The 72,089-nt window shown below is 37.2% G+C and overlaps 3 protein-coding genes across 8 annotated transcripts; all 3 read left to right on the top strand.

Moving 5' to 3' along the window:
- Positions 1 to 916: 916 nt before the first annotated feature.
- Positions 917 to 14,564, top strand: LOC106870818 (cytochrome P450 2D3). 2 transcript variants are annotated; one of them, XM_014917039.3, is made up of 6 exons: positions 917 to 1,510; positions 8,475 to 9,000; positions 10,502 to 11,296; positions 12,036 to 12,135; positions 13,143 to 13,403; positions 14,136 to 14,564. In XM_014917039.3, the coding sequence occupies exons 2-5, from the start codon at positions 8,607 to 8,609 to the stop codon at positions 13,390 to 13,392; spliced, it is 1,539 nt and encodes a 512-aa protein (XP_014772525.1). In that variant the 5' UTR covers positions 917 to 1,510; positions 8,475 to 8,606; the 3' UTR covers positions 13,393 to 13,403; positions 14,136 to 14,564. The 2 variants fall into 2 exon arrangements, with proteins under 2 accessions (XP_014772525.1, XP_089219981.1); XM_089363855.1 differs by lacking the exon at positions 917 to 1,510 and adding an exon at positions 7,160 to 7,372.
- A 3,575-nt stretch (positions 14,565 to 18,139) lies between these two features.
- On the top strand, positions 18,140 to 21,981 carry LOC106870791 (uncharacterized). The gene is made up of 3 exons (XM_014916991.3): positions 18,140 to 18,269; positions 19,164 to 19,801; positions 21,678 to 21,981. The coding sequence occupies exons 2-3, from the start codon at positions 19,202 to 19,204 to the stop codon at positions 21,957 to 21,959; spliced, it is 882 nt and encodes a 293-aa protein (XP_014772477.1). The 5' UTR covers positions 18,140 to 18,269; positions 19,164 to 19,201; the 3' UTR covers positions 21,960 to 21,981.
- A 5,081-nt stretch (positions 21,982 to 27,062) lies between these two features.
- LOC106870812 (putative peptidylglycine alpha-hydroxylating monooxygenase 1) lies at positions 27,063 to 63,511 on the top strand. 5 transcript variants are annotated; one of them, XM_014917028.3, is made up of 13 exons: positions 27,063 to 27,389; positions 47,987 to 48,121; positions 50,809 to 50,863; positions 51,785 to 51,872; positions 52,250 to 52,371; positions 57,008 to 57,097; positions 57,490 to 57,538; positions 58,001 to 58,065; positions 58,645 to 58,725; positions 59,385 to 59,461; positions 60,986 to 61,039; positions 61,818 to 61,867; positions 62,634 to 63,511. In XM_014917028.3, the coding sequence occupies exons 2-13, from the start codon at positions 48,005 to 48,007 to the stop codon at positions 63,052 to 63,054; spliced, it is 1,269 nt and encodes a 422-aa protein (XP_014772514.1). In that variant the 5' UTR covers positions 27,063 to 27,389; positions 47,987 to 48,004; the 3' UTR covers positions 63,055 to 63,511. The 5 variants fall into 5 exon arrangements, with proteins under 5 accessions (XP_014772514.1, XP_014772512.1, XP_089219984.1 ...); XM_014917026.3 differs by lacking the exon at positions 27,063 to 27,389 and adding an exon at positions 27,521 to 27,818; XM_089363858.1 differs by lacking the exon at positions 27,063 to 27,389 and adding an exon at positions 27,898 to 28,003.
- The last annotated feature ends 8,578 nt before the right edge of the window (positions 63,512 to 72,089 follow it).

Here is a 72,089-nt window from a genome sequence, read left to right as displayed (position 1 = left end):
ATCTTATTCCTGATAGGAATTATGCAGATAGTGGGTTACTACCTGTAACCTTAGGTGCTCAGAACCCTCCTGATAATCTTTGATGTCCCTAAGGGACAAACTTTCTGTTGGAGCTCTACCGGGTATTTTATTTCAATCTCCTTCAGCCATTTGTCTAGACCTTGGCTTATTGTTCCCAACACACCAATTATTATAGGCAGAACTTTACTGTTCGCATGCTCCAAATTCTCCCTATATTATTATTATTATTATTATTATTATTATTATTATTATTATTATTATTATTATTAAGGCAGTGAGCTGGCAGAATCGCTAGAACGCCGGACAAAATGCTTTGCGGCATTTCGTTCGTCTTTATGATGCGACTTCAAATTCCGGCGAGGTTGACTTTGCCTTTCATCCTTTTGGGGTCGATAAAGTAAGGACCGGTTGAGCACTGGGGGTAGATTTACTCGACTTAACCCCTCCCCCGAAATTTTTGGCCTTGTGCCAAAATTAGAAATCATCATCATCATCATCATCATCATCATCATCATCATCATCATATTATTATTATTATTATTATTATTATTATTATTATTATTATTATTATTATGATTATTATTATATCAGCGCTACCACTGCCACAACCACCACCTTCACAGGTATCCCCACAAGTGCCACCTTCGCAATCAACATCGCTCCCCACCACCACCACCATTGCCACCGCCTTCCCCAACCCCCGTCTTCACCACCCATCGTCCTCCACAGCCATCGCCGTCGCCGCCGCCGCCGCCGCCACCGTCGTGAGCCAGTGTTGTTGTTGTTGTTGTTATGGGAAAGCAGAATCAGTCAGCTTCAGTACATCTATGCATACACGTCATCCGTTCATCATCAATACTTATAACGCCGCCACCACCACCATCCGCACCGCCCCTACCAACACTAGCGCCAACAAACTGCACTGGTTGTAGGAAACACCACATGCATACACATACGCACGCACACACACAAACTAATGCACATAGAGAGACAAATAGATAGATAGATAGATAGATAGATAGATAGATAGATAGATAGATAGATAGATGGATAGATGGATAGATAGATAGATAGATAGATAGATAGATAGATAGATAGATAGATAGATAGATAGATAATCAGGCAGACAGACTGATAGCTAGATCGATAGACACACAGATAGGCAGACAGGCAGACAAACAGACAGTGTGATGCAGAAATAGATTTGGGAGTTTGTGTTTATAAAGAGCCTTAATAAATACTTGATAACAAAATCCGATAAGGGACGCAATGCAGAGCCGCTGCTGGTGGAAGCTTCGAAGTTACAATCACCTTGCATTTCGTTTGAACATACATACATACATACATACATACGTACATACATACATACATACATACACACACCATCCACACACACACACACACATGATGCATACATGCGCATACACGCATATACATGTACACTTCACACGCGACTTATTCATTTCGTAAAGCCATTAGCAGCGGCAGGGTAAGTAATTTTCATGCTCAGGTTATTTGCTGTTACTGTCCTCGTTTTGTTTCAGTTGTTGTTGTTGTTGTTGTTACTGCTGTTACTATTGTTGTTGATGTTGTTATTGCTGCTGTTGTTTAGCCCCAGGTCATCCCTGGTCCTAGAGGTCCATGATCAAAGGGTATTATCGTCTTGGCTTCTCGCATCTCTTAACGTGTTCAGACATATTAACAGAATCACGGCACCCAGTGTAACATTTCGTTTTATTTACGGACGGCAGGATGTGATTCGAGGCAGCACTTAACTGCTATTTCTAACAGGATTTGTGATGAATGCTTTCTCACTCTCCCTCACTCTCTCTCTCACTCTCTCTATCTATCTATCTATCTATCTATCTATCTATCTATTTATCTATCTATCTGTCTGTCTATCTTTCTCCCTACCCGTTATCCTTGTAATCGTTGTGAAAAGCTACTTCGTAATTGTTCACTCGGTCAACTCCGAACGAGCAGACTTCTGTCATCAAGGCCCTTCCATCGATGACCATCCTGCCTTAAAATGCATGATATATCATGCCTACGGGGGATGTTGATTCGTGTCCCACGGGCAGCCTTAAATTTTTTCCAATCCAAAAGCGGTCTTCAACCCAGTATTTACATGCATCGAGATTCACTGTTCCAAAAACGAATCTTACATACACCTACGATTTCATCTCGCGGTGGAAGGTGTCGAGCTGGTAGAATCGTTAGCATGCCGGGCGAAATGCTTAGCAGTATTTCGTCTGTCTTTATGTTCTGAGTTCAAATTCCGCCGATGTCGACTTAGCCTTTCATCCTTTCGGGGTCGATAAATTAAGTACCAGTCAAGTACTGAGGTCGATGTGATCGACTTAGCCCCTTCCCCAAAATTTCAGGCCTTATGCCTACAGTAGGAAGGATTTCATCTCACAGTGGGGAAGTGTGATTTGAGGAATGTTTAGCTGTTGTTTCTTGTAGGTTTAGCAACCTTGTTAATTCTCTTTTCTTGAATGCCGTATCAATGTGCGTCATGCTTCAAAAAATAAATTTGCTTACATTATTTACATTATTTACATTTGACGGATATTTGTCCTCATCTTGTTTGTTGTTAACACAACGTTTTGCCTGGTATACCCTCCAGCCTTCATCAGGTGTCTTGGGGAAATTTCGAACCTGGGTTCTCATTCCTAACGTATTTTTCGATGTTATTATTATTATTATTATTATTCAGATCACTGCCTGGAATTGAACTCGGAATCTTGGGGGTTAGTAGCCCGCGCTCTTAACCACTACGTCAAATGTAAATAATGTAAATAATGTACATAATTCCTCATCTCTTAAATATAGAACTGTATAAATTTGTTTATTTAAAACTATTGATTTAATCTTATTATTTTAATTATTTTCAGCAATTCATCGTTTAAAAATATTTATTGAAGAATAAATTTAAATTATGTATTTATTTATTTATTAAATTATTTATTGAAACCATATCATCCCTTCAATTGTTAAAACTGTCTATTAAAGCTACTTAATTAAATAATTTAATTAAATGACTTACAAAAAACTATTTAAGTGATTATTCTTTAAAGCTATTCAAGTGAAAGCTCGTAATGTAGTGGTTACGGTATTGCTTCACAAGCGTAGGATCGCGGTTTCGATTCTCGAACCGGGCAGTGAGTCGTATTTCATTTTCTGTTACACCACTAGCGTAGCTAGAGTGTGCGCCGCTCGGGGAGGCCCTTCCGTCTGCTTCCCCTGGACCCCACAAAAAACACATATTGCCTATAGCAGACCCAAATGTGGTGCCCCTTTAAAAATTCCACCCTGGGTGGACCGCCCCTATACCACCACCCCCAAAACACACACAACTACGCTAGTGCGTTACATTTCATTTCCATTCCACTCCATCGTAAATGAGTTCCAGCAAAAACTGAGAGGTTAATTTTGCTGTGGACTAGCGTCCCATTCAGGAGAAGTGTTATCATCTGACTCTTCTTTCACGCCATGGAGACAAGGTTAAGTGCGAACCCGAAAACAAACTTTTCATTAAGACCACAGAAAGTAGAGTGTGTCAGATGCGGTCCCAAGAATTTTTCGAAGGTGGGGCTCAAGGTCAGAAAGGAATACAATTCCAGGAGAAAAGGGCATAATAACATTATTTAGAAGGGCGCAGGTTTCAGAAAGGTCAATGTTGTACTCGTGTAATGAATTTAACATTCATCTGAAGACTTAGTCAACACCTTTCAGAAGGCTACATATTTACTAACTCTGACAGAGAAAAGCGGTTAAAAGAGCAGAGACTGCTCGCCTTCATCAGACTGTCTGACAAAGGCAAGCAATCCGAAATTTCAAAGTCACTGCCAACTTTTTCCTTATAAAAGTTTATGTGTGCGTATGTGTTTGTGTGTGCGTGTGCATGTGTGCACGTTTTTCTTTGAGTTTCACTTAAGTTTTTAAGAGAGTTTAAGCTGGCCGCTAAGAAGCAAACAAGACTTTGTGAGTTACGAGAGTTCCTGGTGTTCGTAAACATGTGGTTGGATTAATATGGCGGTTGAGCTGTCGATGCATACACGCAGGTGTGTACCTCTGTTCATCTAAAGCATCTCAGATGGGGAATCTTTGGAATGTCATACAGATCTGAAGATTTGTATGACATTCGATTCGGAGAATCAGAGTCAGTCTCTTTTACATGTATGTATGTATGTATGTATGTATGGGAGAATTTACGAAAAAAACAACAGACGAAAACAGGTGGTGTAAACAACAAATGGATGTATTAGTTTAACGCTCGGGAATAGAGAAAGTCTTTGATGTTTCGGGCCTACGTTCTTCAACTGAAAGGAACACAGAAAGAAATAAGGAGAGAAACAAAGAGAAAGAAAAATGAGAAAAAAAATATGTATGTACGCATGGAAAAGTGAGAGGGAGGGAGACGTTAACATTATTTTTAATCTGATCAACCTGAACGTCTGCATGTTTTGTCGACAAAATAAAGCGTGAGGATTACCTCCTATAGTTACAGCTCTAAGACTATTAATTGAAGAAGTATTACAAAATTAGCAATACTGCAGAAACGCGGGTTATTAATTAATCTACGCTACTGTATTTGCACTTTTGTATTTGTGGCAGGGCAATCAATCTTGTACCGCTAATGATATGAAATGATTAGTGTCTGGCACAATTCTGTTAATATTTTAATAAGTTTTTTTTCGTCTGCCTTTACGTTCTGAGTTCAAATTTCGCCGAGGTCGACTTTGCCTTTCATCCTTTCGAAGTCGATAAAATGAGTACCAGTTGAAGACTGGGGTCGATGTATTCGTCTTATCCCCTCTGCTTCATTTCAACATCATGGAAAGGAGAAAGGGTGAGGATGGGTAAATCTTGATGCGGTGCTAAATAACAACGTAAATGCCCTGTTCAAGCATCATACAAAACTGCAAAAAGGCCCTCCTATGCCTAAAATGATACACCTAAATATACATTTGATATGTGTGTATGTATATACATATATATATATATATATATATATATATATATATATATATATATATATATATATATAACATCATATATTCATTTAAATGAAGAAAGCTATCTTCTTGGCTTTTTGCTTTCTGTTGACGGACAACATGGTCTTATGCGTGGATTTACATATGCAATCTTAATACGTTCCGACAGATTATGCCGAAAATATGCTAATCCTCTCATATAGACGTATGGTGCTTAAGAGCACAGACATGTACTGCTAGCAGATAAGAACCGATTGTCATGGGCGCCGGAACTGTCTGATCACGTGAATACAGCGTACTGGACGAAAGTATGCTAATCGTTGTTGTGTACGTCACAAGAGAATAACTTCTCCTTTTTTACGACGGCCATGTTTTAATAACACATTCGTCTCATGGCTGCAAGAAATTGTGGGACACCACTGAGTGTGTCAATATGTATCTCGCCAGACCTTTCAGCATAAACAAGCTACCGGCTTTGTTAATAATTTAACATTTTCCATTTTCCGTGTTAGCGTTAATGCTTTTTACCGCGTAACTACATCATACGATCTCTTCGTGAATAACTTACTCATCCACTACACCTCGCCCCCACCCTATCTCGTGTGTTCACCTATACGTACAAAGTACCATCCGAGAACTCTCTCTCTCTCTCTCTCTCTCTCTCTCTCTCTCTCTCTCTATCTATCTATCTATCTATCTATCTTTCTCTCTCTCTCTCTCTCTCTCTCTCTCTCTCTCTCTCTCTCTCTCTCTCTCTCTCTCTCTCTCTCTCTCTCAGCATTCCATCAAATCCCAGCATCAAATGAAAATATCCCTGTTAATTTCTTCAGTATATTTTTCGTTCTTCCTCAGACAGGACCAATGTCTTGTGAGTGAATTTGATAGAGGGAAACTGTGTTGTGTGTGTGTGTGTGTGTGTGTGTGTGTGTGTGTGTGTGCACATATACAGGTTGGTCAAAAGTCACCAGACAGTAAATCAAAATTCCATAAATACTTAATATTCAATTTTATTTATTCATTCCAATTATGAATGTTTAATAATTGAATGCTGTGAGTCAAAAATCGCCGGGTTTTTTTTTTCAACATCTGTTTATTTATTAGCGAAGTCACACATAAAATAATTTTTTGTTTTAATCTTGGAATTAAAGATGATCTAGCGGGAGACGGAGGACATAGCTATGAGATGGGAGGTTGCGGGCTGATGCATGCGCACGCAATTCTTGGTTGGAAACGTGATAGTACTGTCTAATACTCTCGATGATTCTCTGGGCTCTGCTATCGAAGCCGTCTTTGCCAGAGTCTTCGATGGGAGCCACGTTTCTTGTTCATAGAGAGACATTAACATTTATCAACTGAAAACGATTCAGATAAACACTTTTCCTCTCCTCGTACACATAAAGCTAAATATGCTCATACACATAAATCGAGAGAGGGGGGAGAGGGGGGAGAGGGGGAGAGAGGGGGAGAGAGGAGGAGAGAGGGGAGAGAGGGGAGAGAAAAGGAAGAAGAGAGAAGAAGAGAAAAACTAAATCATCTACACTTAATAAATCGAGATCGCATCAGCGACGCCAAACAGGCAGCGCCAAACCGGCTGTGCCATAACGTCTCATATCTAGCCAGGGTTCACCGACCTGAGGATAATTGTGTCTTTTTTGTTTGTTTGTTTGTTTGTTTTTTTCCAATGTGCTTCAGAATCCCTGCAGAAGGATCATAGAGACGCTCGCCCTGCTCCGACTAAAACCAGTAAAACGAAAGAAAGAAATGAAGGAAGAGAAATACGATAGATTTAGTGACTGTGTGCGAACGTTTCATTAAGTACATTATTGTTGATTTGTTTCCACATAGAAAGATTTCAATTATGATTCAAGGTCGTCATATTGATTCTCTCTCTCTCTCTCTCTCTCTCTCTCTCTCTCTCCCTCTCTCTCTCTCTCTCTCTCTCCCTCTCTCTCTCTCTCTCTCTCCCTCTCTCTCCCTCTCTCTCTCTCTCTCTCTCTCTCCTCTTTGTCTCTCTCACCTGAAGGGACGGTCATGATTAAGCATCTCTATGTCTTGTTTCTTTCCACGTTTCTTAGTCGTTGCTGCTTCTAATACTACTACAACTACTACTGCTGCTGCTGCTATTGTTGCTGCTGCTGTTGTTGTTGTTGTTGCTGTAGCTGCTGCTGTCGTTGTCATCGTTGTTGTTGCTTTATTATATCGTTTTCTTTTCATCTGTCATCCATCGATGACGACATTGGTACCAGACTGGACAACAGCCCGAGCTATATAGTCACCTGGAATGCTAGAAACAGCAGTTAAATCTTCATCCAAATTGGTCTATTTTTATCTTAAAACAGGAAAGACAGAGGGTGAATGTAGACCGAAGTATACGTTTCTTGAAAGAAAATATTTTTTTAAGAAATGGAATTACCATGATTTGTATACTGACTGGCCCTTGAATATTTGGTGCAGGTCGAGCTGGGGACGATAAACGACGGGGCCTACCTCTCGACGTATATATATATATATATATATATATATATATATATATATATATATATATATATATATATATATATATATATATATTTGACTCGGAGCCATTTCATAAGTGGTTTGCTGATATTATAATTGTCGTTTAGTTTTAACTTTATCTAGAATTGCTATGATCTTAAAGACCTTCTCAATATAAACAACCCGTCATTTTTTCTTATTCAAATATTAAATGTTCTTCTACATATAGAGCTTTTAGCGTTTGTGTTGTTTAGCCCAAGGTCGGCCCTGAACGTACATCCTGATGATCAAAGGTTTTTTTTTTTTTTTTGTCAGAGTATCTAAGACGACGGTAGGGTGTCATTTAAGGGAGATTTGGTGGCTAGATATAGCAGATCAAGCAACTACATGGAGGCACCCTCATTGGTTTGATACAAGTTTTGTTGTAAAGTTGAAATTTGGCATCTGGCAATGGTTTGCTATTTCGTGTTAGTTTACGTTTGGTAACAACATATGGTGTAGGGTTGGCATCAATCAATGGTTCAGATTTGGGAGTTATTGAAGCTTATGGAAACTTCAGTTGTTGTTTAGGTTTGAAAACTACCATTGGTACAGACTTTTATCGATTTACTATTTTAACATTTCGGAGATGTACTTGTCTGACAAGTGATTTAATGAGCGATAGTGTGTTGAAACTGAAGCAATTACTGCGTGGAACATTCGTATTAGCCATTCAAAAACACACAGAAACTGTTAACTTCGCTTAAATAATTATTATATGGTGTCAAAATTTTCTCTCTGCACTCACTGCAACCCGTCACTAACACAATTCCATCAAATAGTAAACAGTTAAGAGTTTCTAAACGTTCTCGAATGGCTTGAATGTATCTCCTACACTGTAAGTGTATATTTTAACATTTTTATTTTTATATTTATATATTTTCTTTTTAATCGTGTCTTTTTATTTCTTCCCGACAGAAAATGAGAAAATGAACGATTTCAAGTTTTTACCATTCCATTTAGCCCTGGATTACAGAAAGGGTTCTTCGTCTAGCAAAACCTTTATCCGTCATCATTCGACTGGAATCTAATCTCCAACAAGCAAGAACCATGTCTGCGACAGATGATAATTCTCTGACTTTCTTAAGGATTACCGACACAACATGGGAGAATGTCGAGATGAGTTTGTGGTTTTCCATGGTCGTCATCCTTGCAGTGACGCTCTTCATACTATGGAGGAGAAAAGATGACAACTATCCACCGGGACCGTTTAATTGGCCGCTGATCGGAAACATCCAACTGAACAAGGCACATCTTCAGTTGACTAACTTGAAAAATAAATACGGTGACATTTACAGCGTCACAATTTCTCGCAAAAACATTGTCGTCTTGTGTTCTTTGGACAGTATCTTGGAGTGTCTTCATTATAATGGTGACGCATTTGCCAACAGACCGAGCTGTCCGGTCTTACGTTCTCTCTACAAGTCTGGAGATAAGAATGAAGGTAAGAAATGCTCTAATATTCATTAACACTGATATCGACATTAACAACAACTACATTGTTGTATTTGCTAGAAAATAGCCACCGAATTTCCTTCAAATAAACATCCTAGTATCTAGAGGAAATCCTAGATATGTTGGCGGAACCTTCACTTCTGATGGAAGCGTAGGATACTGCCAAGCACATACAACATGCTTTGGGCATTTTTTAGACATGACGTGGCGGAGTTTATCCGGGCATGTTTACACATACCCCTACGACTTCGTTTAGTCGTAACTTTCAGAAAAATGGATATTTTTGACGAATTTTTTTTTTTTTCTTTTTTTTTGCAAATAGCTTTCAGATCGTATAGATTCATTATATTGGAATTTATTGTGAATAATTTTTCGGGGGGTTGTGGGGAGAACGTGATGCTTGACAACGGTAACAGCCACAACAACATCGTTTTCTCCAACCACCACTACCAACCGAAGCACCGATACTAGAACACCTGATATGGACGATATCAATGATTTCAAGTTGATGGCAATGAAATTTTCGATATTGATCAGCAATAACAAAAGCGTTTTTTTTCTGTTGCTACATAACATCACGATTTATATAACCATCAATACCACCAACAGCAACCATAACTCAGTAAAGATCAACAAAAGATATGAATACTATAACAGAAGCTGTTATCATGAGCCTCATCTTCAATATCAAAGAAGCCGTTACCATGGGCCCCATCTATACTATCAGTCTAGAAAAGTGCTCCGCGACCATTTTTCGCTTGCGGCACACTTATATTCTTTTCAAAATTCGGCGGCACACTTGAACGAAAACTATAACTAAAAGTATAGGGAAAAAATTATATTCAGGTTACACTGCGGCACACCTAGCATCGTTTCGTGACACGCCAGTGTGCCGCGGCATACCGTGTGTGGAACACTGATCTAAGAGGGATTCAAATTCCTGTGGAAGTGTCACTGTCCAAAATGCAGCACACGCATACACACTCTGCTACTACTATTATTACTACTACTACTACTACTACTACTACTACTACTACTACTACTACTACTGCTACTACTACTACTATTAATAATAATAATAATAATTATTATTATTATTATTATTATTATTATTATTATTATTATTATTATTATTATTATTATTATTTTAGGCACAAGGCCTGAGAATTTGAGGGAAGCGGGATAGTCGAACATATCGACCCCAGTACTTGACTGGAACTGAATTTATTGGCCCCGAAAGGATAAAAAGCAAAGTCAACATCGGCGGAATTTGAATTCGGAACGTAGCGATGAGCGAAATAACCGCTAAGCATTTCGTCCAGATAACGATTCTGTTATTTCTTTTAATAACAATAACAATAATAATAATAATAATAATAATAATAATAATAATAATAATAATAATAATAATAATAATAATAATAATAATAATAATGATAATAATAATAATAATGTATAAATAATTCTTTTTTTTTTTCCTTGCTGTTTAGGTTTCATAACGGCTGATTATGATGATAAACTGGAACAAAAGCGTGATTTCTTGCAAGACTGTATGGTAGATGGCACATATTGTCTGGAATATGATACGGAGATGAAGATTGGCAGTGAAGTTCAGGATGTCTTGCAGAAATTCATAAGAGAAAAGGCTCCCTTTAATCCTTTCAATCTTCTTTATCCTTCATTTCTAAATGTTACCCTGTCGATAATATTCAGCCAGTGGCACCGCAACGATGAGAAAGACACTAATTTCCAAGAGATTCTCAAGTCGCTCACTCTTCGAGCAAAATGTCTGAAACAGACATTTCCTAATATTTTCCCTTTGCCATCTTTCTTGGAAAACTTACGTTTCAAGCAAATCAAAGAGAGAATGCGTCTCCAGCACGAATACCAAAGGAAACTCATCAACTTCCACAAAGATACTTTTAATCCTTGTGTTCTGAGAGATTTAACTGACCAGCTTCTTGTCTATGTGGAAAACGGTGACGACAAAGGTTTGTTTGCTAGTTCTGACATGGAGAATATTTTACTGGAGATTTCAGGCAGTGGTTTTGAATCGACTGCTGTTTGTTTGACATGGCTTCTTGGTTACATGGCCATGTACCCTGGTATACAGTCACAAGTGCAGGAGGAATTAGATAAAGTCATTGGAAGAAAAAACAACCCAAGTCTTGCTGATCAGCCTAAATTACCTTATACACTTGCTACGATATGTGAAGCTCACAGAATGGCCTCAGTAATGCCTTTTCTCTACCCGCATCAAGCAGTTAAAAATACAGTATTGCAAGGTAAGATGAGGATAATAATAATAATAATAATAATAATAATAATGCCTTCAAACTTTGGCACAGAGCCAGAAATTTCGGGGTACATCGACCCCAACCCTCAACTGGTAGATATTTTATCGACACTGAAAGGATGAAAAGCAAATTCGACTCCGGTATAATAATAATAATAATAATAATAATAATAATAATAATAATAATAATAATAATAATCCTTTCTACTATAGGCACAGGGCCTGAAGTTTTGGGGGAGGGTAGTAGTCGATTACAATGACCCCAGTGCGTAACTGGTACTTAATTTATCGACTCCCGAAATGATAAAAGCAAAGTCGACCACGGAGGAATTTGAACTCAGAACGTAGCGACAGGCGAAATACCGCTAAGCATTTCGTCCGGCGTGCTGACGATTCTACTAGTTGAGCTGGCACAATCGTTAGTACGCCGGGCGAAATGCATAGCTGTATTTCGTCTGTCTTTACGTTCTGAGTTCAAATTCTGCCGAAGTTGACTTTGCCTTTCATCCTTTCGGGGTTAACAAATTAGGCACCAGTTGAACACTGGGGTCGATGTAATCGACTTACCCCGCTCCCCTAAATTGCTGGCCTTGTGCCAAAATTTGAGGCTAATATAGACACATGACGGTCTGACTTAATTTTATCATGTAGTAAATTTACAATGAGGTATCCTTATAAGGATATCACAATTCATATATATTTATATGATTACAAATCCCTTTCAACAGGTTATGATATTCCCAAAGACACCTGGATCCTCTGTAATGTTTGGAGTCTTCACTATGACACAAGATACTGGAAAAACCCAAAGAAATTCGACCCAACAAGGTATAACTCAATTGTATATTCTTTTATTCTTTTACTTGTTTCAGTCATTTGACTGCGGCCATGCTGGAGCACCGCCTTTACTCGAGCAAATCGACCCCAGGACTTATTCTTTGTAAGGCTAGTTCTTATTCTATCGGTCTCTTTTGCCGAACCGCTACGTTACGGGCACGTAAACACACCAGCATCGGTTGTCAAGCGATGTTGGAGGGACAAGCAAAGACACACAAACATATACACACACATACATATATATATATACATATATACGACGGGCTTCATTCAGTTTCCGTCTACCAAATCCACTCACAAGGCTTGGCACCAGTGACGTTATTTCTACGGCTGAATGAAGTGGAGCAACATGAAATAAAGTGTTTTGCTCAAGAACACAGCACACAGCCTGGTCTGGGAATCTAACTCATAACCTCACGATCGTAAACTCGATGCTCTGACCACTGAGCCATGCGCCTTCACATCAGGTGGGCCATAAGTGCATGAATAATATAATTTGGTTATATTTCAACGAAAGAGAAGCGAGTCATCTTCCGTACTGTTGCGAGCTTACAAGTACCTAAAGATGGCTCTGTTCATGGTGTTTGTTCTCATAATGAACTAATTTCCAACCCTTCTTGCTTCTTTATGAACCTCAACAATATTACTCGCATTTTCTTGCAATCTTTTTTTCATCCAACAAAGTCCAGATGAGTTGTGAAGAAATTTCTTCCATTCTTCTCACTCCATGGCTGTAGTAATTATTTAGATAATAGCATTATTCTGTCATGTGGCTTAACACCATCACCTGGTTCTTGGTTACCTTTAGCAAAGTCCATGCTGTAGCAAGCATTTGAATCGAGTCATTGGTCTGATTCCTTCTTCAATTACCCATAATCCTTGTTTCTACCCCACTCCCTTCCATTCATCTCAAAATCCATTCGAAATTGTAGTGTTTTCTTTTCTAAATAAATGCATTTATCTTTTTTTTCAATATAGTCATAACGTATATTTTTCAGATTCCTGAAAGATGAGAAAACCATATCCATTCCAGACTGCTTCTTACCATTCGGCATTGGTGTCCGAGAATGTCCCGGAGAATCACTGGCAACTCTTAATCTCTTCCTCTATTTCACACACATCCTACATCGCATGAATATTCGACCAGCAGACGATAAAATGCCGTTTCACATGGAGGGCGAATTAGAATACCTTCTGCTACATAAACCAAAACCATTCCGAATAAGAGCTATCAGGAGGGATAATTGAAATCTTCTGCGGTAACAATTTCATATAATTGCAGTATGATATATAGATGTGTATATATATATATATATATATATATATATATATATATATATATATATATATATATATATATATATATATATTGTATGGTCTACATGTAAACATCAATGCACGTATCATATAGCTTTCTTAGATTTCCCTTTCCAACAGAATAACAGATGGTTTCTCATAAAGTGACTATTATTTTTATTAGAGTCTGATTGTACTGGCTATTTAAGTGTGTGTGTGTGTGTGTGTGTGTGTGTGTGTGTGTGTGTGTGTGTGTGTGTGTGTGTGTAGTTAGATCATATTCTGTTAAGAGCGTAGTAGAGTACAGTATAAAACTCGTCCACCTTCAGATTTCACCCAGTATTATTCAGCAGTAGTATTATCCGTATTGCTAGATTTGCGTTGGGGTTTCTGTAGTGTGTGAATGGATAATTGAATAAACTGGAGTCAACAAGAAAGAGTACAAAGGAACATTTATTTGTAATCACTACAATTGTTTCCACGCAACTTAGTTCACTTGGTTGTATGCATACATATATATATATATATATATGTATGTATGTATGTATGTATGTATGTATCTATCTATCTATCTATCTATCTATCTATCTATATGCGTTTATGTACGTGCATATGGAGAAAGAGAGGGGCGGGGAGATAATTATCTGTATTAAGTTCTGAGACTATTCATATGTTCAAAATATTCTCTGTTCCAGCCAATCAGAATCAAAGAAATACACGAGGATGTCAGCCCTATACATTCTAGTTTTGATCCTCTTCTAAATCAAAGGAATTGCAAGAAATTAACACCACACCTCAATTACCACCAGTACTACTATTACTACTACTACTACTACGACGACGACGACGACGACGATGACCAAATGGACTACTACTACGACGACAACGACGACGACCATGACCAATAGAAAATGAGGTTTTGTTCTGAAAGAAGAATTGCATGGAATTGTAATGAAAGTTGTGTCAGACAATCATCAAGAAACATCTGAAGTTATAAAAGAATTAACATTTTCTTTTTATGAAAGACTTAAATTTCTTTAAAGGAACACTAATAAAAAAAAAATGCAATCTAATGTTTATCTAAACATCTCAAATAAAAACAGGAAAATCAAAAATCTAAGGGATATTGTTGTTTGTTTTATTTTTCTTACTATTTTAGTGTTGTGTTTTATTATTCATTGACAGACTCCTTAAAGCATTGGACAAAATGGAGATGTTAGTATTACATTTGTTCCCTCATTACGATCGTTTCAATAATACACGGTTGAGACATATCATGAACAGGAAAAATGATTATGTAATATTACAGCGTATCATATGCGATCCATGGTCACTTTATCGCACAAAAGTCATATGTCGCATATATGTTGTAATATTACATAATTATTATTCATATTCATAATGTGTTTGAACCATGTGTTGTTGAAACGATCGTAATGAAAGAATAAATGTAATATCAACACTTCAACTGTTGAATTCATGCCGGCATGAAATACGGATGTTAAATGATGATGATTATATATAGAGAGAGAGAGAAAGAGAGGGAGGAGAGTCAGAGAGAGAGGGAGAGGGAGAGAGAAGGAGAGGAAGAGAGAGAGAGAGGGAGAGAGAGAGAGAGAGAGGGAGAGAATTGCGCGTGCGCCACACACACACACACAGAAATATATATATTTATACATGCATAAACGTGTACATGTGTGTGTGTGTGTGTGCATGTGTGTGTGTGTGTGTGTGTGTGTGTGTGTGTGTATATGTGTGTTTGTGTGTGTGTGTGTGTGTGATTGCCAGAAATCTATATTGCAAAGAGTGAGATTCGTTTCCGACATTTTTCCGTCTTACATATATTCACTAAAATGGCGTGATTTCATGGCATCCATTATGCATTTAAAATCGTCGGGTACAACAGATAGTTATGGATTTGAAAAAAGCACCGAGTGATTTTTATCGAAGAAGTCCATGCTATTGGATGATTGATATTTCATTATGTCGAATTTCGATATATATCTTTGTTTTCAGCATTGTCAAACCAAACAAAGATAACAACGTTGTTTTCTAACTATTCACGTTCTGGCGGGAGGGACCTTTACATCGTTGATAAACTTTGTTTTTATAGGCATTTATACATCGGTTGAGTTAATAAAAGAAAATTGAATGGTTTTGCACTGGCGTTACCTATTCACTCTAGCTGTTTTGTGTTGTATACAGTTGATTGATCCATAATTACCTTCGTTGCTTGTAAAATGCGTTTCTTAATCAATAAGAAAGGTGTGCCGAATGCCTTATCTGACATGCGAATGATAATAACAGTTCTGAATTTCGCGTTCAGACATTCCAAGCATCAAGAACCCTGTTCGTATACCTCTGAGTGATACATACCTGAAAAGAACTTAGATTCGTCATTTCGACAATTGTTCAATAGTTTCAATTTTGTTTTTAGCTTATCCATTATTGTTTACAAATATTATAATCGATGAGTAAACCAACCCACTATGGCAATATTTTATCTTCAACAACCACAAGTACACACGTGTACCCTTAATGTGAGATCCAGCTTGACACAGAGTGTGACAAGGATGGCCCTTTGAAATAAAGATATAACAGAAACAGGAAGAAAGAATGAGAGAAAGTTGGTGTGAAAGAGTACAGCAAGGTTCGCCACCACTCCCTGCCGGTGCCTCGTGGAGCTTTAGGTGTTTTTGTTCAATAAACACTCACAACAACCGGTCTGGGAATCGAAACTGCGACGTCGATTCCGCTGCCCTAACCACTGGGACGTTGCGCCTCCACACACACACACACACCTTTGTACATATATATACATATATATATATTTATATATGTATGTGTGTGTGTGTGTGTGTGTATGATTTGTGTGTGTGTGTGTGTGTGTGTGTGAGAGAGAGAGAGAGAGAGAGAGAGAGAGAGGATGTATGAGACGTTTGTGGATATCAATATGTTTATGTTTCTGCATCTGTGTGCGTGTGTGCGTGTGTATGTGTGTGTGTGTGTGCGTAAATTAATATTTTAATTATCCTTGCTAACTAATGTTTTATATTTTATTTCATACCATCTGTCTATTGATTTATCGATCTGTTCGTTTCTCTGTATATCTAAAATCTTTCCCTTTCTCCCTCTCTCTGTTTCTTTCTTTCACTTTTCATGTCTCCCTCTCTCTCTCTCTCTTTCTCTCTTTCTCTAGTTAAACAGACTCATAGGTAATTAAACTGATCGATAGATCAATAGATAATACGAAATATAGTTATAAAATAATAGTTGTCAAATGTAACGTTTCAAAGTTATGTAGCATGAGAATTTATAAAACAATGTATGTTAGGGTTTGCAGTGTGTGTGTGTGTGTGTGTGTACGTGCGTCTGTGTGTACGTACGTGTGTCTGTGTGTGCGCGAGCGTGTGCGTGTGTGTGTGCGTGGTGCGTGTATGCATGCGTGCATCTGTGTGCGTGCGCGAGCGCGTGTGTGTGTGTATGTGCGTGCATGGTACGTGTGTACGTGCGCGTGCGTGCGCGTGCGCGTGCGTGCGCGTGCGCGTGCGTGCGCGTGCGCGAGCGTGTGTCTGTGTGTGTGTGTGTGGTGCGTCTGTGTTTGTGTGTGTGTGATGCGTGTGTGCGTGCCTGCGCGTGCAATGCACGTGCGTAAGCGTTTGTGCGTAAGCGTGTGTGCGTAAGCGTGTGTGCGTAAACGTGCGTGTGTGTGTGATATGGGGTACAAAGGGTAACATTTTGGAATAGGTCCTTTGTCAAAAAACACTTTTTTTTTTTTTATTCGTATTACACACTTTCATATGTAAATAATATGGAACCATTTATTATCGATTTGACGAGGGAATCAATCAGAGACCTAGGCTAATATGATTGTATTCTTTCGTTCTGTATTCTGTTTTCTTCTTTGCTGATCGATTTCTCCTCCAAATGTGTACCGATGGAGACAAACGTACCATTCAAAGTTAGTGTAAAGATCTCGTTGACACTTGTGGCTTCTGCAAGGACTATCAAAATAAGATCCTCTTCAGCTAGTCCTCTTTTGTTTTATATTTGCAAACCGATTTATATCAATGCTGTGTATTTACTAATGACTATCTATAAATACATTCAACTGATGTTAAAACCAGCTGGTCATACCAAACAAGCCTTCTTCGAGAAATAAATAATTAATAACCTCATTAGCTCAGAAATAAATCGTTAAACTTACAAGGTGAAATTCATTCTAGCAGGCGTGTTTTGTTTAATTTTTGTTTTCTTTTTTAATCTGGGTTCAGTCCCACTGCGTGGCACCTTGGGCTAGTGTCTTCTACTATAACCTCGGGCCGACCAAAGCCTTGTGAGTAGACGGAAACTGAAAGAAGTTCATCTTATATATGTATATATATATATGTATATATATATATATATATATGTATATGTATGTGTGTGTATATGTTTGTGTGTCTGTGTTTGCCCCCCCCCCCTCCCAACATCGCTTGACAACCGATGCTGGTGTGCTTACGTCCCCGTAACTTAGCGGTTCGGCAACATAGACCGTTAGAATAAGTACTAGGCTTACAAAGAATAAGTCCTGGGGTCGATTTGCGTGACTAAAGGCAGTGCTCCGGCATGGCCGCAGTCAAATGACTGAAACAAGTAGAAGAGTAAAAGAGTATATTTTTAATGATGTTGGTAAAAAGGTCTAATAATGGTAGGTAACTCTAATTGCAAATAATTTCAGTCGAACTCTTCAATATGAGAGATTGAAATATTCTCATGAAAATAATCAAGAAATTTGTTTTTGTTTATTTACGGAGAATTGAAAAGTTGTTTATAAACTTATTTTACAGGTAAGCTTTGGTATTGTAATACAAGAACAAATACATTTGAGATTAAGACATGCATGACTTTTCGTTTTCCATTTTTTTTCTTGTTGTTTTTAATTTGTTTCCGTGCGTTGATTAATAACTTTGCGCGTGAATATTTCGCGGAATGTTATTTTGTTTCACATATTAATCTTGATTAATTAAATAATTGCTGTCGTTGTTTTTATAACCAAGGTTAGCTCTGCTGAAGAAACCCTATTACGAAAATATTTAAGTTGTGACCATCCTGCATTTTTTTAAAGTTTTTTTCCTTCATTTTATAAGAGAGTAGAGTTTGATTTGTGAGAGATTTAACTGTTATTGTCAGCCGATCGAGCGACCACATAAATGTTCCGTCGTTAACTTGTCGATTGAGATAAGGAAGCTATAGGCTACTGCAAACTGGAACCGATCCAAGTTAGTCTTCCGCTTTTCGCCCAACGATTTCGTTTTAACACTTTAGCTTTGCGACCACGTAAAGAAGCTATAAAATCTATTTACAAAACAATTAGAAGATAAGAAGGGATAGATGTCACTGTAATATCCTCTCCTTCCTCACTTCGTTTTTAAAATATTAAATCAATCTTTTAAATAAATGAGTTAAGTTTAACAAAGGAATTTAATTAAAGTGTCGGGGTTGTCTCCCTTACATTTCTTTTCGTTTTCACCAAAATCGGTCATGTAGGTTATATGGCATTGCATGCAAAAATTCTTTAGTTAACAAATAATAAAATTCAGTAAGGAGGAATAGAAGCATAGGTCTTATATCTATATTGGCTTCAAAATAACCGACGTTTTATATTAATTTAAACCCCAAAAATTAAATTAAGATTCCTTGCTGAAGCAAGCATGTTAATTTTTTGTTTTTTTCTTTTACAGCTCCAGCATTAGGAAGCATACCATTAATAATAACCAGGATGGAAGTTAAAGTGAAGCAAAGAACTCCAGAATGGTTTGAAGCTCGTAAAAAAGTAACCCTGACAGCTTCTAAATTTGGTGAAGCACTTGGTCTTGGCAGAGGCAAGCCCTATGATTTTTTTGTCTCCCTAATAGTTGACAGTGAGCATTACCAAGAAGAAAATGAACAAACTCGAAATATGAGTCATGGAATTAAAATGGAAAAAATCATTGGAGAAGCTTACGAACTATTAACTGGCTGTAAAACAAATGAGACTGGATTTTGGGTTCCACAAGAGAGTGACTTGTTAGCTGGTTATGTTGGGGCTTCCCCTGATGCTTTGGTTTGTGAAGGAAGTGGGTTGAACTGGACTATTGGACTTGCTGAATTCAAAGCCCCCATCTATAAACTGTACTCTGGAGATAATCTCATCCATGGCATTCCACGAGCATATATGGCCCAGATTCAAGGACAAATGGCAATCTGTCGAATGCAATGGTGTGACTTTGTGGCAGTTTGTGTAAAAACGAAAGAGATTATGCTAAAACGAGTTCACTTCTGCCGTGAATATTGGCAATATATCTCTATGGAATTGATAGCTTTTTGTCAAGTTTTAAAGGTTTGTTGCAAATTTTTATCATAAAATTGATTTCCTCATGTAATTGTTATTAAACGAATGTTCTGGCAGAATCGTTTGCATGCTGGGCGAAATACTTAGTAATATTTCGTGTCTTCACATTCTGAGTTCAAATTCCACTGAAGTCAACTTTACCTTTTATCTTTTTGAGGTTGATAAGATAATTACCAGTTATGTACTGGGGTCGATGTAATCTACTGGCCCCCTCCCTCACAATTCCAGGCCTTGTGCCTATGGTAGAAAGGATTATTGGTATTATCTAGCTGTATATGTTCATTATTTATGTTAACTTACTTGTTAACCAACTGTTCATGGTAATTGACTGCTGATGTTAACCAAATGTTTATATTAACTGACTGTTGGTGAAAGCCACTGCCTGGTACTGCATCAGTGCCCCTTGACTGGCTCCCATGCCAGAGGCACGTAAAAAGCACCATTCGAGCATGGTCGATGCCAGTGTCACCAGACTGACCCCTGTGCTAGTGGCACGTAAAAAGCACCCACTACACTCTCAGAGTGGTTGACGTTAGGAAGGGCATCCAGCTGTAGAAACTTTGCCAGATCCGATTGGAGCTTGGTGCAGTCTCCTGGCTTGCCAGTTCTCAGTCAAACCATCCAACCCATGCCAGCATGGAAAGCAGACGTTAAACAACGATGATGAAGCTGTTTATTTCGACCACCATATTTCTACTAATTTCATTGGTTTCTTACAAAATAGTGATTGACGTGGAAGGGAGATAATTCAGTCAGGCATTCGTACCACTATTTCTGTTTCACTGCTGGATGTTGCTCCACGCTGATATCTTTTATTTGTTTCATGCATTAGACTGCGGCCATACTGGGGCACCGCCTTGAATATTTTTAGCTGAACGAATTGACCCCAGTACTTATTCTTTAAAAGCCTAGTACTTATTCTATCGATTTCTTTGCCAAACTGCTAAGTTACAGAGAGACATAAGCACACCAACATCAGTAGTCAAACAGTGGTGGAGGACAAACACAGAACAGACACAAAGGCACATACACACGTACGTACGCAGGCACACACACACACACACACACACCTATATATATATATATATCAAAGAACACAAATGGAGTTTAAAATTTACTACAACTGTTTCAGTTGCATTTTATTGGATTACATCATATCAGAAATCCACCATCCTCAGGTAAAATTTTGAACACTTATAAACAGCCAAGATAAAACTAGAAGATGACCAACTAACATGATGTACAAGTCAGCCAGTCCTGCCAAGATTCTAATGAGTCATGTAAGTAATCTAAATGTATATATATATATATATATATATATATATATATATATATATGGAAAAGAAGATATAAGATTGCCAGGTTTTTGTCTCTCTCACCAAGGTCGGCGGCTATCGAACGCCGGCGAAGGGAAATAACCCTGAAATCCGGATCCGTTCGTGCTGCAGATGTTGGTGAGAGGGATAACTTCCCTTGGCAAACAGGACACAGTCGTGTGTCGATAAGCCAGCTGGAGGAGATGTCCTCCTGGGGCTAAAAGCAACAGTAACATCCACCCCTAGGGGTCAGCCACACTTAAGTGGCAATATACTACACTTTATCGTGCAGTTACTGTTAATACTTCATTTAGAGAATTAACATTGCTTATATATATATATATATATATATATATATATATATATACAGGTATGGTGATGCAAACAGGTAAAATAGAAATCAAAATATAAGTATATATATATTTTTGTATTAATATTTAGTTGTTGCTTCCATTAAATATTAATAAAAATATATGTGCATACATGTGTTTGTGTGTGTGTGTGTAATCACAGACCTTACTTTTTTTTTTGTCTTCTCTTCATTACAGGAATCCCGACTCCGGAAGCAGTGTGGCAAAGATATCCTTGGCTTCGATATAGCCGAAGACCTTCGCCTGAAACCATTCAGCAGGGAGTTGTTTCCGGGTGAGGCAAGCATCAAAGTAGTCAACCAGCTTCAAACGGGTCCCAGTAATAAATTCCTTGGACCAGGGAGGGTTTGGCTGCCCTTTGACATGTTGATGGGAGTTAAATATGAACTGCCGCCTTCACTGAAGTTGTACGGTGAACGAATCATCGATAGAATTGACAAAACAAACAAAAAAAAGTGATTTATATTTTTGTACTTTTGTATTTATTTTGTTTGTTGTTTTTTTTTTAATCGATTTGCTCTTGTGTATGGCAGGGTGTAATGTTTGGAACAGTTGAAATGCCTGTGTGTGTGTGTCATCATCACCATCATCATCCTCATCATTACATGTCCATTTTCCATGCTGGCATGGTTTCTATGGCTGGACACCTTTCCTTACACCAATCACTTCACAGAGTGTACTGGCCGCTTTCTATGTGGCATTGGCACAAGTGCCATTACATGACACCGGCTTGGGTGCTTTTATGTGAATTCTTCTCAACAACAAACAGCAGTGAATTCAGTTTTTCTAGGGGTTAAATATGTCCCAAACATATTTGAACTGCTCTAAACGTTTATTCATTTGCAACACTGTCTGCACATGCGTACAACAATGTATGTGCATATTCTCTTACGCCTATAAGCGCAGCCGACCCACGAACTAGCAAAACACGTACCTTGTGTACGCACATTCGATATTGTTTATATATATATATATATATATATATTGGGCTTCTTCCAGTTACCGTCTACCAAATCCGCTCACTTTGGTCGGCCCAAGTATAAAACACTTGCTCCAGGTGCCACTCAGTGAGACGGAACCATGTGGTTTGGAAAGCAAACTTCTTATAAAGATGTGTACACTTATTTCTAAACTGCGTAGAAGTGCGTCGTGTGTGTGTGTGAGTGCGCGCGCGTGAGTGTGTGTGTGTGTATGTATGTGTGTGCGTGTGTACATATTGCCTTACCTCAGACGCTCATCTCTTAATGGAGTCGTGATGCCATGAAATAGAGAGACTTGAGAGACCGACATTAAAAAAGAAACAAATAAGAATGAAAAAGAAAAGGAAGTGTGAACTCACTTATTCCAGTACAGAACTGGTACTTTATTTATCGACCCCAAAAGGAGGAAAAGATACGTTGACCTCGACAGTATTTGAACCCAGAGCGCAGAGATCCAAAACGAATAATACAAGGTTATTCACCCGACGCTTCAACGATTCAAACGATTGTGTATGCGCGCGCGCGTATTTGTGTGTCAATATATATATGTGTGTATGTATGTATACATACATACATACATACATTATATATATATTGGCTAAACTGGCAATATGACCATCCCCAAGTACAACAACATATATATATATATATATATATATATATATATATATATATATATATATATATATATATATATATATATATATATATATATATATTAGGTTGGTGCAGAATTATTGCGGCTTTTTCTCAACAAATTCTATTCAACAAAAACAATAACAATATTTAACAAAAACATCTTTAAATGACGGTCTGACCGTCTGCCAAGCAAATGGGAAGCGGTAATTGAAGTAGATGGTGAATATGCTCCGGAATAATCATTTAAAGATGTTTTTGTTACATGTTGTTATTGTTTTCGTTGAATAAAATTTATTGAAAAAAAGCCGCAATAATTATGCATCAACCTAATATGTGTGTGTAATTATGTGTATGTGTGTGTGTATTTATATGCATATGAGAAGAAGAGTGCAAGTGCACGAGTGCGACCATATTGGTATAAATATATATGGAACTGTCCGAGCTGAAAGTCACGCCCACGCTATCTACCCACGCATTTTTTCCTCATTTATCATTGTTGAAAACGTCATTGAAACAACATCGTAACCGCCACCACCATCATCATCTTCACCGTTTTCATCCACCTCCGACCACCACCGTGACTAGTTCGGCCAGCGAAGAAACCTTTGCGTGTTCGTTCGACCCGCAAGAAACGACCACCAAGTCACCTCCTCCGGCTGCACAACCATTCTTCTAAGAGCAAGGAAACACATATCCGGCTAATTGTAAGTTTTGGAGATGCTATGTCGGAAGAATATGTTCAATGGTTCCTTTATTCTTTTACTTCTTCCAGTCATTTGATTGCGGCCATGCTGGAGCACCGCTTTTAGTCGAGCAAATCGACCCCAGGACTTATTCTCTGTAATCCTAGTACATATTCTATCGGTGTCTTTTGCCGAACCGCTACGTTACGGGGACGTAAACACATCAACATCGGTTGTCAAGCGATGTTGGGGGACAAACACAGACACAATTACACACACACATATATGTGTGTGTGTTTTCTCTCTCTCTCTCTCTCTCTCTCTCTCTCTCTCTCTCTCTCTCTCTCTTTCTCACTCACACACGCAGATCCTCGAGCTCTGTCTTCATGTGGTTCTTACTTCCACACGTATAAACAGCTAAGCTTAGTTCAATTTCTGCACCGACGACGAGGCACAGCATTGGAATAACCTTGTAATTTTCTGGTTTCGTTATGTCTTCTAAGTCTACACCGATTCCTCCTGACCACATGTTATTTCTTGTGACTTCTCCATTCACAATCTTCCCACATTGTACTACAATGAAGGCAAAGGGACGATTGGCGGAGTTGTGTGCGTTTGATAACATTCCAGATGCCTGACTTTCACTTTTGTTGAACACTTGACCCAATAGAGAGACTAACTATGATTAAAACATGCAGACTAAAGATTACTACACCGATACATTATTCCGTGCCCTCTGCGCAGTGGTTGTTGGTAGCAAGTGGATCTTTTACTCATCAAAAGCCGTCTCAACGGTCAGGCAATAATGAATTACAGTTATGCTCGACCCTGTCAAAACCTTTAGCTTAATCTAAGTTGGCCTGAATCTTACCAAAGCCAGATTTACTATCAACTATTGACATGTTAATCGAATAGAGTGACTAGATCTGTTGGAAATCGCACAGGTTTGGAATAGTATGCAGGACAAATTCCAATATTTTTACCAGCACTCTAACCAAACACGATGATTTTCCCCCTCGCACATCCATCTTCTGTATTTCAGTTGCCGTTGCCAGCTTTTCACAGCACATCACTCTTTCTAGCGAGAATCGCAGATGATGGTCGAGGTAGTTCACCATCTCCAATCAAAGCTTCCTCTGCGTTGTTGCATAAAGATCCACCGAAAAACGTACGCTTCTGCTTGAAATTGGATAGGACGTTCCCATCGAGGTCCGTCGAAAGCCAGATTGTGGATCTATTGACAAGTCGCGCCTCTACTCAATAGGGCTGTTAAACGACTTGTACTCACTCGTATCTTGGAGGATATGCTTTATCTCAAACAATATAAACATCATATTCAGCAACAAATAAGAAGTAGAACGTTATTTTGTCTTTAACATGTCAAAGGCAAATCCTTTCATAATACTCTCTTCGAATCTACCTACTAAAATTCAACCCTAGATAAGCATTTTCACTCACTATACCCTTGCTATGATTAAAGGACTCTCCTCTAATTTCTCTCTTTAATGAGACCACCACAAGCTGTTGAAGATTGTCCTGACGACTGCTGCCAGACTAATCCAGTCCCTGTAAATTATTCCATTTGGGACCGATGCACTCAGCTTCCAGTAATTGGCTTCTCAACTTTGCCTTATCTAGGCTTATCCGGCAGGTATTTGATTTAGTCGATTCTGAAAGGGTGAAATACTAAACCGACCGTAAGTGGGATTTGAGCGCTGAACGTAAAGAAACGGACCAAACAACCGAAAAAGATTGTTGTCCCATGCTTGACGGGTTCTTCCAATCCACTGTCCATGTTGTTATAATAGTAAGAAAACTGCAATAGCGGTAACGACTGACAATTCCAGCAGCAGCAGCAGTAACAGGTACAGGCATTATGTACACCGTAACTGAGAAAGGCGCGGTTTTGACGTCATCCAACACGTATTCCCTCTCTGTCTGTCCGTCTGTCTCTCTCTCTCTCTCTATCTCTATATATGTATATCTCACGTCATATCAATATGCATTTATTCAATCAGTTCCATTTGTAGTTTCTATGACAACGAAACAGTATACGTGCAGTTGTATATATAAAGGTGACAGTGAAAAAAGAAAGAGTGGAGAGAGAGAGAGAGAAACAGACAGACAGACAGAGAAACGAGAGTTAGAGACATTGACAAAGAAAGAGAGAATTAAAGACAGAAAAACGAGAAAGAGAGAGGAGGAGTTGAGAAGGGAAAATATGAAATAAAGAAAGTATTAGAGAGAAATAAGAGGCAGAGATAGAGTAGGAGGGGTAGTTAGAGTGAGGGAGATAAGAAGGGTTTATAAAGAGAGGGAGGAGCCCGATGAGAGAGAAATGAATGAGGGCAGAGATGTATTTAGATAGAAAGCCAAAGGTTTGAACTGAAGAGGAAAATCAGTGGGAAGAAAGGAACAAGAAGGGAGATGGATAGGATGGAGCGATTGAGAGGGAAGATGGAGATGAGACGAGATTAGATAGATAGATAGATAGATAGATAGATAAGCGGCGGTAAAGAATACCACCCGTTTTCGGCGTAACCTTAGCCCAAAAACTAACCCTAAACCCTAACCACCGGGTGTGCGTATTCTTTACCTTCGCCAAACTGTTGTTTATCACAAGCGTACTTAGAGTCAAAGACATTCGAGCCGTGACCAGCTCATCTTTTGTGTGTGGTGCGGGGGACGAGATGTGTAATATCTAATGTGTTTTTTAAGACGGTAGACTGTGTAATTTGAAGGAGATTTGACATCTTTTTCTAGCAAATTATGCAAACATTCGAAGACTCCATGAGAAAGTGGTAAAGGGGATGTAGTGTGTGTGTGTGTTAGTGATACAAAATGAACTCAGAATAGGACACACTGGAAAAGAGCGAGGAAGAGTGAGTAATATCATGTGTGTGTGTGTGTGAAAGACAAAGAGAGAGAGAGAGAGAGATGTGTGTAGGCGTTTAGATATGGAGAAATAGAAAGAGAGGGAGCTGTGTTTAGGATGAAGAGAAAAAGAGGGGAGAGTAAATTATGGTGAGAGAGAGAGAGAGATGAATAGGGGTTTATAGAGGGGGAGTTATAGTTGTGTGTGCACTGTGGACAGAAGGGAGAGTAAATGATAGTAAGAAAGAGAGAGAGGGGGAGTGTAGAGATGGAGAGAGATCTGTATTGGATGGGAAATGGGAAAATGATGATAGGACGTGGGAGGAGAACGATGAGTGACGAAAGAGGAGGTAAAGTACCAGAAGAAGAGGAGGAGGAGGTAGGATGAAAGATGAGTTTTAGGGGGGAAAGCGAGCTCGAATAAAAATATGATGAAGGGACGACAGACAGAATTTTTAAAAAGCAAGAACTGAGTGTGGTGGTGGTGGTGATGAGGAGGAGGAGGAGGAGGAGGAGGAGGAGAAAAGGACCAATGATGCGAAAGAAAAAGATGGGTTGGTGATAGGGAAATCGAAGTAGAAACAGTGATGAGAAGAGGAGGAAGCAGAGACAATTTAGGAATATATAGAGAGAAATAAAACGAATAGATAGATAGGTAGACAAAGGGGAGAGATGATGAGGAAATTAGATGAAGAAGACAGTAAATGAAAAAGGTGCGTATTTATGAGAGTGAGAGAAAGAAAGAGAGTGAAAGATTGTGAGGAAAAGAGCGAAGTGGGAGTTGCACGTAACAGATAATGGATAACTAAGAATCGATATTAGTAAACAGGTTCGTCGAAGACATACAGTCGGCGTTGTTTGGTAGATTTGACTGCTACAATTACTATCTTTCCATAACACTGTCGTGCTCCTTGGAGAAGCCAGTAGTATTACTACCCACACTCTCTCTCTCTCTCTCTCTTTCTCTCTTTCTTTTTCTCTCTCCACTGGTTGCACACAACACGCAACAAACATACCTGCTATTTCTTTGAAGTTCCTACGAAGACAAGGTAGGACTAAACGTATGTTGTCGTCTGTCGGGTTTTTTTAAAAACACTTTCACTCGTAAAATATCAACATATAAGAGGAGTGCCGTCGAAAGGGTTAGTAAATCTTATTATTATTATTTTCCCACCATCTTTTCCTTTTCTTTCCCCTCGTGTTTATTTTCTTCTTCTTCTTCTTTTGTGTGTGTGTGTGAACCCGTACACAATTTATAGGCTGTTTTTGTGATGTTCCACTCATTTCTACCCCTGGGGAAAACAAAAAACACCATTATTATTATCAAGTATGTACATGTTGTTATTCACTGTTTTGTATAAGCGCGCGTCAGCTCTGATCCATCAACATATCTATGACCGAAACCGTTCCAGCTGTGACCATACGTTTTAGTTTTTCATTCTTATTTTTGATGTATCCCTAAAAGAAATACTGTATTTATGAGTACAATATCGAATATTCCGTTCTTATATTTAAGACTTTAAGACAGATTGGTCTTATTTGAGGGAGTTTCATGCAGCTGCTTCTAGCACGTTCAACAACCATGTAGTCTCCTCTCGCCATGGTGTGTATTTACATATAATTTGTATATAATTTGTACACGCATAGATACACATATGACACAAACTCACATACATACACATTGTATATATACACATATATATATATATATATATATATATATATACACACACACACACATATATATATACACATGTATGTATATATATATATATATATATATATATATACACAATGTGTATGTATGTATGTATGAGGTTGGTTTCAGTTTAGTCGCAGTTGCGCTCTAATCGGGCATATTTTACCTACGCTCAAAGACATTCCAACCGTGACCATCCATCATTTCTTTTCAGACATGCATTATCCAACGTGTTTTTTGTTCTATAAAGGCAGTGGGTTGGTAATTAGAGGGAGATCTGGCTGCTATTTTCAACAGGTCGAGCGACCGTGTAAGAGGTCTCTCTTATGTCTATCATTACTGTAAATCACAAATACATCAATCTGGCAGAGTCGTTCGCGCGTCGGACAAAATGCTCAGCGGCATTTTTTCCGACACATTGCGTTCAGAGTTCAAACCCCACCGAGGTCAGCTTAGCTTTTCATCCTTTCGGATTTGATAAAATAAAGTACCAGTCAAGTACTGGGGTCAACGCAATCGACTTTCTCCACCTTTACCCTCAAAACTATTGGCTTTGTGTCAAAATTCGAAAGAATTATTCTTTTCTACTCTAGGCACAAGGCCCGAAATTTAGGGGGAGGGGGTCAGTCGATTAGGTCGACCCCAGTACGCAACTAGTACTTAATTTATCGACCCTGAAAGGATGAAAGGCAAAGTCGACCTCGGTGGAATTTGAACACTGATCGTAAAGACAGACGAAATACCGCTTAAGAATTTCGCCCAGCATGCTAACGTTTCTTATTTCTTTATTGCCCACAAGGGGCTAAACATAGAGGGGACAAACAAGAGCAGACAAACGGATTAATTCGATTATATCGGCCCAGTGCGTAACTGGTACTTATTTAATCGACCCCGAAAGGACGAGAGGCAAAGTCGACCTCGGTGGAATTTGAACTCAGAACGTAAAGACAGACGAAATGCCGCTAAGCATTTCGCCCGGCGTGCTAACGTTTCTGCCAGCTCACCGCCTTAATTCGAAAGAATTATTGTAATAACCGTTGTTATTACAGGACCACGGCGAATTGAATATGCAAACATAAGCGGGCCCTGGCTCGGATTAATATCCCCTCAGTTCTGGAGCCGCCGGGGTTGTCCAGAAGTGATGGAAAGAGACCAGATGGTCTTACCCTCTGTCCCTGAGTTAGAGGTAGGTACCTCATGTAGGACACCACAATCTGCGACTCCTTTGTTCTCTCCCACATGCAGTTAATGGGAGGGTCACTGCTTCCATAGCCGAACGGAAGAAAACCCTGAAGTATTAGGGACCTGACAATGAACTATCTCTTCCAACCTATGGCGTTTGAGATGTCCGGAGAGGCTGGGCCACTAACCGCAAAGTTCTTGTCAACGTTGGCAGCTAGCCTCACCGAGGTGTCAGGTGATGCCTGTGAGGGAGCTTGGTTTTCCCAACGCCTTAGCCTCGCCATCGCCCTTGTTAATGCTGCGAGTGTGTTGGCTTGCTTCAGGAGGTTCCGTTAAACCTTGTGGAGTGCAACCAGTTGCTGTGATAAAAAAAAATTCCCCACAAATGGTTTCAATACTGTTTTGACAGAAGGGCTTGGAAGAGTTGGATGAAGGTTCTCCGGCGATTTTCTTTCATGTAAATACATGTTTATGTCAATTTAAACATTTTCCACCAAAATCTTATAAAATGACAATGTTCTAAAAGATGAACACGATTATATGATATAAATGATAACTAGATCGGGTACTTCTTGCATTTTTCTACCTTTCCCTCACAGCATTTCACCTTCTCAACTTGGGTCCTGGTGGCTAATAAATGAAGTCGTAATTTATTAAAACTCGTAGGAAAAAGAAATGGAAAAAAGAAAGAAAAAACATTAACAATAACCTTTCTTTCGTTTTGTTTTGTTTATATTTCCTCGTGGCTTCTTTTTATTAGCTTTTACTTGTTTCAGTCATTGGACTACGGCCATGCTGGGGCACCTTCTTGAAGGAATTTTAGTTGAAAGAATCTACCCTTGTACTTTCCATTTTTTAAGTTTGGCACTTTATCTGTGTCTCTTTTTACCGAACCGCTAAGTTACGGAGACGTAAACAAATCAACACCGGTTGTTGAATGGTGACGGGGATGGACACAAAGATGCACACGCATAGATATATACGTATATACCCGGGGAACTTTGCAGAAAGTGCCATGGGGCTCCCCAGGAAGTGCCACACTCGGAACTTTCCAGGAAATCCTCGGAACTTTCCAGGAAGTGCCACCCTCGGAACTTTCCAGGAAGTGCCATGGGCTCCCCCAAGACACAAAATACAATCTAGCTTCGCGTCAAACTACGTTGAAACGTCGAGTATCTAACGAGTGCGCATGTGCAAGGGACAGACGGCAATAAACAACTTACAAAAGTGCTTAGTAGAAGACAGTTAAGCCGATCAACCATTGATACATGCTTCTCCTTCACGTAAGGTCAACTATCTGACTACATATGGTATACAATATGCATAGATAAATATTTATCTTATAAATGTATACTACGTATGTGTTTGTTTGCGTCTGTGTGTATCTCTCTCTCTCTCTCTCTCTCTCTCTCACTCACTCTCTATCTCTCTCTCTCTCTCTCTCTCTCCCTCTTTCTCTCTCTTTGTATGTATAGATATGTGTATATATATATATAGAGAGAGAGAGATAAAAGTATATACTCTTTTCTCTATTACTCTTTTACTTGTTTCAGTCATTTGACTGTGGCCATGCTGGAGCACCGCCTTTAGTCGAGCAAATCGACCCCAGGACTTATTCTTTGTAAGCCTAGTACTTATTCTGTCGGTCTATTTTGCCCAACCACTAAGTTACGAGGACGTAAACACAGCAGCATCGGTTGTCAAGCGATGTTGGGGGACAAACACAGACACACAAACACATATATATACATATATACGACGGGCTTCTTTCAGTTTCCGTCTACCAAATCTACTCACAAGGCTTTGGTCGGCCCGAGGCTATAGTAGAAGACACTTGACCATGTGGTTGGTAAGCAAGCTACTTACCACACAGCCACTCCTGCGCCCATATATATATATATATATATATATATATATATATATATATATCCGTGTTTCTTTGACAACCAAAACAAGCAACGAGAATCGATGAATGAATGAATAAAAAATATTTTCTCTTCCTTATTTTACACATTTCAATATAAATAATCATTAATATGACATGTCTTTAATACAATATCTTTAGTGAACGAATTCTCGTTCAACATGCAATACGATCGATGAAGAACGTCTTTTGTAGGGGGGGGGGGGTTACGTACACGCATTTGCAAGCAGTGTGTGTATGTGTGTGTGTGTGGATGGATGTGTATACGTGAGTGTGTGCGCACGCGCACGTGCTTTAGTTGGTGTTGGAAGTGGGGGCGGGAAGGTTACGGAGCAGCGTCGAGGATTAAAGCGTCTAAGCAACGACTCTTCCGTCCAATTCGTTCTCAACCTCACGGACTTCAATGTATCCTCTTAGAGTTCTTAAAAACCCATTCCCGTCAGTTTCTGGGAATGTGAAGGGTGTGTGTGTGTGTGTGTGTGTGTGTGTGTGTGTGCGTGTGTGCGTGTGCGTGTGTGTGTGTGTGTGTGTGTATCAGTTTTCATTATACGTGGACAAACTTCAAAACCTATTTCTTTCTACCATTGCGCCATTGAAAACGAAACCAGCTCAAGGAATTAGAGACAGAGTAAAAGAGAGACAGAGTAAAAGAGAGACAGACAGTCAGACAAGACATAGCCGGAGAGAGACGGAGATAGAGGAGGAAGAGAGAAAGAGAAAGATGGCGGGAGAAAGAGAAAGATGGAGGGAGAAAGAGAAAGAGTGAGATACAGAAATCTATCTTCAAAAACTAATTACTATGCGTTGGAATCATATTTGATTTAATTACAAATGATTTTTCAATTAGTGAGCGATGTGATTAAGAACTGATAATAACAGCTGTTGACCATATTTTAGTCTTTGTGTTAGAGGAAGAGAGAGAGAGAGAGGGGGGAGAGTAAGATGGAGAGGGGAAAAGAGGAAGAGATAGACAGTTGGAGGAGAAAATGTGATGAAAATTCCTCAAGGCCAGTGACTCCCGAAGTGGGCGGTATTGCCCCTCCAGGGGCGGGGGATAGATCTTGGGGGCATTGAAGAAAAGTAGGGGTAGCCAAAAGGGACGATGGGTTTAAAGATAACTAAATAATGCTTTCATTAAGTTAAGATTTTGTTTGTGTGTGTGTGTGTGTGTGTGTGCTATTGTTTTGAATTTGCTACAGAAAGTGGTCTACGATCCAAGCCAAGGGGTCGACAGCCCGAAGAAGTTTGGGAACCAGTGCTCTAAGGGCAGGTATGGCTGTGTGGTTAAGAAACTCGCTTTGCAGCCACGACGTTTCGGGTTCAGCCTCATTGGGCAGCACCTTGGGCAGCACCTTGGAAACCGTGTGAAAACCCGTCGTATATTTGAGCATCTCTGTGTGTGTCTTGTGTTTGTTCCCATCACCGCTTGACAACCGGTGTTGGTTTGTTTACGACCCCGTAACCTACGGGTTCGGCAAAAGTAACAATAGAATGAGTACCAGTTAGTGCCTGGAATCTGGTGGGGGTAAGGGGTGGCGTGTTGATACTAACAGCTACGCACGGCCTTGTCCGAGTTTATTGATATCTTCAATAAATACAATCGCGCGTGAATTCACTATAATTTGGATAAATCACTTAAAGAAAAATTTGGGAAATCTTCGGTTGCTCTGGAAATATTGATTCAATCAGAATTGTTGCCTCCAAGCAATTCATAAAAATGTACAAAAAAAAGAAAAAGAAAAATTAAATATAGACACAGACATTGCTGCGTGATTACGAAGCTCACTTTGTAACTGCATGGCTTCTGGTTCAATCCTACCGCGTGGCATTGGGCAATTGGCTTCTCCTATAGTTCTGGGCCGACTAATTTGGTAGACAGAAACTGCATGGAAGCCTATCGTATATGTGTCTATGTGTGTTTGTGTTTGATTCCCCCACCACAGCCTGGGCTTTTAGCTTACTTTTTAATCTTTAAACTTTTACTTGTTTCAGACATTAGGCTGCGGCCATGTTGGAGCACCACCTTGAAAGGTTAAACCGAATAAATCAACCCCAGCCCACATTTTAAAGCATGATACTTATTCTATTATTCACTTTGTCGAACCGCTAAGTTATGGTACTTCAAAAATATCTATTTATGATAATGGAGACCCCAATAAATGGTGATGATTTTGATAATCATTTAACTATGAGAACAACAGACAGACCACTTAAGCAAAAATCCGTTTCAAAAGAGAAGAAATGGGTGGGGGGGAACTACCCTTTTTCTTTTCTTAAAAGGTATTAGACGTTTAATCCGAAACTTCGCTACCTTTCTCATTTCTTCTACGGCCTGTAGAGTGTAATTTGAAGTTGTTTCACTGCTACTTCTAGCAGTCGAGCGACCACGTCGAGGCTACCTTATTGTATTTATTCAAATTCTAAGATCTTGGATATAGAATACTTCTTGGAAAATTACGAAATGTAACGTGTCATTTTCTGTGTGTGCGTGTGCGTGTCTGTGTGTGTGTGTGTGTGTGTATACGTGTGAGTATTGCGAGCGCGCGCGCTCGTGTGATGCACGTGCGAGTGTGTGTGCTGTGCGTTGTGTATGATATAAGATATTGCGTATGAGAACCTGTGTATATGTTTCTAAAATGTATGTCTGCATACATGTGTGTGTGTGTCTGTGTGTGACTGTTTTCGATGGTAGCGGGAGGTCCGAGGAAGGTAGGGGATTCTGAACATTCGCAAGACAATTCCCATAAAAGATATCAGTCACTTCCTATCCTGCCTGAAAGCGAAGTAAAGTAGGTACCACTCTCCTATTATACACACAACACACACAGACATATATATATATTCATACACACACACACATATATATATATATATATATATATATATATATATATATATATATATATATATATATAAAGATATATTATACATATATATATATATTCTTTTATTCTTTTATTTGTTTCCGTCATTTGACTGTGGCCATGCTGGAGCACCGCCTTTAGTCGAACAAATCGACCCCAGGACTTATTCTTTGTAAGCCTGGTACTTATTCTATCGGTCTCTTTTTGCCGAACCGCTAAGTTACGGGGACGTAGACTCGCCACCATCGGTTGTCAAGCGATGGTGGAAGACAAACACAGACACACAAACACACACAGACACACACATACATAAATATATATATATATACGACGGGCTTCTTTCAGTTTCCGTCCGAATTCACTCGCAAGGCTTTGGTCGGCTCAAGGGCACGTGCCCAAGGTGCCACGCAGTGGGACTGAACCCGGAACCATGCAAGCTACTTACCACACAGCCACTACATTTATATGTATATAATCATATATATATATACATGCACACACACACATACACACATATATATATATATAGTATGCATGTATGTATGCATGCATGCATGCATGTATGTATGTATGTATGTATGTATGTATGTATGTATAGCTGTCCACTCGAGTCCGAAGTCGACCATATTTGACTATAAAGAGAATTGCGATTTCGACAATGGTTCTTAAAAACCTGCCATACTCTTAAATGTCTTTTGCCTGATCCTACATAGTACAATTACATACATACATACATACATACATACATACATACATACATACATACATACATACATTACATTACATTACATTACATTACAGTACAGTACATTACATTACATATATCATTCTTTTACATGAATAGTGTTGTCAGTGACTTTGAAATTTCGGACGATGAAAGTTAAGACGGCCGAAACTTCGAAGTCACTGTAGAAGAATAAACATGTACACTGCAAAACGTATTGAATAATCCTTCAATTAAATGTGAAATTGATTTTGTATACAGTTTGTGATTCACAAGAACGTCTAAATTGATCGTACGGTGAATCTCTGAGTATTTTACCTTTCATTCTTTCATGGTTAATAAAATAAAGTACCAGTCAAGTACTGGGGTCTGTATAATAGACTTTCTCCTTTTCCAAATCGCTGTTGTATCTCAATCAGAAACATTTATCTCTGTATTAATGTCTTTATTGTTGATGTCAGACTTTTAGCCCCAGTATCATTACTGCTCCTACTGCTCCTTGTTATGTTGTATAATATTCTTGTTGTTTGTTATAAGTGTTATCGTGAAAGTGGTGAGCTAGCAGAATCGTTAGAGCAGCAGACTTAATAATTTTGGTACCAGCTCTACGTTCTCGGGTCAAATCCTCTCGAGATCGACTTAGTCTTTTATCCTTTCGAGGTCGGTAACACAAATTCTAATCAAGCAGTGGAGTCGATATAATCGTCTGCTCTCTCAAACGCCATTAATACGATGAGTTTTTACGTTTTACTCAAGGGTGCCAGTCAGGTTTGAAAGAGATGATGACGGGGTCTTGAGCAAAAGGCGTAAAGATTTCTGGTTTCTGGGGCGGAGTCTTTAGTATTTCCTTTCAAATATTATTGTTTAGTCGCAGGCCAACCTTTTTCGATCAGACCAATGATGAAAGACATTCTAGCCGTGCCCGTACCTACTTTTATTCTTTTATTCAGACATAGCATCTGAAGGACTTCAATATCCAATGAGTTCTGAAAACAGTGCAGTGTGGTTTGAGTAAGTTTTAGCTATCATTTCTAGAGATCGACTGAGCGTATAATAAAGGTTTTGTCGCTTATTAGTTTAATTAACTAAAATTTCTTAGTTCACTTCATTTCGCATAATGGCCCCAACTTTACTTTTTTGTTTTCATGCAAAGGACGTCCCTGAGTATCCCAGCCTGTCTTTGTGCTAGATAAACTTCGCTTAGCATCCTTCCACTTCCTCAAGACAAAATACCCAGCAAGATCATGTTACGTTTCTTTAATCCAGATGCCTTTCAGCTGATGGGCTTGATGAAGAGTGGGATGTAGAAACGCCTGTTGCTCAAGGCCCTTTCATTTTCTCTTGCAAAGATGACACCCTTGAGAAAAACGTAAATGTAAAAGTCTCATCGCATTCCAGATATTAACGGACAGCTCTCTGAATAACCTACAAACCTGAGAGGACAAAAAAAAAGGCGGTTTTCTTTAAACCTGGAGCCTTCAAGCTAACTAGCTAGATATCTTTATCTTTCTATTTCTCTCTCTCTCTCCCTCTCTCTCTCTCTCTCTCTCTCTCTTTATACACATACACACATCAACGGTTTAACGTCCACTTTTTTATGCCTAAATGGGTGAGACGTAATTCGTTGAGGAGGGAGGATTTTCTACGACAAGAAACCCTTCCTGTCGCCAACATTTACTTGTTTCCAAGCAAGGTAATATTTCCATGGAAGACTGTAAACGAGGGACTAATATGATTGTGCCGTTCGTTTATTACTCTTTCCCAAATATACTTCCTTTCTTACTCCCAAAAATTTTCTTCCTTTGAACATTTCTATCCCACACAGGCGTAGCAACTCCCTCTAATTTCCTGTCATTTTCTACTATGTTCATGTTCTTGGGGATGATGAGAAAAAGTTTCTTGTTTCTTGAAGAATGGATTTTGTCCGAAACGGCGGAGGTTCAATTTTCAGTCAATAAACTGGATATAAATAAATACATATCTATATTTTTGCGTATGTGTGCGTGCGTGTGTTTGTGCGTGTGTGTGTGTGTGTGTGTGTGTGTGTGTATGACTCTTTCTCTCTCTCTCTCCGTGTATCAATGTGTGTGTGTGTGTATATACCAACGTGTGTATGTCTTTGTGCCCCACCCCCACCACTTCTTAGCACACAGCTACGCCTACGATGTTTACGACGGAGGGGTGAATCAGGTTACGAATTAACTATTCCGATTTCCGCAGTAAAAACCCATCGCATCCTAATCTCGACCATTGCGTATCTGAGACTACATTAACCCATACGCTCCTCGTTGGTTCTTAATACGGTTCGGTACGATTTGAGATGAATTATGACTGCTATTTCTAGTAAATCTTGTTACTTCGTAGAGGTGCGGGTGTCGAATACGTGCATATTTGGATCTGTTCCTTGAATCTGACATCTCCTGATAACTTATCAATAAACTAAACAAACATATGGCCTTTTCCCGCCCAATAATAATATCTCCTTCGTTTGTTGTTTTTCATTCTCATTGTTCTATTTTCTTAATACATATATTTCCTTTTCGTATTTAGTTAATGATTAATCTCTTTCCCACGATTAAACACACACCCTCCTACCTGTCCGCCTACCTACCTACTTACCTACCTACCAACTTACATACATACATACATACATACATACATACATACATACATACATACGTTTCTGTATTTTACTTGTATACACAAGCAATGTGTAGTTTCTATTTCACGTGCCGTTGAACGAAAGTATTGACCTTTGAGTCACTTATATACACTGATATACACAGTCTATGTGTTTGTACACACACACACACACACACACACACACACACACACACACACACACACACGCACACACACACACACACACATGCATATGCATGTGTACTTAGGTAGACAAACAGACAGACATAGATAGATAATGGATTGTTGAACATTTATGTTTACAGACGAAGGAAAAGGACTCAATAGATAAAGTAGAGTGTGCATTTTATATTAATAGCTGGGGTCTTCTTGAATCGTTACACAGTGTTTTACGTTTCTAAGTATTCAGACTATTAAAGAAAGAGAGCAGCGTGACAATATACAATAAACAATATTCGTAAGCATATCGAAATACGATTAATAAATGAGATTTGATTAATTGTCAAAAAAAATCATAAGAAGCTGTGCCGCACATTATTCTGTTTTGTTGTCATGCACACAACAAGCGATACATTCATCTTATTAACATGAAAAAAATAATTAATATTTTCATATATCTTTTCTACTTTAGGCACAAGGCCCGAGATTTTTAGGGAGGGGGCCAGTCGATGAGATCAACTCCAGTACTCAACTGGTACTTAACTTATCGACCCCGAAAAGCAATGTCGACCTCGGCGGAATTTAAACTCAGAACGTAAAGACAGACGAAATACCGCTAAACATTTCGCCCGGCGCGCTAACGTTTCTGCCCACTCGCCTCCCTAATATTTTAGGGTTAGCTGATTGATATTTGGAGATTCTTCAATAAATATCGATGGAAGTCTCTGCAAGAATTCGTCAATTCGATGTTTGGTTCTAAATTGCAGAAGACTATAATAGGATGTTATACGTCTACGGGAGACAAAGATTTCATCTTCAGGAGCTATCAATGCTGGAGAACGCATATTGTATAATGACCCAGTCGATTTTATAATTATATGATTATCTTTAGAACTTCATATATATATATATATATATATATATATATATATATATATATATATATATTGATAGAAAGGACAACAAAAGAAAGAAAGAGACCTCGATATTATGTAAATAGAGGAATTTATCTGTAAATAATATGTGACACTTATTCGGTAGCCATGATAAAACTCCGAGTTTCAGATGCCGGGGTGGGATATATATATATATATATATAGTTATTAATATTTCTAAGTCTATATATATATATATATATATATATATACCTGTGTGTGTGTGTGTGTACTTTTGCTTATCCGTTTCGTGAATAGAAAATAAGTCATTTGAACCAGGCATCAGTCGTATACCAAGCAAAGGCATTACTGATTACACAATAACGCAGTGTCTCATTTCACTACAGATACGTGATGCGGCTCTCGTATGCCATTCTTGTCCACACACACACACACACACACACACACACACACACACACACATAGACATGCGCGCGCGCATTAAGATATATGTGCGGAAAAAGAAAAAAGAATAGGCACGATAACTTTGGTTTTATCTAATGTTTGATTGAGTTTAATCTTTCGTTTCCTTGAAATATGTCTTATTTCCATTTTGATTTTTATTTATCAATTGGTGAGCTCGAATTTTTTTGTCATTTCAACTGATATCACGAAAAAACATCAAACTTATCATTTTCCTTGTCTATGAAGAAGTTAATTCTTTCCAAAGAGACGTGAAATTAAAACATATATCCGTGAGGTATTATTTATTTTCTATTTCATTCTACTTCTAATATATATATATATATATATATATATATATATATATATATATATATATATCGTGGGCATCGGTACCATTTTCCTCTTTTTCCGTTCTTCCATTCTCCGAACTTTCCATCTTTCCGACGAAGGGCTACGCCCGAAACGTCATACACTCTCTCTTTCCTTTCATGAGCGTCCAATAACACTATCCATATCACGTCCTCACTTTGTTGTTTTTTTTGTTTTTTTGTTATTGTTTTTTTGAACTTATATATATATATATATATTATTTTATTCTTTTACTTGTTTCAGTCATTTGACTGCGGCCATGCTGGAGCACCGCCCTTTAGTCGAACAAATCGACCCCGGGACTTATTCTTTGTAAGCTTAGTGCTTATTCTATCTCTTGCCGAACCGCTAAGTTACGGGGACGTAAACACACCAGCATCGGTTGTCAAGCGATGTGGGGAGACAAACAAAGACACACACACACACACACACACACACACACATATATATATAGGGGGAGAATTCGCAAAAAAAAACAAAAGACGAAGACAAGTAGTGTAGATATATATGTATGTATGTATGTATGTATGTATGTATGTATATATGTATGTGTATATGTTAGACAAAAGAGACCAGTGGAATAAGTACTAGGCTTACAAAGAATAAGTCCTAGGGTCGATTTGCTCGACTAAAGGCAGTGCTCCAGCATGGCCACAGTCAAATGACTGAAACAAGTAAAAGAGTAAAAGAGAGTATTGCACGTGTTTTCTTTTTTCATAACTGTATACCTACATCTGCACAGACACACACACACACACACACACACACACACACACACACATACGCCCTGTATATAATTCCTTCGAGAGAAATGTAACGCAATCGATATTGTAATGGTGTTTCTATCACGTTTTGTTCATCAGGTATTTTGCTCTCAGCTTGCAGCAGAATAACTTCCGAAATGTGAAATAAGCGTGGTTACAGTTATATGTCAAGGTTGTTGTCGTTCTCGAGTTTATGAACGAGTTTCTCATGAGAGGAAGGGCCGATGGGGATTGAAAAGCGGAGGAGAGCGTAAAAATTGCCATGTTTAATTAGATTAAATTGGTTTTTTTAACTTTCTAAATTTGTCCAACTATATCTTTTATCTTTTACTTGTTTTAGTCCTTAGGCTGCGGCCTTGAAGAATTTTCAGTCCAACGAATCGACCCAAGTGTTTGTAGTTTTTTCAAGCCTGGTACTTATTTTATCGGTTCTTTTTTTTTTTTGTCGAACCTCTAAGTTACGGGGTTGGAAACACACCAACACCGGTTGTCAAGCGGTGGTAGGGGGATACAAACACTGACTCAAACACACACACACACACATTCGACGGATTTCTTTCAATTTTCGTCTACCAAATTCACTCACAAGGCTTTGGTCGGCCCGAAACTATAGTAGAAGACACTTGCCCAAGGTGTCACGCAGTGGGACTGAACACAGAACCATGTGGTCGGGAAGCAAACTTCTTACCATAAAGTCATGACTGCGCCTATATGGCAAAGAATGAAGAATCACACAGATGCAAATTTTTTTGTATTCTCATTAACAAATAGGAGGGCGGTAAAACATTAAAAAATTCACTGATATTTTTGGGGTAGATAGGCTAGTATTTGTTAATTCCAGAACCACTAGATGATTCGATTAGCTCTCATACCCCCACATTCCGATATATACAATAGAAGTAGTGTTAGATTAAACTGGCTATCTATATATCATATCCAATGTAAACACATCTATAACGGTTTTAGTATGTTGCTTAGAAACGTCGTGCGTTCGATTCATAGTCTCCAGCTGTAACAAATCTATGTTACAAAGAGGGCAAACCAAGGGTTTGCTGCTTCTGGGATGCAGGCTGGGACTTGATCAACATCCGGCTGGGCTCAATTGGGTGAAGGGGTCTGATCTTTAAAAGACCCGAAACTTTCTGAGATCCCAGAAACATCATTGGCGATGCATTGCAGAGCATCCGTGAGATGTATCGTAAAACTATATACCTATATCTACCTCCCTCCCCACACACACACAGAGTCATAGTTGTGTTGTTAAGAAGTTCCTTCGTAAGCACGTTGTTTAGTTCAGTCCCACTGCGCCTTGTCTAAAGAACCTACCTATGTAGGTCATTTCTCTGTCAGGTCCTCCATAAACATAAACCCGTCCGTCCAGCAGTTTAGAGTCACATGAAAATACCGAGTGTTCAGTAAGCATTCGCTCATAAGATATTGTTCTCCTTATATGTTATTAGTGTGATAGCAGACGACAAAAGGCAGGCGCTTGAATGCAGTCATTCGACAGGTGTGAAACGGGCTATCGAACTCCCTTAAATCACATCCTTCTGTCAGCTTTAAAATAAAGGGAAGGGCATGTTAAATAAAGTACGGTCTCAGATATTTCGGATTAACTAGATCGAACATAGACAAGTTATTTTCTAGAAGCGGGACACATGAGACATGGCTCGTCAACACGTGGACCGCAATGCTAAAAAGAATCCAAAGTAATCTTTCATGGAGCGTGTCATTCAGAAAGCCCCGCTAGACGGTATGAGTGAAACATCTCTGATTTAGGGTCTGTTCAATAAGGGTTGATTTAAGGATCTAAACAACAATAAGCTCTGAACTAAACCTTAATCCGTTTTATGTAGTGTTTTTGGTACCGAAACACTTTCAAACTTCGTATACTAGTATATTTTGTGTTATAGAACAGATAAAAATTTCGTTAAGAAGGCTAAGAGAAAATGATGTTTTATATGACACATTCTACCAGTATCCCAAGTTTGAAAGTGTTTTGTTAAGAAAACAAAGTGGTGCCCGTCAATTCAGAAAGATCCCTGATTTTTAACATCAAATGAAACATATTTTCTCTGGATTCTTCTCAAGAAACCCAAATTTTGGTAACAGCAAATGCGTTCTGGGATATTGTCTTCTTTTAATAAGAATCTCCGGCTGCCATTCATTTAAAATGTCTTATGTAAAACCTTGACCACCATATCTTCTAATATAAGATTAAGAAATTTCATCCATGCAAATGTATTTATTCATTTGTAGCACCCATTATTTTGAATAATGGTGATTTGGAAAGCAATTTTTCTCACGGAATAATTTTGGAGACGGAAATCTGTTTACGACTATCAACTAAAACTAGTTTTTCTCCAGCTATTTTTCAATCTACTGAATAATTTCCAATGTAGAAATTTTCATAGTCGTCAGAAAAAAAATTATATTTACGTCAACGTTGTCTGCTTGTTACATATTCCCAAGCAGTTTTGTAAATAAAATAAAGATTACAGTGCCAGTTAATGCCATAATAAACATATGTTCCGTGGAATATTTCCTGTTAAAAGATCTGTTTTGTATCAAAATGTATGAATGCATGTATGTGTGTGTGTGTGTGTGTGTGTGTGTGTGTGTGTGTGCGTGTGTGTGTGTATGTGAATGTGTTTATATTTATATTCTATACGTGGGTGAGGTGTATGAACGTATGTATGAGCGTGTATATCTATGGACGGGTGGATGTATGTCTGTATGTATGTGTAGATAATTCATTGTATAAAGTATATGTATTACATTTTAAACAAATCGATGTCACTACTTCCCTCTCTCTCTCTCTCTCTCTCTCTCTCTCTCTCTCTCTCTCTCTCTTTGTGTGTGTAATATGCATATATCTATGTAAACAAACACACATATTGTCTAAGTGCGAAAACACCAACCTACGCATATCAGTTCCTATGTAAATATAAGAGATCATGTGTGAGTGCGTGTGTGCGTGTGCGTGTGCGTGTGCGTGCGCGTGCGTACGTGTGCGTGCGTGTGCGTGCGTGTGTGTGCGTGTGCGTGCGTGTCCACTCGTCCGCGCGCGCGTGCTTTCATACATTCTCTTCTATTTTCCTCTTCGGTTGTCTTTCTCTCCGAAGTCCGCCATCAATCTGTAAAACAACCCACAACAAGACTTCCAATAGCCAAGATAGACATAGTCATCTCCTTTAGTATAAGTGGTAGAGGTGAAATATATTAGCTGTTATTGTTGTTGTTGCTATTGTTGTTGTTGTTATTGTTGTTGATGATGATGATGATGACGAAGAGGACGATGGCGATGGTGGTGGTGGTGGTGGTGGTGTTAGTTGGTAATATGGTGATGCTGGTGATGATGACGGTGGTAGTGGTGGTGGTGATGATGATGATGACGACGATGATATGATGATATTCATGATGATGATGAGACTAGTGGTAGTAGTACCAATTGTTTGCTTTGTCGGCCATGAAACTGCTATAAATCAGACGACAATAAATGGCTGATGGATGGAGGGAAGACGAACTGTTGATGGTGAAGAGGAAGAGAAGAGAGATGGCGTTAGATGGTGATCTAGAACGAAAATAGTATAAACTTAAGAAAAAGGGAGATTCCTCTCTGTGCAGACGCTGGACATTCAAAAGATGGCAGCCAAATCTCCCTCATATCGCTTTTGATTATAGGTTTCCAGGATGAATTGAGCAACACAGATGACAATGAGGGAGATTTTATGCAGTCGATCTGTATGCTAGAGCTAGCAGCCAAATCTAGCTCAAATTACATCCATCCTCTTCATCCTATCGTCTTAAAAGAAGAATATATCCAAGAATATATTAGAAATTGTTGTCCTATAGACATATAAGATTAAAACAAGAAAAACAGGGTGGTCAGAGTTGGAGTGTCTTCCATCACAATGTCTGCGCCATTAGAACTGCTTATCTGGAGCAAAAAGAACGTGCTGTAGGTGGTCTACGTGACTTCTAAATAGAGTCGTCCATTTGTTTATTTCCACAAACATATTGTATGTTAAGACAAGGTGTTCATGTCGACCTGTACATACAGTATTGGCTTGAAAATGAGAAAGGTAAAAACAAAACAAAAAAGTAATTAGAGGTATATGCACTGCGCAGTACCTTGGACAAGAGTGGAATCTAGGGAACGGATAAACGGAAAGTGTGCGGAAGCTCGTCGTATACATATGTACGTGCACGCACCACACAAACACATACATAAATACACACACATACACACATACACACACATACACACACACACACACACACACACACACACATATATATCTATCATCATCATCATCATCATCGTTTAACGTCCGCTTTCCATGCTAGCATGGGTTGGACGATTTGACTGAGGACTGGTGAAACCGGATGGCAACACCAGGCTCCAGTCTAATTTGGCAGAGTTTCTACAGCTGGATGCCCTTCCTAACGCCAACCACTCAGAGAGTGTAGTGGGTGCTTTTACGTATCACCCGCACGAAAACGGCCACGCTCGAAATGGTGTCTTTTATGTGCCACCCGCACAAGCCAGTCCAGGGGCACTGGCAACGATCTCGCTCGAAAATCCTACGGGAGCCAATCAGGCGGTACTGGCAACGGCCACGCTCAAAATGGTGCATCTCATGTGCCACCCGCACAAGAACCAGTCCAGGGGCACTGGCAACGATCTTACTTGGCTTGCCGGGTCTTCTCACGCACAGCACATTTCCAAAGGTCTCGGTCAGTAGTCATCGCCTCGGTGAGGCCCAATGTACGAAGGTCTTGCCTCACCACCTCAGCCCAGGTCTTCCTGGGCCTACCTCTTCCACGGGTTCCCTCAACTGTTAGGGTGTGGCACTTTTTCACGCAGCTATCCTCATCCATTCTCACCACATGTCCATACCAGCGCAATCGTCTCTCTTGCACGCCACAACTGATGCTTCTAATGTTCAGCTTTTCTCTCAAGATACTTACACTCTGACGGGTATTCACATTGACATTACACATCCAACGGAGCATACTGGCTTCATTCCTTGCGAGCTTACATATGTCCTCAGCAGTTACAGCCCATGTTTCACTGCCATGTAGCATGGCTGTTCGTACGCATATATATATATATATATATATATATATATATATATATATATATATACGACGGGCTTCTTTCAGTTTCCGTCTACCAAATCCACTCACAAGGCTTTGGTCGGCCCGAGACTATAGTTGAAGACACTTGCCCAAGGTGCCATGCTGTAGGACTGAACCCGGAACCATGTGGTTCGTAAGCAAGCTACTTACCACACAATCACCATTATCATCATTGTTGTCGTTGTCGTCGTCATCAAACTCATGCTTTAAGATCCGTTTTCCATGCTAGCGTGGGTTGGACGGTTTGACCAGAGCTGGTAAGCTTGCAAGTTGCACCAGGTTCCAGTCTGATTTGGCTTGGTTTCTACAGTTGGATGCCCTTTCTAACGCCAACCACTTTACAGTGTGTGCTGGGTGTTTTTTAGCTTACCATCGGGGCACAAGTGCTTTTACATGGCACCAGCACAAGTGCTTTTAATGTGGCACCGGCACATATATGCACATGCATATAAATGCGAATGGCTGAAGAAACGAGAGAAAGCAACCCTCAACACATTTGGTTGGAGTTTAATAATTTGGTTGTATTTAATAATTTGACTCAACTGTACATTACTTAAAGTTTCATGGTAGTTGGACACATCCACCTCTTCAGATGTTCAAAGATAGATATGTGTGTGAGTGTATGTGTGTGTACAGACTAAAAATGCAGAGTACAGCAGAAAGGTTAATAAAAACAAACACATGAAGACATAAGAAAAAAACCATGCTCTCCACTCCAGGCCATGGTGAGTACGACTTGAAAGACAGAAAAAGAAATGGCATTTAATGAACTTTGTAGAAATACAAAATTTTTTCATCCATCTTCATGTGTTTGTTTTTTATTAACCTTTGAAATCAGGGTGACCTTTCTGCTGCACCCTGTAGTTATAGCACTGAAACAAATTACTGTTAATCCAGTGAACTGCCAAGAATATATCAATAGTTAAAGGCAGCAAGCTGGCTGAAACGTTAGCAGACCGGGCGAAATGCTTAGCGGCATTTCGTTTGTCTTTACATTCTGAGTTCAAATACTACTTAGGTCAACTTTGCCTTTCAGGGGTCGATAAATTAAGTACCAGTCGATCAGATCGACTGGTCTCCTCCCAAAAAAATTTCGATGTGTGTGTGTGTATATATATATATATATATATATATATATAGATATTTGCACACACACATATATATGAATATATATATATATATATATTCATGCAGGTGACACGTAAAAGCACCCACTACACTCTCTGAGTGGTTGGCGTTAGGAAGGGCATCCAGCTGTAGAAACTCTGCCAAATTAGATTGGAGCCTGGTGTAGCCATCCGGTTGCACCAGTCCTCAGTCAAATCGTCCAACCCATGCTAGCATGGAAAGCAGACGTTAAACGATGATGATGATGATGATGATAGACACGATATACATGTGTGTGTGGAGCATGTGTGTGTGGAGCATGTGTGTGTGTGTGTGTATGTGTGTGTTTATGCATACTCAATAACACTGGGCACTAAGTGAATTTCACACCATTTTGCTAAAAAAACACACTGAATCGTTCTGTGCCAATATTTATTTAGCATGAAGGTATTTGTTTTGAAAACAAGCAGCAACAACATCGACCACAATTTTATACATAGCTTCTGTGTGAATTACATGACCAACACCTACCGAATATGTAATCCAATAACCTCGCAAACCAAAGAAAAACAAACAATAAGTAAATAATAATTCGTTCTACTGCTTGTTTTCAAGTAGTTTAGTGCGTAAATTCCTAGAAAATTTTTGTTAATAGAGACAATATGTGTATTGACATATATATGTATGCATGTATGTATGTATATATGTATGTATGCATATATGTATGTATGTATGTATGTGTGGATGGATGGATGAATGAATAGATGGATGCATGCATGTATGTTTGTATGTATGCATGTGTATATGTATGTATGCATATATATATGTGTGTGTATGTCATCATCATCGTCGTCATCGTCGTTTAACGTCCACTTTCCATGCTGGCATGGGTTGGATGGTTTGACTGAGGACTGGTGAACCAGAAGGCTGCACCAGGCTCCAATCTGATTTGGCTCGTCTTCGTCTTCTTCTTATTCTTCTTCGTCTTCTTCTTCGTCTTCGTCTTCGTCTTCTTCTTCGTCTTCGTCTTCTTCTTCTCTGCCAAGAATTCACAACGACCTCGAACCCACAAGAGTAAACAAGAGAGACACAGATAGACAGAAACAAGGAAAATGCCCCCTTGTATTTGAATGCTATGCAAATATTATTTTTAAAAACTTTTCATTGTTTTCCATACTTACAGTTGAAAAAGTCTCAATGACTGAAACCGGTACTGAAATGTTTCTTATAAAATTATTTTAGCATTTTCTACCTTGACATTTTTTCCATATATATATATATATATCAACTCATGTGTTCCTTTTCAACCTTCTACATAAATATATATACACACACACACATACATGCCCAAGTATATATATATATATATCTTTTTCTTTCCTCTTTCCAGCACACCAACTTATAAAAGATGACCAGTACTCCAGCTGTGACTCTGTCACTACTCGTGTTCTGCCTTGCTGTGACAGCCATTTCTGGAAATGTCAGAAAAGTGAAGCTGTTGATGCCCAATGTACAACCCACAGTCGTGAGTATTCATATATCATTTGTTTCTTTTTAAAGTATTGCTAATATTACAAGCATTATCCTGAGACAGAAAGCTGCTAATGTGACTTGATCAATGTCTGTATTGCTTGTTAAGCAACTTCATTGGGTATTAAACTTTCAGGCATTTGTCATTCTGTCTCCTAAAATGAGACACCATAGTTTATTCTTGCGATTTATTCTTGCTTTCATTAAATATTTCGTCACCTTCACATCTCGCCACCTTCACATCTCGTTACCTTCACATCTCGTCACCTTCACATCTCGCCACCTTCACATCTCGTCACCTTCACATCTCGTCACCTTCACATCTCGCCACCTTCACATCTCGTTACCTTCACATCTCGTTACCTTCACATCTCGCCACCTTCACATCTCGCCACCTTCACATCTCGTTACCTTCACATCTCGTCACCTTCACATCTCGCCACCTTCACATCTCGCCACCTTCACATCTCGCCACCTTCACATCTCGCCACCTTCACATCTCGCCACCTTCACATTTCTGCCTATGGTTTCAGTCAAGGAATGTGATGAGCTGACAGATTACTTAGCATGCCATACAAAATTCTTTGCAGCATTTCTTTCAGTTCTTGTCATTCTGAGCTCAAATCCTGCCGAAGTCAACCTTTCCTTTCATCTTTTACAGGTTCACTGAAATAAGTACCAGTTGAGCACTGGGGTCGATGTAATTGACTAGCCCCTAACAATCGCTGGTCTTGCACCAAAATCAATTTGAAACCATTATTTCGATCAGGACAAAGTTATTGCAGAACTGCAATAACAAATTAATGGTGATGACCAAGAAATATTCTGAGCACTCAACTGTATTATCTATTATTCATCTTGATACTTCAGATGGCTTCTGACAGTTACTATAAACGTGTTGAATAACATAATAGTGGGTGGTGCTGATATGTTGATATGAATTCTCACAAGATGGGAATAGTAATCCATGCGAACTTTGTGTTGTTCCATGCACACCCAGCAGTTGTGCGGATTTGCAGACAACTGCAGTGGATGGTGTTGAATGTGTTTGGGAGAACAATCTTAATGGCATACTGCCAAGCTTTAAATTTTTTAGATACATGTACACATACACACACACACACATGTATATATATATATTTGTGTGTATATATATATTTATTTATATATATATATTCATATATATATATATTTATATACATTTATATATATATATATATATATATATATATATATATATATATATGTATGTATGTATGTATACATATATATATATATATATATATATACACATATACATATATATAAAGAAAATTTATAAATTATATATATATACACGCACATACATACATGATATAATATAATATATATATACATATATATACACATACATATAATATATATATATATATATATATATACATATATATATATATATATATATATATATATATATATATATATATACATATATATATATATATATATATATATATATATATATATATATACATATATATATATATATATATATATATATATATATATATACATATATACACATACATATATATATAATATATATGTGTGTGTATGTACGTGTGTGTGTGTGTGTGCATGCGCATGTAACAAAATCAATATATATATCCATGTATATATATCCACATGCGGGAAATTCCTTATTGATGCTGGTCGATAGTATCTTATGGCCAGCCACAATGATATTCCTATTGATTTCAGTACTTCCCCCATCATTGCTGCTAAATTTAAAATGATGAATAATGGACGCAGACACTAGTTTAACACAGGAATTTCTCTGGCTGCTTGACATGCTACAAATAACAGCCAAATCTCACAGCTGTCTGTTTTAAATCAAGGAGATACATACATTCATCAAAGGGGATGTAATTCCGGACACATTGTGCCTTAAAAATGGATGGGCTGACCAAAACTTAAGAACCTTCGGTCAAAAGTCTATGGTGTCATGGTTGACCTTGGATAAAAACAACGATTCTAGTGCAGCAAATTTCAGCATCACCTTGACAACAAAACAGAGTTAATGAGGGAGGCTCTAATAGTCACTTGACTTTCTAGAAATAGCAGCCAAATATGGTCATTTTACACCCTCTGGTTTTAAAATCAAAAACAGCACATTATATAATGGAGTCCTAGGTACTCCTAAAAAAGATGAGAGTATCATGGCTGGAATGCCTAAGAGCTTGATTAGGACTAGCCTGTTATATAGAGTGGTCAGTAATGTAGGTCTAACCCTAAACAAAGGACTGACCTTTCCTTGACCAGCACAGATCCTAGGACATCGAGTGTTTCTTCATCAATTACCTAGCATGGAGAGGATTTCCTGCTTGCTTTGACAAGCAACAAGCGGGAAGATTTGGTTTCAAATCTCAGGCAGGGTCAAGCTAGGTCCCTTACACACAACCATACCTGCACTTAACAAAATAAAGTTTTGAGGTAAATTTACTCTTTTCCACAAATATTTAGCCCTTTGTACCTCTTATAAAAACAATATTCAAAATACCAGTCAGTCAACGGTGGTCTTTACTCTTGTACCTTTGGCCACAATCAATATACAATGTCAAATAAAACAACTCAAATTCAATTAAAGTTTTCTCTCGTTATGTATTAATCGCTGATTGTTTCTCTTTCATTTTTCTTTTCCAGGTTGATACGTATTTATGTCTCTCCTTGAAGGCAAATACTACGGCAAGCTACATAAGTAAGAAGAAAAACAACTACTTTGATACTTTTGTATTCCACTAAGAATTGAGATGCTTTTTGTTTGTTTGTTTGTTTGTTTTTTATGTTGTCATTGTGGTGGTGGTGGTGGTGGTGGTGGTGGTGTGTATTCTTTTGAGTCAACCGCTACGTTCTGAGTTCAAATTCCACCGAGGTCGACTTTACCTTTCATCCTTTCGAGGTCGATAAATTAAGTACCAATTATGTACTGGGGTCGATGTAATCGACTTAATCCCTTTGTCTGTCCTTGTTTATCCCCTCTATGTTTATCCCCCTGTGGGCAATAAAGAAATAAGAATTCCTGGCTGGATTCCTAAGCATAACCAATTGAGACTATGGATATTATCCATCGCTCTCATTCTTAGTCAACCCTGAGGTCTCTTGACTAAACTTGAAGAATCCTCTTACAATTCTTTGTTGTGACATTCTAATCACATGTCTGCTGTACCAGAAATGTGACTTCTCAGTGTAGAAGATTTTCAGTTTGACATAGAGAGACTCACTGATCTTTGAGCTATATACACCATTGAACAGCATCACATGTTCAATACAAATACAGCCTTGGAGTTAGGTGTGAATAAGACCACCAAAAACTACAATATGAAAAGGGATAAAAGAAAATAATCATATCACATTGTCTGTTGCATGGGTTAACATGAGATGTGTTTGAACCTTAGGTGGAGGGATCTATTTGAAAAATATATTGCAGTTTCTACTCAATGCTGGTACAACCAGCAATAAGCCTGTAACTTGCTCTTGGAGGCATGAGCACAACCGATATAGTTCCAGGACCCTGACATGAGTCCAGAAGAGTACAAAAATTTGTAGTTTTTATGTATTAATTTACTTATTTATCAATTTGTTTTTCATTTAATTTATTTCCTTTTCTTTCTTCTTTCAGTTGGTTTCCAGCCCCATGCCAATATGGCAACTGCTCACCATCTTCTCTTGTATGGTTGTGGTTTACCGGGTAAAGACACCAAAATCTGGTATGTAAATATTTAATCTCTACCTTTCTAGTTTATTCTTTATCTCGGCACTAATTTATTCTTTATCTTGGCAGAAGGGGTTGGGGAGGTGGTTTGGTGTAAGCCATCTTTCAGTCAACACAGTTTCCATTAATTTATTAGGATCAGTTCCTCTCGTGGTGCTAATGACTTTGGGAGACTGATAGTCATTACATTTTCCTCTTTCTGTTTCTCATTTCTTCTGTTGTGTACAAAGGCAGAATGAGACAGTTGGGGTCAATTTGCTTGACTAAAGGCGGTGCTCCAGCATGGCCGTAGCCAAATGACTACAAAAGAAAAAAAAAAGAATACCTTATGCCATCTTTTCATTTTGGTTATTGATTTCGTTTCTTTTTAAGGAACTGTGGAGAAATGGGACCTAGTGTTTCTCGACACTATGCAACTGGTCCAACATGTCGTACAAATCCTTCAATTTTGTACGCCTGGGCAATGGATGCACCAAGTCTAAAACTTCCCAAAGGTAAGTTACATGCATTTATATGTGTTTGTATATGTGTGTATTCTCTCTGTATTCTGTTTTTACTTATAAATATGTGTGTATATGTGTGTTTGTGCATGAAGGAGTAGATCTGCAGACCTTCTGGCATACATTGCATTGAAAGGTGTACAGACATACATACATACATACATACAGACAGACAGACAGACAGAGACACACAGACAGAGACAGACAGACAGATAGATATACAGCTCTCTCTCTCTCTCTCTCTCTATATATATATATATATATATATATGTGTGTGTGTGTGTGTGTGTGTGTATATACATATATATATGTGTGTGTGTGTGTGTGTTTCTGCATATGTATATAGTAAATCCAAAAAGAACAAACACAAAAAACAACAACGTGAGGACATGGTACATGTAAAGTATTAGCAAATGCTCAGGGAAGTAAAGAAAGATGGTGTAATGTTTTGAGCATACGCTCTTCTTCGGAAACAGAAGAAAGTTCAATAGAAAGGAAGACGGAGGAAGAAAATCACCAACAATTCACATGTGGTTACATTTTGAAAATATACAGATATGTATGTATGTATATGTTGCCTGTACCAACAGATAAATGACTGCTGCTGTTATACTGTTTAGAGTGCCACATAGTATAGTAGTTAAGTAACGATCAATGATGTTAATGACTCACAACCCCTTTTGTCACCTCTTACACCCCTCTCCCTCTCATTTGCTGTTGTTCCCACCCTGCATTCATGTCTTTCCTTCCTTTTCCATCCCCAAGATTTATTCATTTATTTGTTTATTTTTTCTTTTCACCTAAACTACCATGGTGTTATATATTTTTATATTTTTTGTTTATCCCTTTTATGGTTGTCCAAATTACATTCTTATTTCACTCTTCCTTTCTTTTTCCTTTCTTCCCCCCTCTTCCTACTTTCTTCTCCAATTCTTCTTCTCTTCTTTTTTCTATCTCTTTTTTCTCTATTTGTGTTCTCTGTCTTTCATTCACTTTCCCCCTCTCTCTTAATTCTTAGTTAGTCTTTTTTCTTTCTCTGCCAGTTACTTTCCTTCAATTTCTCTTTCAAAATACTTATAAAATACCTTGCCATCTCCCTTAACTTTTGACATTAATTCTTTCTAATTTACTGCAATGGAATGTTCCCTGATGACCCATTCTGATTAAGCATCCAAATGCTCATAGAACATCACTTGCAGGGCTCCAAGAGACAATAATGGTGAAGCATACATAAGAATTAATAATATAAACTTCTGTTTATCATAATTTCTCATACATACATACATACATCATTTAACGTCCGTTTTTCCATGCTGGCATGGGTTGGACGGTTTGACTGAAAACTGGTAAGCTGGTAAGCTACACCAGGCTCAAATCTGATTTGGCATGGTGCCTACAGCTGGATGCCCTTCCTAATGGCAATCACTCCAAGAGTAGTGGGTGCTTTTTACATGCCACTGGCATGAGTGCCAGTTACATAACACTGTTTTCATTCCACTAGCGCCTGCCATACAAGCACCAGCAATTTAACCTCTTTAAAAGTCCGATAGAACTGTCATTTTAATGAATTTTAATTACCTTTTTCTGATGATATCTGAAAAGAAACAGCAATTTTAGCAAAACATATTAAGCAACACTAATAATAAATCAAAAAACATTAAAATAAACAAGCTTTTGACGGTTTTATAGATATTTCAAAATTATGATGCTATGATGCTAGGTGTTTCCATTATTTTGTCCAAACCCTGTATATTCAACATACATACCCTAATATAACATTTACTAGTAAGGTGGTGCCAATAATGTTGAAATGTCCTGAACAAGTAGGTGTTCAAAACTTATCTATATTAAAGACTTTCTATTTGACTGTTTTTCTTTTCCTTATATCAAAGTGTATATTTGTACAGAAATAGTTTTGACAGATTTCTTTTTGATTTTTTTTCTTTTGCATGCATGCATGTGTGTGTGTGTGTGTGTGTGAAGTGAGTATCTGTTGTGTTGTCTCTTTTGTTTATCTGTCAGTAAATACCTCGATAGTCACGATCTGAAGTGCAGTGGTGGTTTTTTCCGTTGTATATTTTAACAAAGGCAAACAAAATACATCTCCTTCATTTCTTTCCTCACCTTGATAGTAATAGGAAAAGTATGTTATCAAATGAGGTCCCACCGCAATCAATACTACTATTACTGCTTCTACTACTGCTGCTACTGTTACTACTACTACTACTACTAATAATAATAATAATAATAATAATAATAATAATAATAACAATAATAATAATAATAATAATAATAACAATAATAATAATAATAATAATAATAATAATAATAATCCTTTCTGCTATAGGCACAAGGCCTGAAATTTGGGGAAAGGGATAATCAATTACATTGACCCAATACACAACTGGTACTTATTCTATCAACCCCAAAAGGATGAAAGGTAAAGTTAACCTTGGCGGAATTTAAATTCAGAATGTAAAGACAGACAAAATGTCACTAAATATTTTACCTGGCGTGCTATTGATTCTGCCAGCTTACCACCTTTATAATAATAATGATGATAATAATAATAATAATAATAATAATAATAATAATAATAATAATAATAATAATAATAATAATAATAATAATCCTTTCTACTAAAGGCACAAATTAAGGCAACAAATTAAGTCTACAAGCCATATCAGTAGGCCATAGCAGAAATTAAACTCAGAACACAAAGAGCTAATAAAAACAGTATGAGGTCTTATTACAATTTGTCATTTTACTATCCAATAAACACTTAATATTCTTTTCTACTCTAAGCTCAAGGCTTGAAATTTAGCTGGGTTATACTACGTAACATGACTTAATATTCCACGTTGTTTTACATAACAGATTGCTGTATTAAATTTTATAGGTTATGTTAGCCATTTCCAATAATGCTAGCAGATACACACTAGATATATTCAGAGAGGACATGCTCCACTTCTACAATACTTCAAGGCTAAAAATCACCATAGCAACAAACTTTATTGTTATTAATTCCTTAGGTTTAACCTTGGCATTAATCTGTACAAATTATACAGGGTGTTCAAAAAAAGTCTCTCCACAGTGAATTTTTTTTTTTTTCTCCAAGATGTATTTCCAAACATTTGTAGAAGAGTCAACTTATGTATTGAAAATGAAGAACAACACTTTCAACACCTCTTATAAAGTTTTTTTTAAGTCTTTTAAAGTCTAATATATTCTTTTGTAGTCTTATATCATCTTATAAATATTTATTTTGCAATAAAATACTTACTGCAGAGAGACCTTCTGAACATCCTGTATAAGAAAACCCTTATGTAAAGTTGGCCAATATCAATACAGAATCATACCAGCCATCCATAGTTTTTAAACCTAGTTAAGAACATTAGAAGATTATCAAATCTATATTCAAATTGTGGGGAAGAAGAGAGCCATGATGTCAATGGTCAAGGGACTGACCGGAAGAGGAAGTGTGAGAAGGGAAGTGCAGGGGCAACAGGAAAGGGCTGTCGTTCTTATTATTTGTAGCCTACAGCCCCATGCTATCCTCTCCTTTCAGCTCTCATTAAGCTCTTGAGTTCAATACACACGCAGTCTTCCACACTTATCAGTCGCCTTCCTCCATTTGCTCTCTCCATGTATAGGCAATCAGTGTCCACACATAGATGATGGGCTCCATGCATCGTTAGGAGCTTTCTTGACTTCCTGTCCATCTCCTTTAGCTCCTCCCCTGTCCACTTCAGGATTCCAGCACCATACCAAACTACTGCAACTGTGTGCAAGTTTATTTGCCGAAATTATGTTTCTGGCATTCCGCTTTGAAGTCAATTTTTTTCTCAATCGCGACAGGTGCTCCCTTTTCGTCTTTTCAATATGATTATTATTATTGTTGTTGTTGTTGTTGTTGTTATTGTTATCCTTTAATACTTTTGCCTTTGTTAAAAAATTTTTATTGCTTCTATTTCTTCCCAGCAGTAATCCATAAGATGTGCTTGACCCAAATTATTGCTTTTTTAAATAATTATATTAAGACCCTGACGTATCATTCAACCCATCATAAATTCACATCACATGTGTGTAATACATATATGCATACATATACCTATATATATATATATATATATATATATACATATAGGGTGTAGTGAATATACTGTCATCTAAATTACACAAAAATGAAAATAACTCTGACATCTCATTTTAACAGATATATTTACCTAAATTACATAAAAACATCTTCAAATACTAAAGAGTAAATTTATTCAATAAAATCACCATTGGTTCCAACCATGGCCTCCAGACAACTTCGGAATCTCCTGCAACCCTTCTGGATGGTCTCCTTGTTTAAGTTGGTGAATGTATGTATATATGTGTGTGTATACATACATATATATGTATATATATATATATATATATATATATATATATATATATATATATATATATATATATATATAATATGCACATACATATGTATAGTTTTGTTTTTATAATTTTTGCATTTTAATTTTTGGAGTTTTTAGTAATTTTTTTTCTTTTTGCAAGAATCTTTACCACATTGATTGCTAATGATTTATCCATTTCTTTCTCTGTTTCCTTCTTTTTTTAAAAAAATTTTCAGATGTTGGATTCAAAGTCGGTGGCAGTTCCAATGTGCAACATCTTGTCCTGCAGATTCACTATAAGAATGTGGACAAATTCCTCCCACCTAGTGAGTATTTTTCTTTCTAAGCAACTTATTTATTTGTGTGTGTGTGTGTGTGTGTGTTTATTTGAAAGTGCAAAGGAATAGAATGCCAGTAACTTTATGGCATATCATCATCATCATCATCATTATCATCATCTTCTTCTTCATCATCATCACCATTATTGTCACCACTGCCACCAATATCATCATCATCATCATCACATCACCACCAGCACAACCACCAACACCACTATATACAACCATGCCAGAAAATATTATATTGTAGATAAAGTAGATTATTATTGTTAATAATAAAGAAGATCATTATTATCGTTTTTACACTCACCGCAGCTCAAGAAATTACTACAACAATGAAATTTATCCATTCAAAAAGGGTTTATTTCTTTCTCTTGTAGAAAACGAAACCGATTCATCAGGATTGACACTCACAGTTACAGATGGACCGTAAGTATTTGTTCTAGGAATTCTCAGTCCTCACCCACAAACGCTTTCCAAAGTTAAGACATGGCTTATTCATTCTCAAATAATTTCTATTTTGCTTTTCAATTTTTATTCATTTTATTATATTTTTATATTTCATTGTCTAAAATTTTTCTCTGATATAGTATTCTCTCTCTCTCTCTCTCTCTCTCTCTCTCTCTCTCTCTCTGTAACTTCTGCTGATTATATTAAAAAATAAAATGATATCTTAATGATTTCTTACATTGATTATAATGCCACATATCTATATTTAAGGGGGAAAATTAATTGAATCAACTCTCATGGTGGTGATCGACAACATTACTAACAATATCTCCTAGATAAGTTGTTTTATTTCTTGTTTTATTTGTTGTTGTAGCCATCGTTAATTACTATCAATAATAAAAGGCATAACTGAAACTAGTTTTTTTTTTTTTATCTTTTTAGAATTAGACGAAGGGCTGGAGTATATCTTCTAGGAACAGGTGGTGTGATTCCCAGGCGTTCTTCAAGTAAGTTACATCCTGTATGCAACCAATTAATTCTTTAAAAAAAAAGAATCTGCTATTTTCTTCAAATCTTATTTCCAATAAATATTATTAAATGAAGGGCATCCAGCTGTAGAAGCCATGCACAGTGCGAGCCCTTGGACTCATCAGATCTTGTCAAACTGTTCAACCCACGCCAGCATGGGACATGGATGTTAAATGATGATGATGATGATAAATGATAAATGATAGATCTAGGTTTGAATGTGTGGTTAAGAAACTTGCATCACAACTACATGGTTCTGGGTTCAATCCCATGGTGTGGTGCCTTTGGACAACTGTTTTCTACCACAACCTTATGTTGACTAATAACTTGTGCATGGAATTTGGTTGATGGAAACACTGAGGAAGATCAAGATAGAAGATAATGGCATTTACTGAGCCTTAAAGTTTATTACCATACCAAAAATGGGGGGAAAAAAACCCTCACTTTTTGGGGTCCATTGATCATATGAATCACTAAATACAATTTAAGGGAGAAAACAGAACTAAAATATTTTTAATCCATATTTTTCTTTTTTTTTCTTTCTTTTTTATTTGTAGTATATCTTGAGACTGCTTGCCTCTATAATGAGAACATAGTTCTTCACCCTTTCAGTTATCGGACACACACTCACTCGCACGGTAAGTCAAACAAAATTTGCCATAACATTTTCTTACTCGAGTTTCCAGTGTCACCAATAATGATTTAAAGCATCAATGAGGACATGCTTGCATTGGAAACCTGTGGTTATTATGAGCATCATGGATATTTAGCATATGAGATGTAGTTGCAACTAAGGATTTGGTTGAGGAAACTGTATGGAAGCTTGTGTGCGTGCGTGTGTGTGTTTCGTTGTCTCGACATCACATGAGAATCATAAATGAGTTTTATTGTCAGAAAAGTCATGTCATTCATTTCCAATATTTTGCAAAAACATGTCTGGACATGGAAAAATTTTACGTTGCTCATTTAAAAAAAATATACAAATAAATTGTTTTTGTGTGATGTAGTGTTGAGGAAAGGCTGTGATGACTGTTTAAGCTTTAGACCTGGGTTAGTTATATGCATAAATTGTATTGGATTGTTATTAAAAATGAGATTGATGTTTATAAACTGTATGTATAAGAGTTCGTGAATGAGAAGGAATAACAAAAAAAGAATGTGATTGGAATAAACAGGTTTACACACTCAATATTGCTGAATTTTTAAAATTATTTTTACCATTTTCTCTTAGTTGGTAATAAATTTCGAATCACTTTTCAAATCATTGTCAAATCATGTCTTTTGTCATCTTGTACAGGTAAAGTGGTATCCGGTTATCTAATTCACAATGGGAAATGGCATGAACTTGGACGCAAAAACCCACAAAAACCCCAGGTAAATAATTTGATATCATTTTTTCATGCTCAGAATTGCTACAACATGAAACAAACTACCAGCATCAGTTGTTAGCAGTTGAGGCCCTACATCCTTCAAAACTTCCTTCAAAACAGCACACTTGACCCCCACCCACCCCCACCCACCTCTTATTTCTGAACGACTTATTCACCGTTCACTTCCTCAGCATATTCTATGCATTTTTGGTTTCTTTCTCTGATGAATTGTATTGCGCCTGAGATTGTGTACAATAAGTTCATTATTTTATTATTATTTTCTTATATTTATCATTATTATCATTAACATTGTCGTCTAGGAAGGTAGCGAAAACTGTCAGAATTTTACAGTTTGTGGTATTTAGTTATTTGGAATTCGAACCATTCTCAAATTAACTTTCCATCCTTCCTTTCCAGGGTCAGTGACGAAGTAAAAAAAAAAATTTTTTTTTTAAAAACTGATCCACTCTTAATGGGTTAAAATGCTTCGACTGACTTGAACAACCTCTAAAATCTGTGGATCCGACTTTATATTAGATATCCTCATACATATGCATACACGTACACAATACATAAAACGTATATATGTATATATAGCCGAGTTCATTCTTTATTATTATTTTGTTTTTAATAAAATATGGTACGTTGTCTTCTGCTGAACCGGGGTCATCCCTCGACCCTAGGGTCACAGCAGATCCTCATCTCATGGAGAGTACACGGCGTAAAACGTGTGCGGAACCGAGCAACACTATTTTCTGAAGTTCTCCCACTTTAACACTGTAAGGGAGTTTGTTGAGCTGCTTATCAAAGCCCTTATTATTATTATTATTATTATTATTATTATTATTATTATTATTTAATTCGAAGTTACTCCGTCGCTACAAGAAATTCGAAAAATAATTTCAAAGAAATGTATTGTTCAGGGGAGAGAACTCGTGCGAACTGTCGTTACTGGCGATGTGAAGCAGAAAGCAAACTAAATGAGAAGAGAGGAAAAAGGAGAAGAGGCGAACAAGAATATCGTGAATTAGACTTAAAATGCAATGAATGCGTGTGAAGGTAGCAGCACAAGAAATGCCAAAGCAGCGATCCATAATATTCAATCTGCTGAGAGCTGACGACATTTACCATATTTTTGGTCCTCCAAAGTCGTCTTGGTGTATAATTCGAACTACTGTTTTTTGTTTTTCTGTTTCGTTTTTTTTTGGTGGGGGGGAGAAAATTTTGGTATGAAAGTGTTGGATTAACCATTAAGCAAAACAAGGTATCAATGGGAGTGAGGAGGGCACCACAGAAATGGTGATTTCTCGTGCGTCTTCACATTCTGAGTTCAAATTCCGCCGAGGTCGACTTTGCCATTTGTACTTTCAGGGCCGATTAAATAAGTACCAGTTACACACTGAGGTCGATGTAATCAAGTTAATCCCTTCCCCAAATTTCAGGCCTTGTGCCTATAGTAGAAAGGATTATTATTATTATTATTTTTATTTCTATTTTTGCTGTATTCCTGTATTTTTCTATCCTTCAGATGTTTTACAACACAACAACTTCAGGTCTGGAGATTAGGAGAGGTGACATCCTTGTAAGTACCATACTTATTCATATCCTAAACAAACTGAACAGAGACTGACTCATTCTCTCTGTTCTTCCTGCAATGATTTTTAGAAAATTCTATTAACTGCATTTTAAAATTTGGGGGATCTTTTCTGTTTGGCTGTCACTTTTCAATCTTTTGAAGTTTTGTTTCAATTGATTTCATATTTGGTGTATTTGTATAGTTTTCTAAAGTAATCAGTGACAGGACATTCATTTTCACTATAAATCAATAAATAAAGAGTTAATAGCTTTTAAAGTTTGCAAATTTTGGGTAACTTTATCCAGTCGAAAGCCACAGACATATAGGTGCCTGTTTCTATAGTAACAAGTTAAGCTATTACCAAGCTGCTTACCATGTGTTCTTCTTGCCGCTTATTGAATACTTACAACACATCTGGTCTGAAGTGATCATAAGATGTGCTAAAAATAATAGCTATATAGGCCTTAGATTACACATGAATTTCTTTTTATTTTTGCATAACCATATGAATTCCCATATGTAGAAGACAAATTTACAAATATTTTCTGAAAATTCCCCCAAAATAAAAATGTTAAGGGGTTATATGGTGTCCATAAAGTAGAAATTTGCCAATATTTCACTTTTTTTTACAGTTGACAACGCATGCAGTCATGCACAAAATGACAGCTTCCAAATCTTGTATATATATCATATATACATATATATATATATACGTGTGTGTGTGTGCGTGCGTGTGTGTGTGTTTATATCTATGTAGCTCATTATTGAAATATTGATTTTTCAGGCTGCTCGCTGTACCATGGTCAATAACGATAGTCATGATATCTTTATTGGGTAACTATCATTTTTTGTCATTTTATTTCATTAGATGCAAGCATGGCTGTCATCATTATCATCATCGTCGTTTAACGTCCGCTTTCCATGCTAGCATGGGTTGGACGATTTGACTGAGGACTGGTGAAACCAGATGGCTACACCAGGCTCCAATCTGATTTGGCAGAGTTTCTACAGCTGGATGCCCTTCCTAACGCCAACCACTCAGAGAGTGTAGTGGGTACTTTTACGTGTCACCCGCACGAAGGCCAGTCAGGCGGAACTGGCAACGGCCATGCTCAAGATGGTGTGTGGTTAAAAAATTTGTTTCCCGGTTACAGTGTTTGGGGTTCATGTCCCACTATGTGAAGCCTTGGCCAAGTGTTGCTACTATAGTCCTGGGCCAACCAAAAGTTTTTGCGAGCAGATTTGGTAGACAGACACTGAAAACAGCCCTTTGCAAATATACATGTATGTATATATCTTTGCATGTGCGTATGTGTGTATGTGTATATGTATATGTGTGTGTGTGCATGCATTATTGTCATGGGTTTCAGGAACATCTCACAGAGACTCTGAATGTATGATCAATGAAATTCCTGGGACCACACAGCATTTCAAGTTTTTTTAACATCAAAACTCCTTGCCTTTACATAAATATAATATGTTTAAACATGCTAAAATAAACTTATGTTTTTAAAATTTTCTAATTATCATTTTCTCTTTCTGTTTTTTTTCTTTTTTTTTCTAAAAAAAAATGCATAAAATGCATGATTGAAATTAACAGATCAACCCAAAATAATGAGATGTGCAATTTCTACATGATGTACTACGTTGAAGGTGCCAATATTCCAGACGATAATTACTGCATGTCACCAGGTCCATTGCGCTGGTCTTGGAGGAATTTCTATTTCCAGCGACGCTTCAAGATGTCGAATGCTCCAGACACGATAAGTGTTGAACCAGAATCAGGCACGTATTATGCTCAAGAGATTTTGCAGAACGAAAAGGAAAACAATGCTGATGGTGGCGAGGGTGAGGTGGAGGACGTGGAAAAAGAGAAAGGAGAAGATGAGGAAATGCAGAATGACGAACAGATGAGTGAAATGAGCAACTTGTTGAATCTGCTGCGTGAAGAGGAAGAGAAAGAAGAGGAGGAGGAGATAAAGCGAAGAATTCAAAGATACGAGGATCTGATGACCAAGTAAATTGCTAAATCAAAAGAGGAAGCACACACACACACACACACACACACATGAACACACACGAACACACACACACATTCATGAACACAAATAAAAAACAAAAACAGGGAAGTCCCACTATTACTTGTTATGGTTGTGTTATACTACTACTATTCCTACTGTAACTACTACTACTACTACTACTACTACAGCTAATAATAATAATGATAATAACATTAATAATAATAATAATAATAATTCAACAAACATACAAAATAGGGTGAAAAAATGTGTAGTTATCAGACATTCTATTTTTCCTGACATTTCTTTTTTCTTAAGGTTTCATGCATATGCACACATGTACACATACACATGCAGACACAAACACACACATATATGTATGTGTATATATATATATACATTGGTTTGTTGAATACTCAAATAAAACTGTATTAATTGATTAAATTTTATTTCATCTGCTCTCAAGTCTTATCTTTAACTTTAATAAACTCTAAGTATATATGTGTGTACATATATATATATATATACATACTTACATACATACGAATTTAGATTTTCTATGGTTTCTGTGGTTTAGTATATTATATTTTGAAGAGATATTTCTTTAATGAATATATTATGTAAAATATCATAAAATATCAAACATTATCATCAAGTTAGAAAACAGAGAGATCTAAGAGATACAAATTAATTTATTAATTAGTCAACATATTCCCCTACAATTGTTTCATTTCGCAACCAAAATTAAAATCACAAAGCATATATATAAATATATAATTTTGCATTTTAAATACCTTGTACGGAAAATCATCAGGGTGTACAAAGGACAATGCAAGGATTACATTAGGCCTTTCCTCCATTATTCCCTGAAAGAATTCCTTCATTTCCTAAGTCTTGCTAGTTTTGGTTTATCATCGATTCTTCATTAACTTTGCTTGTTTTTCTAGGTAGAGGTGCTGGTCCCATGCAAACTCATTTTTACCTTTGAGAAGGGATGGTCCATTTTACTCTAGCCTCTGTCCAGTATGGGAGGTCCTACCAGAAGCTTTTGTTCTGCTGGCACAGGCCTCAGTGTTATTTAGGCATACAAGCCTCTACATCACATCAAGAACTGGATCTTGAGGTGGTTTTGCTAAATTTAAGAAACCAGTATTTTTCCAGACCTTCCAGAATTGTTGTTGGTCTGGTGTTCTACCAATGTTATTTCTACCAGAACATGAAGATGAAGATATTACAGTGGTGGTGGTGGTGGTGGTGGTGGTGTGGTGGTGGTGGTGTGGCGGTGGTAGGGCTGTCAGCTGTCTTGACCAGTTTGACATTTAATAATCATAGTTGAGTTAGGTACGTAAAATTTACAACTAAAAAATCATTTCTCGAAAGAATTAGCAACATAGACAACCATAGACACATACATACACACACATGAAGGAACTGGCATACCAAAATAGATTGGCTTAATAAATATGATCCCTTGATCTTTTAGGAACCAAATCTCCATTCTCCATCAGAATTAGACCCTTCCATCTGAAGGAAGAAAAAGAACATATTACAAAATGTAGTTCTATGTACACTCTACTTACAGAAAGAAAAAACACAAAAAAGAAAACCTGGATGATCACAGCTTGAATGATTTTAATCATAGATCTACATAACCAGTTTTGTTCTGGGGCTAAACAATAAAAGTAACAACAACTATAATAATAATAATAATAATAATAATCTAATGGTAATTAAAAAAGTTCTCCCTCAGTAATGTATTGTATATCTTTGAATAGAAGGTAAATTATATTTTTTACAAAAAATTTTAAAATATATTTTACATAGTTTAAATATGGCGTTTCAGATATCAGGAGCTTGTTTTTCTACATTATTCTCTTTCTCTCTGTCTGAAACACACTTGCACACATACACATATATATAATCAAACCCATGCCAACATGAAAAATGTAAAAACAATTATGATGATGATGATGATAATGCTGATGATGATGTCACATGCTACATGTTATATCTCACACACAATCACACACGTCTTAATATTTATGTACCTGTAATATATATTTGTTGTTATATAATATATATATATATATTAATAAAATACATAATGCACAGAGTATATATGTTTGTGTATGTTACGTTAAAAAAACAACCTATATTTGAATATTTCTATGTGCATATATACACATATACATATATATATATATATATATATATATATACACATATATATGTATGTATATATATCTATCTATTTGTATATATATATATATATATATATATATATATATATGGAAACACTTAACTGCAAAGATTTAAGAGACCATAAATCAGATTTCATTCTGGAATTCAAAACACAAACTCAGATATTTACAAAGTTTAATATTTCAATTCAAAAAATATATATTTACTCACACACACACACACTCACATACACACAGTCACACACACACACAATCACAATCACACACACAAACATACTTACACACATATTTGTCTATATATTTCAGATTTGTAAATAAAAATATGTCTTAATAAATGTTGCAAACCTCAATAAGCTCTCAGCTTCTGAATTTTTGTGTCAAAAATAAAGAGAAAAAATATTATGATGATGATAATCCTTTCTACTATCAGCACAAGGCCTGGATTTTCTAAGGAGGGAGGACAGTCGTTCACATCGACCCCAGTACTCAACTGGTACTTAATTTATCAACCCCAAAAGGATGAAAGGCAAAGTCAACCTTGGCAAAGTCAACCTTGGCAAAGTCAACCTTGGCAGAGCCAAACCCATGGAAATTCTATGGGTTTTCCTAGTGAAGACTGAAAACTATAGCTATCTGTTGTTTCTGTGATGGAAGAGATGATGACAAATGACAGGCAAGATAGACAGACAGACAGACAAATAACTTCCTTTATTAGCCACACAGGGCCAAACACAGAGGGGACAAAATACAATGTAGAGCTTTTCTTTTCAAAAGAAAACAGAAAATAGAAAAAAAGAGACTGAATACTGGCTTTGTTTCTCCTCGTGCGGTTCCAATGCTTTCGTTTCTTAGAGCACGCATCCTAGCTCTGACAACACATCGTTCATGTTTGGCGTTGAAGTGTTCATCAAGGGCCAACTCGAACGAAAAAAAGGGAAAACAGGACAAGTAAACAGAGAAAGGACTCTTCATCAGTTGTCAGCCGTCTATCTATTCCCCATTTCAAGCATCCAATGACAATATGAGTCTTCAAAGACAATTACTCCCATAAATTCTAAAATAAAATTTAGGATTTATGGCGGCTCAAAGCTGGGAACAAAAAAATGACAGTGGAGACATATGAGGAAACCAAATGAAGACAAACATGGGGGATCATTAGACCAGAATGAGAGGAAAATAGTGAAAGCTGGGAGAAATATCCTTTTTTCTTTGGCTTCATTTGGTTTCCATCTACCGCATCCACTCACAAGGCTTTGGGCAGCCCAGGGTTATAGTCGATGATACTTGCCCAAGGTGCCACAGTGATACTAACTCTGAAACAATATGGCTGTCAAGCAAACTTCTTACCAGACAGCCATGACTGTGCCTCCACACAACCACACTTGAACCTTTATATGTATGCAAAAGTTACGTAACAATGGGCACATAGCATTAGCGTTAAGAAGTTCATGTCTCAATCACCGTGCTGCACTTTGGACAATTCAGCTATTGCTTCAGGTTGTCCAATGCTCTATGAGTGGGAGTTTGTTGATGGAAACAGTGCAGAAACCTGTTGTATTTGTGTGTAACTTTTGCCAATGGACATAAACATGGGTGAGGTACCTTAAAACCAGCAACACTTTCCTTATTACTCTGGCCACCAGAAACCCACTGAACTGGTGACTGGCTCATGGAAACATTTAACCAAAAGGCGGCGAGCTGGCGGAATCGGTAGCACGCCAGGCGAAATGCTTAGCGGTATTTTGTCTGCCGCTACGTTCCGAGTTCAAATTCCGTCGAGGTCGACTTTGCCTTTCATACTTTCGGGGTTGATTAAATAAGTATCAGTTGCGCACTGGGGTCGATATAATCGACTTATTCCCTTTGTCTGTCCTTGTTTGTCCCCTCTATGTTTAGCCCCTTGTGGGCAATAAAGAAATAGGAAACACGTAACCAACAACACTCGTTCACAAATTATGACTTAAACAAAGCAAAAAGATACATACAAATAGACCCAAGCCTTGCGAGTGAAATTTGATAGCTGGAAACTGTGCTGAACCCTGTCAGATAATTTGTCAAAGCATCTGACCCTAGATTAGTGTTTGTGCATTTAGCTTAGTCCTAGTCTAAGGATAACTTTATACCTTGATGTGATGCTTATTTTAGCGACCTGTTAGACATGTTCTACCTCTTTTTAACCCACCACTAATGGAGGCTTTACAAAGATTACAAAGGATTAGAGAAGGGCAGTATTCATCATCATCATTGTTTTAATGTCCACTTTTCCATATTTGCATCGGTCAGACTGAATTTGTTGCCCTTCTTGTTGCAACCTTTACTTGTTTCCGAGTAAGGTAAACATTTCCCCATCACCAAACATGTTCTCTACAGAAGACAGGAAACAAACAATATCACGTTTATGGTGGTGATGCTCATTTACAACCATCGCATGATGTCTAGACAAGAGTTCATATACACACATACATAAAACAATGGGCTTCTTCCAGTTTCCATCTACCAAATGCTTTCACGAGGTACCAAGACCACATGGTTAAAAAGCAAGCTTCTCAACCATACAGCATCATTTTTTTAAATTAAGAAAACATTCAAACCAACATGGCTATCCACTTAGCATCAATCTAATGTCTTTGATGTCTTATCTGAGAACATGGGTATTGAACTTGAAATCATTTCATCATGGAAGAATCAATCAAACTAACAGGAACTGATATATTCACTTGCATTTTGAAATAGTATTTTAATACATGATCACCATCAATATCATTTTAACATCAACTTGTCCATGTTTGCATGGGTGGGGTAGAATTTGTTGAGGCAGATTTTCTACAGCCGGATGCCCTTCCTGCCACCAACCTTCACCTGTTCCCAAACAAATATTTTCTCATAGCTGGACATATTTTTGTGGAAGATTGGAAATAAATGACATTTTTTGTATGATGGTGACACTCATTTACAAGTGAAGTCAAGGCAGACAGGGAGGGGCATGTGTGTGTGTGTGTGTGTGTGTGTGCATATTAGTTTGATTGATTGGTTGGTTACATTTGTGCTTCTCTGAAAATCAGAACTACAAGCAATGACCGATGTCATTTCCTGCACCTTCAAAGAAACGTGTCCCTTACTTAAGAAATAGATAAAGATTAGCGAAAGAAAGGAGTTCTGCTATAAGAATAGAATGCTTCAATAACATATTCATCTAACCCATGCTAGCATGGAAAAATGAACATAAAACAGATATTATAGAACAAGGGGCAGCCTCAAACAAAATGGTATCAAAAGGGTTACCCAAAATAAGAGTGGAACTTGTTGTCAGCCAGACAAACTAAGTATATTTAATATACTTTATTTAATATAAATGTAACGCGTCAGCCAGGCAAACTGAGGCAAGTTTGAGTTTATTTTATATAATTGAATTTATATAATATAGGTCACTTAAGAGAACAACTAAAAATGGCTCATGCCAGGTTAAATTCTGAAGCTGTGACCCCTGTACCCAAATAGTCTGATGCCTTACCCTTAAAAAAATGGTTAAAATAAATTACAAGTTTTAAAGTGTTTATTGAAATATCCAGTTTACATGTTAACAATTATAAATTTGTCATTTCACATCCTCTTCTACAAGAACTGCTCATCACAAGAGGAAAATGAAAAGAAGAAAAAAAAATATATTAACAGACCAACCTTCACAATCACTCCAGAAATTCAGTGATAAGAGCAAAAATGGATAAGATAGCATTCCTGCATTTGATTCAGCTAATGTTTGTAACAAATATCTAAGAATTCTAACATTTCTTGAGCTTTGCATATTTTTTTTTTTTAATTGTATTTAAAAAAAAAAAATTGAGAAAAGTTTAACTCTTTCATAGTCATATTTTTAATGAAATTTACTTACTATGGCTTCCAGTAGATATTGAAAATAATCAAGAATTTGGAGGGATTTAGTAAAAATATCTAAAAGTTATTTAACTGGTGTTAGTAACAACATTTAACAAAAGAGTTCTTTCTTAAAATTATAGATGAAAGTTTTTAATTTAAATATAATCAATTTAATAGGAGAGGTTTGGTATTAATCATCGTAGAACCATGGGTAATGGTAGTGAAAGAGTTAAACAACTTTTCAGTTGACGAGAACAAAAAAAACAAAACCATGTTAACTAAAATTGTGTTCCCTCTATTATCACAAGCATTGTGTGTGAGAGAGAGAGAGACAGCTAAATTTCACACAAGAGAAAATGAGTTCAAGAGAATATTTGAAGCAATTCTTCAGTTTGTAACAATCACTAGGATCAGAAAAAGAATGAGAAATATAGAGATATTAACAAAAAAAAAAAAAAAAAGGAAAGGTGAGGGTGAAAGAGAGAAGCTAAAGTTAAAATCAGATAAAGACAAGTAGAAGTAGTTTGAAAGAAAAAGAGGGGGGGAGAGGGCAGTGATTCAGTTATATTACACTTCCAAAACAGAGTGTTGTACACCTACATCAACCACAGCTAGTTAATATATATATATATATATGTGTGTGTGTGTGTGTATGTATATATGTATATATATACATATGAATGTATGTGTATATATATATATATGTGTGTGTATATATATACGTATGAATGTATGTATATATATATACACATATATATATATATATATATATATACACATATATATATATATATATATATATATATATGTATGTATGTATGTATGTATGTATGTATGTATGAAGAAAGAACTAGGCAGGTAGAGACCAAAAGAGAAATAAGGAAAGACAGACAGAAAGCAAAAGAAGAAAATGAGAACAAGTTTCATCAAATATAGTTTCAATGAGAAAAAAATATTGGAACAAATCAAAGTTTTCAAGAATTTAACCAAACTTATGGTATAGTGTACCCACAATTATTATGGCCTCTCAAATTTAAACATGGCTGTTTGGTTCTTTCTTTCTTTCGTTCTTGGAGGATTTTTTTTCGGTTTTTTTTTTTTGTTTTTCAGGAATTTTTTTTAAAACCAGACACAGGAAGCCAATCAATAAAACAAAAATTTGTCATTTGTATTTTTCTTTTTTTTTTTTTTTTTAATAAATCAAAGAATTTAATCAATTGAAATATTTAATTAAAAAAAAAAAAGAGAGAGAGAGAGAGAAAAGAAAAACAACAGAAGAAATCATTTTGAGTGTTATTCCCACAAACATGCATTGCAATTAAAGTAATTATAAAGTAATTTACAAAATTTTAAAAAAAATTGTCAAGAAAGAAAGAGAGAACAAGGATGAGGGAGGAAAAAAAAGAGGTAGAAAACAGCAAAAATTGATAATAATAATAATAATAATAATAACCACTAAACAAAAATTGAGAGTAAAGCTAATCAATGAAATATTTAATGGAAATAAATTAAAACTTTAAGGTGATGAGAAGGGAGACAAAAATTAATTAATTTCAATATTCATTAACTGTTAACTCACTACATAAACAGAAAGGGAGAAAAAAACCCAAATCAACAGTATTGTGCTAGTGCCTTGTGTATGGATTTACATATATAAATTTATTATTATTATTATTATTATTTTAATTTTTTTAATTTTTGATTAGAGACATGAAAAATGATTGGTACAGAAAAACAATTCTGTAGAAATTTCAGAAATTTCAACCCCACCCCATATTTCGTCGTCACTAATATCTTTAAGAATAATACTGAAAAAAAATCAGGATGGTTTCAAACTAATAATAATTAGCACAATGCCACAAATTCGTGTGGGGATGGAGAGCAAAGTCGATTCTATCAAATTCAGTACCTCACTGGTGATTTTGTCGATCCCCACCCAAGGATAAAAGTGAAAATCTGCCTAATCTGGATTTGAGCTTAAGGTAATAACGACCCAAATGCTTTAACAGATCTGCCAATAATAATAATAATAATAACAATGGTAATTTCTACTGAAGGGAGAAAGCCTGAAATTTTGGGGGAAGGACCTAGTCAATTACATCAACCCCAGTGCTCAACTGGTACTTATTTTATTGACCCCGAAAGGGTGAAAGGCAAATGCAGTCTCGGCAGAATTTGAACTTAGAACACAAGGACAAGTAAAATGTGCCGATAAGCATTTTTGCCCAGCATTCTAATGATTCTGCCAGCTTACCACCTTAATAATAATAATAACAATAATTTCTAATTTAGGTACAAAGCCAGCAATTTTAAAGAGAGTTGGGGGGTGCTAATCTATTCATATCGACCCCTAGTATTTAACTGGTACTTTATTTTATCGACCCACCTTGGCAGGATTTGAACTCAGAACAAAAAGGATACAACTGAATAACACAAGATTTCTTATTCAGTTGAATATCGAGTCTATCAATCCAACACCTTTATAATAATAATGATTAATAATAATAATAATGAGTCCCTACATTGGTGTAAGACCTCCAGATTCATATAGGAGTGAAGTAGGGGATAGAGTCAATTTAAATAACCCTCTTTACATGACTAGCATATACTTTATTGACCACACAGCAGTATAATTAAGTAACGCAGGACACTGTGCTAGAGAGTCTGGCACTACCAATTTTACCATTCTACTGCCATCATCATCATCATCATCATCAATATTACAGTGGTTCAATATCAACTTAAAGTGTTTCAATTAGATCATTCATTTCTGAAAAGATTTTAATTCTAAAACGTATCTAAATCTACACAGGTGACATCATTATCTACCATGTTAATATTACATGTGATTATGTTTTATAAGATAAATTTCAGAGTGGAAATTTTATTGACTTTTTTTTCTTTTTTACTAATTAAAAATCATTAAAATCAACTCCAATTACTGTAGATATCTGTGGAAGAAAT

This window comes from Octopus bimaculoides, chromosome 15 (assembly GCF_046866305.1).
Source record: "Octopus bimaculoides isolate indiv1 chromosome 15, ASM4686630v1, whole genome shotgun sequence".
Lineage (NCBI taxonomy): Eukaryota > Metazoa > Mollusca > Cephalopoda > Octopoda > Octopodidae > Octopus > Octopus bimaculoides.
This window is presented reverse-complemented; position numbering and strand designations above follow the sequence as displayed.

Excerpts from the sequence above, each read along its gene's own strand:
- LOC106870818 (XM_014917039.3), top strand. The coding sequence starts at position 8,607 with ATGTCTGCGACAGATGATAATTCTCTGACTTTCTTAAGGATTACCGAC. Across the intron at positions 9,001-10,501 it reads GTCTGGAGATAAGAATGAAG|GTTTCATAACGGCTGATTAT; the intron begins GTAAGAAATGCT and ends CTTGCTGTTTAG. Across the intron at positions 11,297-12,035 it reads TAAAAATACAGTATTGCAAG|GTTATGATATTCCCAAAGAC; the intron begins GTAAGATGAGGA and ends CCCTTTCAACAG.
- LOC106870791 (XM_014916991.3), top strand. The coding sequence starts at position 19,202 with ATGGAAGTTAAAGTGAAGCAAAGAACTCCAGAATGGTTTGAAGCTCGT. Across the intron at positions 19,802-21,677 it reads CTTTTTGTCAAGTTTTAAAG|GAATCCCGACTCCGGAAGCA; the intron begins GTTTGTTGCAAA and ends TCTTCATTACAG.
- LOC106870812 (XM_014917028.3), top strand. The coding sequence starts at position 48,005 with ATGACCAGTACTCCAGCTGTGACTCTGTCACTACTCGTGTTCTGCCTT. Across the intron at positions 50,864-51,784 it reads TACTACGGCAAGCTACATAA|TTGGTTTCCAGCCCCATGCC; the intron begins GTAAGAAGAAAA and ends TTCTTCTTTCAG. Across the intron at positions 58,726-59,384 it reads GACACACACTCACTCGCACG|GTAAAGTGGTATCCGGTTAT; the intron begins GTAAGTCAAACA and ends CATCTTGTACAG.